The sequence below is a fragment of the Vanellus vanellus genome, assembly GCF_965231255.1.
Source record: "Vanellus vanellus genome assembly, chromosome: 12".
Classification (NCBI taxonomy): Eukaryota; Metazoa; Chordata; class Aves; order Charadriiformes; family Charadriidae; genus Vanellus; species Vanellus vanellus.
In genome coordinates this window covers 165,667-227,596 of record NC_138917.1, presented here as the reverse complement: position 1 = coordinate 227,596, position 61,930 = coordinate 165,667, and the positions used below count along the sequence as shown (strand labels likewise).

The 61,930-nt window shown below is 39.2% G+C and overlaps 3 protein-coding genes across 3 annotated transcripts; 1 reads left to right on the top strand and 2 right to left on the bottom strand.

Moving 5' to 3' along the window:
* Positions 1–2,941: 2,941 nt before the first annotated feature.
* FAAP24 (FA core complex associated protein 24) lies at positions 2,942–7,527 on the bottom strand (the record flags this gene model as incomplete). Its single annotated transcript, XM_082489463.1, has 6 exons — positions 7,362–7,527; positions 6,881–6,956; positions 6,588–6,736; positions 4,306–4,445; positions 3,838–3,990; positions 2,942–3,184 (listed from the first exon to the last, which is right to left on the bottom strand). The coding sequence occupies exons 3-6, from the start codon at positions 6,697–6,699 to the stop codon at positions 2,942–2,944; spliced, it is 648 nt and encodes a 215-aa protein (XP_082345589.1). The 5' UTR covers positions 6,700–6,736; positions 6,881–6,956; positions 7,362–7,527.
* A 246-nt stretch (positions 7,528–7,773) lies between these two features.
* CEP89 (centrosomal protein 89) lies at positions 7,774–51,012 on the top strand. Its single transcript, XM_082489415.1, has 19 exons — positions 7,774–7,889; positions 9,735–9,841; positions 11,123–11,278; positions 11,897–12,098; positions 13,277–13,382; positions 15,068–15,096; positions 16,271–16,325; positions 19,013–19,231; positions 19,613–19,755; positions 20,126–20,176; positions 21,267–21,350; positions 22,306–22,413; positions 26,083–26,194; positions 26,816–26,996; positions 27,896–28,063; positions 28,722–28,863; positions 31,332–31,421; positions 43,380–43,549; positions 50,270–51,012. The coding sequence occupies exons 1-19, from the start codon at positions 7,851–7,853 to the stop codon at positions 50,505–50,507; spliced, it is 2,400 nt and encodes a 799-aa protein (XP_082345541.1). The 5' UTR covers positions 7,774–7,850; the 3' UTR covers positions 50,508–51,012.
* LOC309676781 (E3 ubiquitin-protein ligase RNF182-like) lies at positions 34,567–35,290 on the bottom strand (the record flags this gene model as incomplete). The annotated part of the gene is given in 2 exon segments (XM_082489414.1): positions 34,567–35,206; positions 35,208–35,290. Coding segments are annotated over 2 exon segments (723 nt in total).
* Positions 51,013–61,930: the final 10,918 nt, after the last annotated feature.

Sequence of the window (61,930 nt, the reverse complement as noted above, 5' to 3'; positions counted from 1 at the left end):
ATCATGACTAATCTTTTATAACTGATAGATGGGAGTTATTTATTACAAACTTGATGCTGCATGCAAAACAATAGGGGACACATTAAAGGATGATTTTGCTGTAAAAGTTTAGAGTCGATAATAAATCACTTAACACTACTTTAAAGAATTACCTTAACAAACCACAGTTATCTTAACGTTATTCAGAGAAACTAGCCTTGTGCCAAGGGGCAGTTGTCCTATAGTTGTGTTTTTTATGCGTAGACATTCTCTTTCTGAGAGTACTAGGTGTATTCTACTGAATAGTTAATTTAATTCTGGAAGAGAATTAGAAGGCTTAGAAGTCACACAATCTTTTGAAGTACAAAAGGCTTTTACTCTGCTCTTTTTCTGATCTAGGTTACGTTTAAAATGCCTGCTGATCCAATTGTTAAAAAAAGGCTTTATTCCAAACTTGAAATTATTTAACCTACTTACCGTAAGACTTGTATCGCATTAGTCTTGATAAAATTGACAGCTGTGGAATAAATCTCAAAACTGACATATTCCAATATATTGATCAAGAGTACATAAATTGCAGTAATACTTTAAAATATGAGAAAAGAAGTGCTTGTGAGGCTAAGTGGCAGAATATTTACTATCACACCAAGTAAAAAACCCAAATAGATGTAAAATCCTCCTCCTCTCATTGGAACAATTCAAAAGCAAGTATTAGCTATATATATATTAAGGCAGAAGACAAAAAAAATGACTGTGAGCATTTATTTGAGATTCTTCTATTTTCTGAAATGTAAATTAATTGAAAATTGCTAACACTGTAGTGTTAGTTAACATTGCCATCTACAGAGTAGATATATGCTGTTTGATACTCAAAACTTAAAATAAGGGGAAGGTTTGCTTCTGGGTGTAAACTTTAAAGTTGTCGTTTATTTTTAGTTTCTTATGTAATAGGTGTAAATATGTTGATGACACTTATTTAAGAATAAAAATCAGATGCTGCCATTTAGTAGTAGCTTTTTGATTCTGCCACAGCTTGCGTGATACAGCATAATTTACAGGTTTTCACTATTTACTGCTGGCATACCTCTTGCATGTTTCTGTAACATTGCTTACAAAGATCTAAGAAACTGTCTTAAAAGTTTATATTGTATAACACGGGAACTTATAAATTATAGTGTAAAACTAGCTTCCTTACAAAGAGTGTTAACGTATTTCTAGTTTCCCTATAAAGGGTACATTAAAAAATGTTGTAAATTACTTGTGACTCACCTATCCTTAGTAGTTATTCTTCATATGTACTTGTAGTAGCACTTCTTTTACACGCACAAGCAGCAGCAGTCATATACTGATACGCAAGACCCTGCTAGATGGCTAAAATTACTATCCAGCTAATGAAATCTTTAGCAAAGTCACATAATTGCTCTTCATTTCTCTTAGCCCACTATGATAGTCTCCCTGCAAATATATTCCCCCTTAGCTGCATGATTAACTGCCTTTCCATTCCCATCATCACACTCACTGGTCCTTGAGGAAAGGTTGGGGCGGGTGTCTTTTTTTATTTAACCACACCCCCCTCAATTCAAATCAAAATTTGGGCTTCTCAAGCGCCATGCAAATACATACTTACTATTTTCTCTCAGCTAACTAAAGACTCATTCTATGCCAAGTAGGAACCAATAGCTAACTTAAGGCAAATACTAATTTCACAGCAAGTTATGCTCTTGCTCAGACCACAGGAATATTTGTAATAAGTTTCTATCCACAAGGATGTATAGGGCTACTATAAAGCCCTAAAAAGAAAGGTTTGCAATAGATTAGTAGTTCAGCCTATAACTCCATTAGTACCAATTCTTACTACTTTAATTGAACTTTATTTAATGCACTAAGCAGATGGCCATTTGAAGTCCACACCAGCCAGTGGATGAAATATTGGTTACAGAGGTGCCAAGGTTTTATTATTCAGTTTTCTTTAGTTTACAAAAGGGAGCTGAAAATCCTGCTCAACTGCCTTCCTGCTGTGATCCAAACCCCAAGCAGTATGAAAGAAGCTTTTCACACACCTCCTTAATGGGTACATAAGGCAAAAGGCATTATTACCCTTACTAAACAGGCTAAGAATATAATTTAAAATAAAACACAAAATGCCAGGAAAACCATTCCTCTTTACAACTAACTTTTGAAGAAGTTAATACTGGAAGAACAGGATGAATTATGAATTTTCATCAAAACTTCCCATATTATTTTCCTTTGTAGTGTGTATTATAGTATAATTGGTGATAGAATTAATACATTGTAACTGATAATATGTCAAAATATGTTGTAATTTATTATAATTATCCCAACCTATATTAAAAAGCGCAACATGAACTAACCAAGATTTTGGATATTAGACACAAGGGAATAAATTTGATAACACCCTGTAAACTGAAAACAGAACCAGAGAAATAAATTAGTGTAAAGTCAAAGATGTTTTCCAGCAGGACGTTCCAAAAGAAATCCAAAAAGTTGAAGTGAAAGCTATTACTATACAGCAATGTATGTTCACTTTTTTAAAGCACTGTAACTCACGTTTCCAGTTACTGAGAAGACCACTCATGTATTAACAAAGTGTTTGTTTCTGGAAGACAAAAGTAAGCAAGCAAATGGCTTTTCCATTTTTTTCTGTAGATGCTGAAAAAAAAAAAAAAAAAAGACAGCTTTCTCCTGTTTTTTTTTTTGTAAGACAGATGCAAAACACTTTACAGCCATCTTTCCAAGGTAATTTTCACAGCTCAATCTACATGAGCAGACCAGCTGTAAAGAAGCAGCATCAGAGTAATATCTAGAAAATTAGTCGATACCCTCCAGCTGTTACCAGGATTATAGAAATTACCATAATATGTGATTATTAAAACCAAAATTTTATAATTCACAAGAAAGAACAAGGAATCTTTGTTTTCCAAAGCAGCACTACACATACATGTCAGGAGCATAAAAAAGTGTAAATTTGTTGTGCTACCGTTTGTCCAACTACTAGTTCAAGCTCTTTGACAGATGCATTACAAAGCCGGTGGATGCTTCCAAACTGTTGTAGTAAAAGCAGAGCTTTTGTTTTCCCAACTCCTGGAATTTGTTGCACGGTTCGAAACACTGATGGCTCTGCCATCTGAGAACACTGTTTACGAAGAAAGGGGTTACTGTTGTGATCCTTGCTTTGTTCACGGACCTGAAGCAAAACAAAACCGTAAGTGACGCTGAGTGCCCTCTGCTGGAGCTCTGCTTTTGGTTTTTACAACAGCCTCTCATCTCAAGAGTTCAATGCAAGCGCTAGGAAGTTTAAAAAAACAGCTCCCTCTTAAGTGTGTGCACCCTTATTAAGGGTTTTGATGCAGATCCACAAAGTCTCACTGGGAAACCAACAGTTGCTTAATACCAACCAGGAATTAAAACAATGATTCTGTCATCTCTTCGATGCAATCAGAGAAAGGATAAAGGAAAAGAGAAACAACATAAGAACACAGTTTCCCCAGCCTGAGATAAAGAAAAATCTCAAGTCAGTTTTGACAGAGCACTTAAATTACAATTATTTAATGCTATCCCGGTGGCATCACAGTGCAAGATCGCATTAAAAAAAAAAAAAATCCAGTATCATATTCTTCAACTTTTAAATTTGTTCCCAAATGAGCCCTCTTTCTGCTGAACTACACTACCCTTTTACTGTTAAAGGATATCTATTCCTTACATTCAAACAAAAAAATACTGTGTTCCTTTAAGATCCCAGTTATTCTTTCTGAGATGAGTTATGATTGTGGGAAAAAGGTAATGCTCCTCATGTCCCACATTTTAATAAATGTTTGTCCACTAACACATGGAACTTACTAGCTGAGTAATAAGTTGAGAAGCTTCTTCTTGATTTGCCACAGGAAGCAACACCATTCCAAGTTCCAGCACAGCAAGCTTTTGTACTGCTAAGAAGTACTGATCACTTATTTGGGTTTTCTCCACAATTACAATTCCTCCAAGACTGCTGGCCTGTATTAAAAGGAAAAAAGCAGAAAAGACCTCATTAATGACAAGCTGATGCAAGGCAACAGAGAGCAAAGCTGTCAAGTATAAGCTGACTGAAAGCAAATCAGAGGAAGAACATAAGTCGCAGCAACAGTACGGAGGTTTAAAACAGTGTTATTACATGCAGGGCTGCATAACTTTTTCAGTTTTCAGGTGGAAATTATCACAAAAGTTTCACTCCACTAGAATTTTAAAGTACTACAAGAAGAATGCTTTCAGAAGCATAAACAAATACCAAATGAAAACTTTTCCTTTTCTCTTTATGTAGTACTTACTTACATTTCTAAACCGAACCAATCTTCGTTTGAATTCATCCCCTGCAACCAAATCTGCTTCAGAAATATATAAAATGCAAGTTCTGTTTGAAAGATGAAAATCCACAAGTCCCAAGCCATCTTCAAAGATGAGTCTAACTTTTCCTTAAGGTGAGATTGTTAAAATGAAAGAGTAGTTAAAAAAAACCACAACAAACTAATAATTGCTTCATAGCACAAACTTCCTAATGTGTCCGTAATCCTAGTAACTTTGTTATCAAAGCATGTTCTTGAAATAGTCAATAGTAATTAGTGTTGAGAGGCCATGAGTATGTTCTCATAGATGAGGAGGATTCTATCCTTGAATCCATCAAGGATGAATCAGAGAAAGAACTCCCAATCAAAGAAAGTAAGTATTGGTATCGTTCTTGAAGAGAAACATCCTGGAGCAGATGGGCACATGGACCTTGAAAATGCTACTAATCTACACCAACTTTTGCCAACTTGGCAGAAAAGTGAAAATTCTGAGTGTCCTAAGGTGAGCTACCTTTATCATAATACTAAAAATCATGCCCATAGGTCAAGACAACCCTAGCCCGGGTGAAGAGCCTTCCCATGAGTATGCATAGTAGCTATAACTTGATTGTGTAATCACATGTAAATTACTAACCGATCAAATATAGATAGGAGGTACTAATATGATAATGATGTTGTAAAATGTGTATATAAACTGCATGGAGAGTGCTGTTTGGTGTGCTTGATTTGTGGGAAACCGCCGAGCACTCAGCCTTGCACAACTCTGAAATAAATAATCAATGTCTTATCCTGGCATGGGAGATTGGCTATTGCACACTGGGTAACAAATCCAATATTTCGGACAAAAACTTGACAATGAACTTCATAGTTTTTAAAAAGCCTTTCTTCTCTTTAAGCAAAACTGGTACAAGCGATCCAAAGTACTGTGTGATGCCTTTAGGAATGCCAATTAATCGCACTTTCAAAGTACAGATTTGAAAGTGCCATAGCTTTTCATTAAACCCTGGACTTGAACAAAAGCATCACATGCTATTCTGAAATAATCATCTTGAGTGTGCTGTGCCAACAGATGATAGCTCAGTCCCAGTATCTATGTAAATTCAAGGGACTTCAGTGCAGGTGCATATTCCCAATAGCTCCACTGCTGTGGTTCCCAAGAAGCAGATACTTCTGCTTCTTCTCTACAGTGCTCAGCAACTATGCAACTATAACAGAACTAATAAGGTAGCTACATGATAGCCAAATAGGAATTTTCAGCCTGCTGTAGACTGTACCATAAATATGGGAGCAGCAAGGCATGGAATAAAACATAGAATCATAGAATCATAGAATCAGTGAGGTTGGAAGGGACCTTTAAGATCATCAAGTCCAACCATTAACCTACCCTGATAAAAACACCACCACTCCTAAACCATGTCCCTAAGCACCTCATCTACCCTTTTCTTAAACACCTCCAGGGATGGTGAATCCACCACCTCTCTGGGCAGCTTATTCCAATGTTTAATAACCCTTTCAGTGAAAAAATGCTTCCTAACATCTAATCTAAACCTGCCCTGACATAACTTGAACCCATTTCCTCTTGTCCTATCACTTGTCGCCAGGGAGAAGAGGTCAGCTCCCATCTCTCTAAAACCTCCTTTCAGGTAGTTGTAGAGGGTGATAAGGTCTCCCCTCAGCCTCCTCTTCTCCAGGCTAAACAACCCCAGATCCCTCAGTCGTTCCTCATAAGGTTTGTCCTCCAGACCCTTCACCAGCTTTGTAGCCCTTCTCTGGACACGCTCCAACACCTCAATGTCCTTCTTGTAGTGAGGGGCCCAAAACTGAACACAGTACTCGAGGTGAGGCCTCACCAGTGCCGAGTACAGGGGGATGATTACTTCCCTAGTCCGGCTCACCACACTATTCCTGATGCAGGCCAGGATGGTGTTGGCCTTCTTGGCTGCCTGGGCACACTGCTGGCTCATGCTCAGCCGGTTGTCCACCAACACCCCCAGGTCCTTTTCTGCCAGGCAGCTTTCGAGCCACTCCGCCCCCAGTCTGTAGCGCTGCATGGGGTTGTTGTGACCCAAGTGCAGGACCCGACACTTGGCCTTGTTGAACCGACACTTGGCCTTGTTGAACCATATGACATGGTATGGTCATATGGTCATATGGTCATACATGAACCGTATGACCATATGAACATATGACAGCCAATCTTAACAGTACTGGGTGATAGAGAGGAATGCTTTGCCTGAATTGTTTTTCCTCTTCCAATTTGTTTGTGCTTACCTTGTAGCCTTTGGGCTATCTCTGATCCTCTCCACTTCTCATTTCCAACCACATGCCCATAAGGGACAACTATAGATCCTGCTGTCACAGGAAAGTTTGCTTTCGTCGTCATCAGACGTTTAAATCTCTACTTCAGTAGCAGTTACACCCTGGAAATAAGTGTGGAAGGGCTATTAACACATTTTATAAAGCTGTTCCAAACTTAATTTTATGATTAAAACTTATAAAATGTAATAATCTGGTAGAGACACCATATACTCCCCGAAGGCACCTTACAGTCACGTTTAACATACCAAAATCAGTAAGCAACTGTTTACTTGAATACAGGCTGTTGGCTTGCAAATTCCACTCCCAACTTTATCGGTCAATCTGAAAAAAAAACTGAATTAAGACATACAGATGACAAAAAAAAAAAAAAAAAACAACAAAACAAACAAAAAACCCCACAAACCCACAATTAAACCACCACACATATTTTCTGTGCCTTCATCCACCCTTGCTGGGAGAAAGTCTGCTTCAATTACAAAGCTGACTCCAGAGGCATCTCCCGCCCTCAGCTGGCAGAAGCCTCCAGGCAGATTATTAGAAGGTAGTTGCTGGGAGAGATTATTTTCAGGTTTGCCGGCTTTATACGGTGTCCTTACTTTACTGGGAAACGGGAGTCTTTGAGGCTAAGGCGCGATTTAAGGAGAAGAGCCAAAGACGAGCCGGTCCCATCGCAAACACCACCCCTCCGAGCCGCACCTTGCAGCCCGCCCCACAGCGAGCTCTCACCAGGGGCCCGCTCGGAGAGGAGCGGGGAGACGGCCCCGAGGGCGGCCGCCGGCCCACTGCTGGCCTGCCCAGAAGAGGCTGAGCTCCGTCCCGGGTCGCGGCCTCTCCTCCGGAGGCCGCACGGGAGGCAGCAGACACCGACCGGGAAGGAACGGCCACCGCCCCCTCAGCAGAGACACCGCCTCACAACCGCCCGGCGAACAGCCCGCCTCAGAGCGCGCGCCTGCGTGACAGCGGCAGCCGCAAATAGGAAGCGACAGCTCTACCGCCCGTGAGCCAATAAGAAGGCGGGGTGAGGCGGACCTCACCACTGGTAGGTTGCTAAGGCCTGAGGAGGGGGAGTAAGACGCGTGCTGATTGGGGGACGACAAACCCGCAGCAAATCCGCCACGTCGTTGTTAGCAGGCGGGTGGCGACGGGGGAAGCGTCCGAAGCGGGGAGAAAGTAGTCGGGAGGTGGTGGCGGAGACCCATCCTCTACCCGGTCCCGATGGCGTTTAGTTTCAGGAGAGGCCAAAAAGGCCCCTTCGTGAGTATCGCCCCGTGCAGGGCGGGTCGCCGTCCCCGTGAGGCAGGGCCAGCGGGGGTGGCGCGCGGCCGCGCCCGGGCGAGACGGGCGGAAGCCCGCAGGGAAGGCGGCTGCGCTCTGCGGGTGATGGCTGGGTAGTTTGAAGTGAAAAACGGGGAGAGGCATAAATCCCCAGCAAAGGAAAGAAAGGGTCCGGAGGCCGGGTGCTGGTGCTGTCCTTTCCCTGTCCCGGGCCTGCCCGTCTTCTCCAGAGGCGCCTGGCTCGGGCGGGGCGGGGCGGTGTTCCCGGCGGCCTTCCCCTCCAGGGATCCTCTGGCTGCCGGCGGGGGCTGGAGCCACGGGGGGAGTGGAAGTACAGCTCGCTCGCTTCTAGGGCTTGCTGAGCTGGTCCTCGAAGCACACGATCGCTGCCGTAAAGTGAGCTAGTAACAGTTCATAGCGAAAGCTTAAAGCAGCCAGGCGTTGCAGGATTGTCAGCAGTGGTGCCGGGCATTATCTTTTAACGTACGTGAAGTAATCGAAGGGGTTTTTTAGTATTAGAATGAAAGAAAGTACTCATCTTCTGTTGCTTCTTACTTTTAATGTGGGATGACAGCATCCTTTTACCGCAGCTGTATTCCCTGGTAATCATAGGAAGACATCTACAGTGGACAGCCTCTAGTAAACAAAATGGTGCATGCCAGACCGACTTCCAGTGCATTTGCAAGATAAAATCGAGTAAAAAGACAGTCTTGGTAATGCGCCATTTAGTTATTTGATGCAGCTTCTTGTAAAGACAGAAATGTTTCCCAGTTCAGCTGCTCGTTATCCTGTTAGAGAAGACAATTAAAGAATAATTGCAAAAAAAAACCCAAAACAAAACAAAACTCTCTGTAGCAGAAACTTAGCCAGTTTTACTCCACAAAAAGGAAACCTCTGTCTGAAGGTGATGGACTTTATTATGACGTAGTATTTTCTCATGCCTAGAGAGAGGAAAGAGGCAATGGGCACAAATTCAAACACAAAATTCAACCTAAACATAATAATAATTTAAAAGAAATACTGTAAGAGTGGTCCAACACTGGAACAAGTTGCCCAGGGAGGTTGTGGAGTCTCCACCCCTGGAGATACTCAAATCCAACTGGACAGGATCCCAAGCAGCCCTCTCTAGTTCACCCTGCTTTGAGCAGGGACTTGGTCTAGACAATCTCCAGACCTCCCTTCCAACTCAACCATTATGTGATTCCATTCAAAGTACTCTTTGTAGGGAATTCTGGTCTCAGTTTTTCTGAGCTGGTACTTAATGTTATCCTTTAAAAAAAAAAAAAAGTTGAGTTGGCTGATAAAAATGTATTAGGATGGTTTGGGATTTTTTATTCAGATTGAACCTTTGACTGCAAGACTTGTTTAGTGATACTTTTTTCTTCCATTTCATACTGCTATGACTGGGGATTACTTCTGACTGACAGATTCTACAAGAAAGGGACTAATATTGTTGCTCTGAAGCAGGGTTCAAATATTTTGAAAAAAGTTAATTTCTAGTACTCCTTTTCTCTTGTATATATACAGGAAAAAAACTTCAGTTAGTTAAAATTCTGTTTTTGCTGATTGTGATATAGTGGGTGGAAAACCTACATTCATGGGTCTTATGTAAATTACATTTCTAACTTTCATTAGCAGTTGTTCATACATGTTAAAAAGTTAAACTTGGAACCATTTCAAGTCTTCTGTTTACATTAATTGCATGTAGTTGTTCTTCCTTTTTATATTATTTTGCATTGTTAGTTTTTGTGCATGTTCAATTCCGTGTTTTTTCATTGTGATCCTTAAAGTCATTGTCAACTAATTTTATTTTAAATTGTTTAGAAACATATAGCTCATGGCCTGGTCCCTGCCGCTACCATAGCTCCTAAACCTGCAGTTCCCCGCACCCCTCCCCCTCGTAGTCCAAACCCTTCTCCAGAAAGGCCCAGGTAGGTTTTGAGTTTGTTTGGGTTTTTTTGGTTCCTCAATTACAATAGCACACTAGAAAAGCATGATTAGAAGAGCTGCATGTCCTTGCTGCAGTATTTACATAAACCTTTTTATAAATAGAATATATTTGTAATTGGGGCAGTTCCCTTCTTTGAACTTTCGAGATACCTATTTTTCTCCCACTCCTAAGCGTGCTAAATAATTAGGACAGTGACCATTACGAATATGTAACTTATTATAAATCTGAATTGATTAAAGACAAATGGACTATTTAAAGTTAGAGCCATTTTTTAATTTGGCTGCTACAGTGGAGTGTAGGACTGTAGCTGTACTAGTACTGTAAGTCAGGATATTTTAACTCGTTAGAAAGGCGTAACTTAAATGTGACTGACATGCCATTTTATTGCACATTAAAAAATGCAGTGACTTAAAAAAAACTGGCATGTAAAATCATGTTGAATTGGATTTGAATTAGCTATATAGGCAAGGTACATAAAGAGAAAATACAGTTTTATTTTTATTTTCATTTGTAGTTTCTTGCAGTTTTTCTGTTTTCTCTATGTTTAGTTCAGTTCTGGTTGTTTTCTGTGGTCTTTCTAGTGTCTGTAACATGCCTACTTAATCCTGGTTCATTTCTTCTTCCTTTTTGACCTCCAGTTGTTGTCATTCCTGTTACAGTCCTCACCATTCCTCTCCTTTAATCTTTGTTCATACTTGTTTTTTCCTCTTCATGTTACTCTTCTCTATATTCTGCAGCATCCCACAAATAGGCACTTCTATCTACTTATGCTTGCCCTAGTTCGCAATGTGCTAGCATTTATTAACAGCTTCAAAGTCATCAGTAAACGCTTCAGAGTAGGAAATAAAGGAAGCTAGGAGACAAAATAGCAGAACATGGAACGCTTTTTCAACACAATGACAGATAGTACTGTTATGGCTAAAGTGAATGCTAAGTACTGTAAATTATTGATGTCAATTTTGGGAACGTAACTCAGTATATTCCATGATTTTCATGCATGTGATCTGGGATAACCAATAGGTATTGTACTTTACTCTTAGATAGCTGTGTTACAATAGCTTGCCTAGTTTCCTGCTTTACTTTAAGAGTTAATCGTTTATAACCAGTCCCTTAGCACTTTCAGTGGTGTTTATGCTTGTTAACTGTGAACATTTTGCTTTGCTTAAATAGTGAAGGCATTTTACAATGGAAAAAAATATAAAACGTGGAGCACAGAGAAGACCTCAGTATTGTTTCATTGCTCTATTCTGTTTTCTTCCAGATCTGCTCTAGCAGCAGCTATCCTTGCAACAACACTAACAGGGCGCACTGTTGCTATTCCTCAGCCTCGGCAGCGATCACTTTCTGAAAGCGATTCCACCTATGTAGAACAAGAATGCTTTGAACCATATGCCACAGCCACAGAGCTCAGAATGGGGTAGTGTATACTTTCTGTTATATTAGAAATAGAACCTGTCAATGACATAATTTTACCAAAGAGTTACAGCAAACTAATCCAACTCCTAGTGTTATAGCCACTTACTTTTTTCTCACCACATCATAAATTGGGTCTGAAGTGTCTACAGTCCTCATTCCGTTTCTCATAAAGTGATGTCATGCATACAATCTTCAGAGAGGGAGATTTGGATTGTACAGCAGTCACAAGTAAAAACGTGTATTGTTTCTGCCAAATGATGATCAAACAGTTGATCACTGAGGAATCATCTGGATTACGTCAGGTATTTCCTTTGTGCTAAATAATTATTTCAGACTCTTATTTTGGTAGAATTAGCAACCTTCTGTCTCTAATTTGGCATTTTCTTTAAGATAGAGAAGAAAATGTAGCTCCAGCGTTAATCATCTATTTTAAAGCATAGACATAGGCTAAATTCCTTGTTTGCAGCTAACAGAAGTTTAGATGTCTGTTTGTGTCGGCTGTTTGGACTTGTGTATATTCTAAGACTGATGGTTCTACTTTACTAGTGTTTTGGTTTTTTTTTTTTTTTGGAAGAGTAAGCAATACTGAAACAGGCTTTAAACTGCTTTCTACTTGCAGGCCCAACTGGAAACTTGATGGTAGCGACAGATCTCCTGTACAGTCCCTGGAAATATCAGGCAATTACTGTGAGGATGAGGACATGGATACCTATCTTTCGGATGCTGATAAAGAGGCAGAGTCCAGCTGTCAGAGTAATGAGAAAAGGGGAGAAAGCTTTAGCACCAATGCTATTTATGCTGTTCCCTGCAAAAATAAAAAGGTAGAATTTTAAAATGTGTTAATTCCTCTTATCATGTTTAAATATATTAGTGCAAATATTAAATATTTCTAAGGCTTTTAATTCTCTTCTTACTCTTTAGACATTAATTTGATTTTTATTTCACATGCTTCTCTTCGTGGTTCATTTACTCCTACACAAGTTTGGCTTGTTTGTTGATCATCACAGATTCCGTATCTCTGATTATTAGGAGCCTTTCCTTATTAAGAAAACACTGGTATTGTGTATAATTATTGTGCATAATTTAGTCTTGTAAAACGTACGATATTTTATGTTAAGTGTGATACTTCTATAGTAGATTATTTGTTAAAAGCACTAGGAACTTTACTATTATAAATGTAAAAAAGCTTAGTTATTGATTCAGTATTGTGCTAACGAGTAGATACCTGTATAGAGACAGGGAGATTCAGAATCAAACAAAATAAATTACCTTGTCTTGAAGACCAGTGGATTTTTCTATGTTACAGGTTTGGATTGTCTTAACCCGCAATGCGCAGGTTAATGCTCCTAAGGCACATGCAAAGTTCAGTTTGCATCTCTGTCCAAAATGATACAAAAATTTAACAAACAGGAAGAAGTAACTGAGTAGTAAAGAGGCAATATAACACTATGTATGTGAAAAAAATCAGAAAACACCCATAGGTGAAGAGATAGTAGTCAGAAAGAGGAGGGGATCTAAAAAAAAAAAAAAGGGGGTGAATGGAGTGTGTAGGACACTGGTATGCAATCAACAGAGGAAAAACAGCAGCGACAATGTTAAAAATTATTCACTAATCCCTTAGTGCTGTGATATAGAAAATAAACGGTTGATCTTTTATTAAGAGCAAGTTTAGATACAACACAGAACAAGCAACCACAGGAAGGATCATTTGATAGACTCTTGTGACTGAATAAAGTAACAGGGAATATTTGCCCTGTGAACTAAATGACTATCATAGTTTCCTACCTCCTGCTGATCACTGTAAGATTTAGATTTTATTTACATAGACCCCTAAAACAAAAAGGTATGTCTTGTAATTTATTATCTTAAAATATTGGAGTACAATTCCAAATGTGACTGGGACATTAGTACACTAAAGGTTTCATACAGATATCAAGACACGTGGGCTATTTTAACAGTGTTACCATGATTTAGATGGGCTTGTCTTATTTTTACACAGGAAGAGTTTCCACCATCTCCTAGTACTAATATTGACAAGAAAGAGGCGCCTTCTCATGAAACCGAGTTTCACGTACTGGTGCATGAGTCAAACGTGCAAACAGAAGGTAAATAAACTTTACTTTAGTCAAAATACTGTACCTTTTAATACTGTGGGGTAAAATAATTTTTTAATAAAATAAATGTAATACTATATCATAACGAAATATTCCTTTTTTTTTTTCAAGAGCAATGGAAGAAATGATACTAAATACTTAGCCATTTCTAGCAGTTACAGAAAATTTAAAATCTGTATAAAGAGGGAAGATTGGTATATATTCATCATATAACTGAAACTCCTAAACATCCACTATCAGCCAGTGTAAAAAGGGGGGGAGGGGGAAGTGTTTTGTGAATTCTTTGTCTTGTCTAGTACAGTCATTCTGTACTATGTTTCTGTTGATATATGTGCCAGAATCAATCCAGTTTATACTCTGGAAACTATTGGAGTATTACTGTGCTCAAAAAATGGAAAAACGTAGAAACTACCAATGTTAAAACAAAACAAAACAAAACAAAACAAACAACCCTGACACATAGAATTAATCAGTCATTTTTCTTGGATAAAAAAAGTCATGTCTGAAAATCAGCAGTAAGAACTTTTTTTTTTTTTAAATGATAAAATTGCAAACTGGTCTAGTGAGAGGTGTCCCTGCCTAAGGCAGAGGGGTTGGAACTCGATGATCTTCAAGGTCCTTTCCAACCTAAACCATTGATTCTATGATTGTTTATCCTTTCTACAGAAGTTGTTTCATTCTTGCTGTCTTTTAAGGTCTGGGCCTTAAAATTGTATATTGAGTCACACAGGAGGGTTCTGACAGAATAGAAAGCTGAACATGATCATCAGTCTCAGGTTATCACCCTAAGCTCTGAACTGTTAAACTTCACAAATAATTTTTTTGCAGTAAGTAATTTCATTATATCGGGGACATCTGGTTCATAACTGGACCTGTGATTAAGCAGTTTTCTTGCAACAGTGGAATATCATGGAGAAAAAAATATTATGAGAGCAAGACCAATCTACCAGCATAGGGGATTTATTGTATAATTTTCTTGTCGATTATTTTAAAATCAGGAAAACAGGAAATCAGAATTTGTTCTAGAGCTGCAAAATGCAGAGGCTGGCAGCACTCTAGTAGCGATCAAATAGGAAAGAGAAAGCAGAACTGAGTCTGTTTTGAAAAATCTTTGTCTTTCTAAGTTTTATTCATGTTGGAACCCAGTGTTGCTTCAATATTATTTCAGTGGAATTATTTGAAAAGCTTTGTAGAGAACAATATCCAGAAGGAATGGGTTGCTTTGATAAAACCATTTGGGAAGCGGATGCATTAAACTGGAAAGAACAGAGTGTATAAACTGTTTCTAATCCCTCTTCTACATAGTAAGTGCTGCAGATCTTGAAAGCTGTCAGATTTGCACTTGCCTTGTTCAGAGATGCAGCAAAATCAATGAAAACATTTCATTTGTCTTTTAGTCAAATTCTAAAAGAATAGTGGAAGACAATACAACTTCATTTCTTCAAATTACATCTATACAGTGTGAGGTAAAGTAAGGTCTCACATCAGTATCCTGATACACCATGAAAGAGATAAGGGAAAGTTAGTGATCTGATTTGTGGTGTCTGGAGGACTTTCTTACCTTTATTAGCCGTACGTAATATGTGTATTTACATATCCATATAAACCCTTATAATTTATGGACTTACAAATACTTTTGTTTTTAATTGACTGAAAGATCTGTTTTTCTTTAACAGAAGACCAACATCTTGGCTTGAATGTAAAGGTAAGACTTATATGAGGGTTACTTTATGATGCGTTTTGGAAAAAAGGGTCTATAAAGAGCTAGTTTACAGTCACTTAAATGAAAACTAATTTATTGCCACTAGGTAATCTTGTTCTTGTGGTGTACAAGAATGGCTAAGCATTCCTTTTGAAAAACACCGCTACAGAGGTAAATAGGCCATACAAAAATTGGGATTATTTTTTTTTTTTAGTATATCTTCTGTTGCTCATCATGGGAAAGAAAGAAAACGAGAGTGGAAGATATCATGTTATAGCAAGAGATAGCTCTTACTGATAATTTTCAAATTATGAGCCTGGCTTCTACCAGATTTTTATCTAGTTTTCCAGCTGGGCGCATCTGACTGCTTTCAGAGGCTTAAAAAGAATACCCAGCAGTTTTGTTTCTCAGATCAACTTACTGGAATATTATTTACAAAAATGGTCAGTTCTTCCATTGTTAACATCGCTTCATTTCTTCAAGTTCTTGACCACATGTATTTTCTTTTGAAATTGTTCTTCAGTTTTGACTCATTTAGTCATCAGTGTCTCGGTATGTTAAATTACATGGCATCATATCCTTACAGAACTTCACTGCTCTTTCATAAAAATGTGGAGAAAGTTTGTATATCAATTATGTTCACCGCAAGTAAATACATTAATATAAATTCTGCCTGCAGTTCTTTCCTGATGAAAGAACCTTCTGAAAATGTAGAATAGGTACTTTTTTTTTAATTTTTACCAGCAAAGGGAGAACAAAGTTGAACGTTTTACATTTTAATTTATTTGCTGATTCCCAGTTAGGGACTGACAGTTCATATCATAATTGAATATTCTAAAGTCATATTTTATACAAACTAACAAGGGGGAGCAATATCCATCCTGTTTGGTCAAGAAGCTTTATGTTTATGCAGCTTCTATGTCCACCATAAAATTGTTTTGAGAACTGTACATCGCTGACAACTAAAGAAAATATTAACAGTCTGAAGTGTCCACAAGTGATAAGAGACAAAATGATGTCAAGATGGGTAAATGACAAGTCATATATTGTCAGTTGTTGATATAAAAGAAACGGCTTCAAAAGTTCTGTTTAAGTTCTCCAATAGTGATGCTGTTCAGAGTACTTCAGAAAGGATAATTGTCAAAGCAAATTGTCTCATTTTTTCTTTCTCTGCTAGGAAGAAAAATCATTAGCTGAAAACCTGATACGTGAAAAGCCTCCACCATCCCCAGGTACTTCTGATTTTTCTATGACTTTACTACAAATCTTCACTTTAATAATATGCGTATGTATATAAAAATATATTTTCCTGCTTGTATTCTCTCAGCCTAATTTGGGGAAGGGGGGAGAGTACTTCTCCTGTACAGATGACAAAGTGCCAAGTGCTCTGTGATATGTATAAAAACAATAGCTCCAGACTTTTTGTGTTAGGTATTTTAGACTTGTTTTTGTTTTCCAATCATCTGAGTGACTTTTGAAGTATTAAGTAAATGATTGTAAAGCAATGTAATGAAATTAAAGTCATACAGGAAACTCTCCAATCCCTTAAGTTTCACCTACGCTAGAGGATGTCACCATTATTAAGTATCCCATAGCAACTGAAGGGGTAAACATAAAGTGATACGAGATCCATAGTCTACCTTCAGCTAGTGCCTTATTACTGCATCCACGTAACAATTCCCAGCACAGCACCTCTGAACTTTGTGTGTCACATCGACAGGATATGTGCCTATCATAAACTCATGGGGTTTTGTGTATTTTGTGTATTTCTGTGCTAAGTATCTTACGCCTTCTCGCAGGAAGTTAACAGTGACCATAAACACATGAAGCTGTTACATGTCATCAATAACAGAGATACCTCTGTATTTCAAAACCATTTATTGGGTTTCATATAGATCCTATACTAAGGAACTGTTCTGTACTAACTTATGTTATGGCTGGAGAGCAGCCCTGAGGAGAAGGACCTGGGGGTGCTGATTGACGAGAAGCTCAACATGAGCCAGCAACATGCGATTGCAGCCCAGAAGGCCAACCGTATCCTGGGCTGCATCAGAAGTGTGGCCAGCAGGTCAAAGGAGGGGATTCTGCCCCTCTGCTCCACTCTGGTGAGACCCCACCTGGATTACTGCCTCCAGCTCTGGAGTCACCACCATAAGAAGGTCATGGACCTGCTGGAGCAGGTCCAGAGGAGAGCCATGAGGATGACCTGAGGGCTGGAGCATCTCTCCTATGAGGAGAGGCTGAAAGAGTTGGGGCTGTTGAGCCTGGAGAAGAGAAGGCTCCGGGGAGATCTTATTGTGGCCTTCCTGTCCCTAAAGGGGGCCTACAGGAGAGCTGGGGAAGGACTTTTTACCTAGGGCATGTAGTGATAGGACAAGAGGGAATGGCTTTAAACTGGAAGAGGGCAGGTTCAGATTGAACATTAGGAAGAAGTTTTTCATTGTGAGGGTGGTGAGGCACTGGAAGAGGTTGCCCAGAGAGGTTGTTGAGGCCCCATCCCTGGAGGTGTTCAAGGCCAGGCTGGACGTGGCCTTGGGCAACCTGGTCTGGTGGGAGTTGTCCCTGTCTATGGCAGGGGGGTTGGAACTCGATGATCTTCAAGGTCCTTTCCAACCTAAACCATTCTGTGATTCTATGATTCTATGTTTGCGCCCGTATGCTGTTAGATTATGCTGGCTCTTAGAAGTCTGATGGTAAGGGTAAAATTTCAGCCTTCATTTTAATAGGTAAGCTGTTTAGCCCGTACAGATGCAAATTAAAATTTGAAAGCATGATCCGTTATTACTGATGCAACAATATATCCACAATTTTGCAGATGATCTAAAATTTTACTTTTGTAAGGACTGTTAAGTGACTTCTGTTCAGTAACAGATCATCGAAGCCTGTTCAGTGGGAAGGAGGGTAAAGATTTCATTACACAGGTGATTAAAATAAGGGAGTAAGAGGACTGACTAGTCCATGCAGGGCACATCCACTGCAGTAAGCAAAATGTATATTTCTGTCTCACCTCTCTAGTCACCCATGCTGGGGAGAGGGAGATCTGCTGACACTTTCTTTGCCCTTTAAGGAGAGAAAAGAAGGGAACTTGCAGTCACTCCACTATATAGCTCTCTTTACAAATCCACATTTTTCATTCTCTCTGGCCTTATCTTCTGGGACCCATGAGCTGATTTATATTTTGTAAAGTATCACTCATTGTTATGGTTTGAGAAACCTGTAACAATTTATTGTCGTTCAGACAGTCATTCTATCGCCTGACGACCCCTTCCCACCCAGGAAAGGGAGTCAGGAAAAAACAAGGAAATGCAGGAGTTGAAGTATAAACAGATTTAATAGAGTAAGATTAGATAATTAACACTAATAGCACTAAAGAACCAATACTGATCCCCATACCAATACAGAATATGCACAGATTATACTCAGCCAATTCTATCAGGAGGAAGCTGTGCACTCCCCGCAGTGGACAGTAAGTGTGGGACACTGCGAGCGCTATGGCTTCGGGAGGAAGGGAAGGGCTCAGGATGGCAGCCGTCGAGAGAGAGATAACTTCACAGCAAACTTTCTAATTTATAGTGAATGTGACGTTGATGGTATGAAATAATCCTGTTGGCCGGCTTGGGTCGAGTTCTCAGGTTTTGCTCCCCCTCATCCCTGCACCTGGCAAGCTCGAAAACACTGAGACCTTGAGACCCACACACCATAGCTGGCTAGAAAGTCAGTATTTTCAAATTCAGACACTAGAGTCTTCTAAAAATGCAGTCTTCCCAAGTATTAGAAGAGAAATTAATCCTGTGTTGCTCAAATGAGGACACTCATTTGAGCAACGCTCATGCTAATATTAGAAAAATTTATTATAATTTGCTGAAACATGTATTCAAGTCTGAATACCATTTAAATACATCGTACTGTGACATTACAGATGTGTCTATTCGGGCAAGACAAGCACGGGAAAATATGACTAAAGAAAAGTTCAGAGAACTGAAACAAGAAAATTGGTCTCTGAACAAAGCATACCAGGCTATGGTCCAACAATTTGAGAGAACAAAACAGCAAATGGAAGAACAGCAATTAAAGCTGAAGAGACTAGAACAAGAAAACAGAAGACTTAAAGAAGCTGCGGAGAAGTCACAAAGAGAAGGTGTGAGAAACATATAAGCTATTCTGTAGTTAACTTGTTCGATTTTTCTGATTCCGTACAACCTATTCCTGCAGTAGTAGGTTTCCATTGATTTGAGCAAGTATCTATGCAGAAGTCATTTCTGAACAGTATTTTCTATATTTGTAGAAATTTTGTCAAGGAATATTTACATAATATTGAAAAAAATTTACTTGCTCGTTTGAAATTTAATGGTTTTTTATTAGTAATTTCATATGGGATTATTCCATTACAGTATTTTGAGAGAAGTTTTCTTATGATCCTAGCTTACTGAGAGGGTTTTTCTTCCTTAAAATTAACAAATGATTGTGAACATTTCTTGAATTTTGATTGAACTTTCTTGTTGGATATTTGTTTTAATAGAGGAGGCTACAGAATTACTTTCTCTCAGACAGCAAGCACAAGAACTGGTAGATGAAAATGATGCTTTGAAAATGACGGTCCATCGTTTAAATGTAGAATTAAGTCGCTATCAAACTAAATTCAGGCCATTGTCCCAAGAAGAGGTGAGAATCTTGGTTATAAAGGTAGTCTGTACTGAAATGTCCCGTTCCCATTGTCCTTTCATTCATCTTTGAGTTTTTAAGACTATTTTCTCCAAATCTGCCACTAAGTCTAGAAATGGCATAGGCTGTATGAAATTTAACATAAGCATTTATCGTTAAGTCTAACTTCTTAAAGTTAGACTTTCTCCTATATTAGCAAGATAGTGACCTTCCAGTTTTGTTGACTTCATTGAGTGTGTGTTAAATATGCAACACATCTAGTTAGAAACATAAGCCTGTTTGGGGTGATAGCTGTGAATGCAGTGGACAGTGATTGGTGCTTCAAAAAGCGGGAAATAATTTCAGTATCTTTTAAAAAAATCTACTTTAGCATCTAAAACTGAGAAGTTTACCCATGAAAGGACCGCCACCACCATGGCTGGTAAGTGAACGAGTATTTTCATTTACCTGTTTGTTCCTTTCTAAGTAAAGTAGTAGAATTTCTTTACTGGAACCAAAATATTCAGGATGTTATTTAGTCGCTCTGCTGAACTATCACATGCTAGTGGAATATTACAAACATTTATGTTTGTTGCATAAGATGATGTAGGGTAGAACTTTGCAATGAACGTGTGCAGCTCCAGTTGAATTTACAGTAAGTTACAGACTGCATATGATCGCCAACTTTGAACTACTGAATGCAAACTAAGTGATAGTACTGTTACCCTGAGAATCATAAATACCATCTTCACTTAGTATTGTCTAGCATAGTTTGCCTCAAGGTCTATTGCTTAATTGTTCATCTTCTGTTGTGATTATTTTTAAGATGATACTAAAAGAAAACAGCATATTTCAGTGATTCTGATGGTAGGAATGGTCATGGGTCCACTTATAGCCTATGAACTCCTGGCAAGGAGAAGGCAAATATGCTGTGAAATTGAATGCATTTGTAATAGGTGAAACAATGTCTCCTTGAAATGTTAATCAGATCTTAAATTTTCCTTCCTTATTGTTACTCAGAACTTTACAGAACTAGGAAAGTCCTCCTTCTGCTCTGTCTTTCTAGCTATAATATACAAGTATGTATTTTAGTTTTAAAGACGCAGGTTTGACAGTGTAAAAAATCCTTTCCCGTTTACTAATGAATCTGGGCTAAATTTTGTTCTTATTAACTGTACTCACTGTAGTGTTTCAGTTTTGTCTTCTCTTCATTTGCATCCACATTCTGCTGTGTTACATACACTGATAAGTAATAGCTGCTTTTTAGTGAAGTGTGCCAGTATAGCATCCAGCCTCGTCCTTTCCAAAGCGTGCTCCTAAAGCAGCGATCCGAAGTGCTTCTGCAGCATCATTTTGCATATGGTGGTCTGCACGCTTGTGTAAGTCCCGCACTATTGTCTGCGAGGCATATTCAAAAACCCTTAATAGCTTTTAAAACTAGCAATATACAGCAATAGAAGTAGTAAAAAAAAAAATATTGAGATTATGGTTTGTAATTGATTCATATGGATTGATTTTTATTTTTTTTTAAGTTGGATATGAAGTATTTGTCACCTCTTCTTTTGGCATATGAAGATAGAATAAGAGAAAAGGAAGATTTAAATCTCGAACATGAGGCAAGTTGCCATTTAAAGAAATTATACTTCTCTGCTAAAGCAGAAATCAATTTACTGATTTTTTTAAAGGGATTTGTCAAAGCTGTCTTCTGCCTAAAATTGAAAGTGACTTTGTTTCACTTTTCCGTGCATAGTTTTTGTGCTGTCGTACCCTACCTGGCTTGCTTGTTTTTGTCAGCCTGTTCAGATGTAGAAGCAGGCACTACACTGAGATGTACCAGAATTGTGCTCTATGAATAGACTGAACCATAAACGCAATCAGTGGTAGAAAGGATTTACTATTGTCATTTATAATGGGGATGGAGTGCCCTGTATAGCTGCTCTTCCAGTTACAGGCCTGTGGCTTTTGTGGTAGAGAATACTTATTTCCAGTTATTTAAGGAATGGGTGTTAAGGAAGGGCTACTCTTTTTGCTCTTCACAGGTACTTTTTTGTCCCTGAATCTTTGAAAAATGGTGATTTGCTTCAGAGCAGAACTGCCCTAGCTTTTCAAAATAATTTATTATTTCCTTCAAAAACTTCAGCCATAAAAAGAGCCGAAAACACAGAGAGTTTTATATTACTGTAAATTCACTGTATTGTCCTACCATATTCAAATTCATGTCATTCATACTGAAAAAGTATAGTATCATCTAGTAATTTCCAGAATTTAGTTTTTTAAATCCATATTTTAAGGATCTGCAACTTGCTTAATTCAAATGACACTTGGCAAAAATATGGCACAATTCAAGTATCTACATTATTTTAAATCAAATATTAGTAAATTGATGAAGCAATTTAAAAGTTAAGTAGACACACCTGAATTAAAGATGAGCGAGTAGTGAGATCATATGATGTTAACAGAAGAATTAGAAGGCACCCGGGCATGTATATTTATAAAAGTTTTTGTTGATGTAAAAATTAGAACAAAATACTTGCATCTAAAGAATTTTATGTGGAATCCTTTGTCTTCCAGGAGGATATGAAAAATTTTAAAGTAAGAGTTGAAGAGCTGGTGAAGGAGAATGAAGACCTGCATGAACAATTAAATAAAAATAACTTTATTAACCCTACAGAATGGCAAGTTATCTTACAAGAAATTAATTTAAAAGCTACTTGTTATTTTGCTTGTTGCATGCAAACTTTTAAGATTGCAGATCTTAAGGAAAAATCTTGTTCCTGTCAAGCAGAGTAAGTTTTGCTGAAGAGTTAATAGGGTCATGACATGATTATGTCTTGTTGGAACAATGCTGATCTGCAATGCCTGAAATAATTTTGGAGTAAAGATTAAATAGTTGCAGATTAAATAGTGCAGTTTTACACCTGAAGCCCATGTAATTCTGTCCCAGACCTTGCAGGTTACATGCTTAACTTTTACACTTCCACTAAAGGAATGTGCCAATGACATCAGGTTTTCATTAATATAAAATGGTATTGGAATATGGCATTAGAAGAATTTTATGTTCTTGAGAAGTGAAACAATGCAAACATAATTTAATTAGGTAGTGTAAAATACATGAGGCTTAAAAACAAGTCACCTAAGTCAGGCATTCATCAGTTGGTAACCGAGATGGAGAAGACACTGGTCATACTGGTTCATCTCAAGGTGACTGTAAGCTTTTTAGGGCAACAGGCATAAAGGGGGAAAAAGAAAAAAAAAAGGCAGTATAGTCCTGGGGTGTGTTAGAATAGGTCCTTCTAGTAGAGGTTGGGCAAGAACAACACAATTATATGGAAATCTCTGGAGACTCCCAGTCATCCATATTTAAGTACAGAGAAAGCTGAAAGAATTTGTGGTGTAGCCAAGGAGATGGAGGGCCTCTTTTGTTTGGACTTTAGACAGATTGGCCTTTCTAATTTAGCAGAACAAACAATGTTGCTTTCTGTAAGCACATCAGGACCAAGAGTCATGGAATATACAAAGAACTACTTAAACTGCATTTACAGGTCTGAGGGCAATGTTACTAGAACAACAACTGGGTATTGATTCACCACAAACAAACTTAAAGTGGAAATTGGAAGATGATTCCTGACCAGTGTAGCAGGTTTTGGAACCGCATCCGCTGTGAGTAGCGATCATAAAAATTCTTACTGCACTCATGAGACAGGTGGTAATTGTATGGAAGGGATCATACTGCACAGTGTCTACACTTGGAGGACTTTATGACTGAAGCTGTCTCTTCCAATCTTAAGTCTCTCTGCAGCTTTAACCAAAAACATTGACTGACTTTCAATGAGAGCCTCCTCAAGGCAGAATTACAGAAGTGTTTAGTTTCTGCGTAGATTTGGTTAAGTGGGTTGTTACAAAGGTATCAAAGTGTTCTATAGGTGCTTTAATAAAATACCCTGGATATTTTTTGTATACTTGGATGCTTATATACTGACCACAAATTCGAAAACTTTCATAGAGGTATTTTAGCTTCCTAAATATCAATTTTTTAACTTTTAACACCTTTGTTTTTAATTTTGCCTCTCGGCAAATGAATGGGAGAAGTTCCTACCGCTTTGAGCTGTTTCAGGCTGTCTGCAGTCTCTGTCTGGGTGCTGTTTTTCCGGCTGGGGTTCAGCAAGGCAGGGATGTCAGCAGCAATACCACCTTACCAAGCTTCTGCTTTGTACCTTCAGTGGCTTCTTCACGCTCCGTGTTGCAGTGCATTGCTCCTTTATTTCTATTGACATAACCGCTCATGGGGGCGCACCCTGAAGCACATAAAGGAGTTGGTCTTGACCAGCCTAATCCCCTTTCTGTAGCAATTTTTAAAAATTTTGTTTCACAGCGTAGCCCCGTGGTGCCAGATGTAGTGGAGGGCGAGGATGTAGCTTGGCAGTGCGGGAGACGATCCTGATGCTTAAACCTGTCGATGAAATACGATCTTAGTGCCATCAATTTCAAAGTTGCAGTTTTACCTGGAAAATTATTTTGTCCTTTGTTTAAAATTGCTATACTTCAAAGAGTTGTCCATTGAGATTCACCATCCATTTTCCTCAACCTTAGCTTCCAGCCTAGATAGTTTTGATAGGAAAAAAACTTACATTGTCTATTTCAGCTGGTAACGCTTAGCATCTTACATCAGCACTGACCTTCCTGTCAGAGATAACGAATGTGTTTTGTCATTCAGTTTGCATTTCATATTTATCCGTTCAGATGAAAACATGCAGAGTCTTAAGTGGTTAAACAGTACGAACTCTGTCTTAGCTATTAACCGATTTGTAAGTGGCTGATGTGCGTTTGCTTCCTTCTGCTATGCCCACTGCAGTCAATTTCACAGTAAATTAAAGAAGTCAGCTAAACTTAGAAGCTTCTGCGTGCGGAGGTTTTCATGGATGCAAGTGTAAGCTGACTTCCATTTCTGTGTTCGCAAAAATCTTCAGGGTAGACTGTATAAGACTGTATTTTTCAGCTGCCAGACAACAATTATTAGCTGTATGGTTCAGCTTAAATTTTAGTCAGAATATCATTTGACGGTAGGGGAAAGGGTCCCTGTCTAGATCTATACACAGTAGGATGCATTTGTGTCTAGGTCAGGCCACACATGAACAAAGTAGATGTACGTTGTGTTAGTTACTGTCATCAGAAATCCTTGGCAACAGTCTATTTTGCTACACTTTGTTTGGGTTTAGGCTACTCTTGCTGATCGATTGATGACAACTCTTGAGTTTAAATTCATGTGATACCGTCTGACACTTGTACTGTATTTCCACTTGCGTTCTGGCTAATACTTCTCAACTTTTGAAGCTATTACTAGAACAGCAAATAGTTTCTTAAGCTTTTGTGAACATCAGAAAGACTGGAATTGGTTTTCTTTAAAGCTGAATTAATACTAGTTGTAAAGCAGAGTTCAGATCTCTGCTCAGGATAGTTCCGTTTAAACGCCCATCTTCTTTGCAGGCCCATAAAACACACTGGCAGTTATTTTTCCAGAGATCAAAGCCAAGTAAATCCAAATCCTATCCAAGAATTTATTGCATGTTTTGAAATTTGGTTCTGTCACTAGTTACACAGCTCTCTCCAAATCATCTGGCACTGTTGTGTGGCTTTAATTCTCTCGTGTGTCAAGCCTGAGAGAGCTGGGACTGTTTGGCCTGGAGAAGAGAAGGCTCAGGGGTGATCTTGTCACTGTCCATAAATGCCCGAGGGGAGGGCATAAAGACAGGGCCGGGCTCTTGTCGCTGATGCCCTGTGACAGGACAAGCGGTGACGGCCACAAACTGAAGCACAGACGGTTTCCTCTGAACATAAGGAAATGTTTTTTCACTGTGAGCACTGCGACAGGCTGTCCAGAGGGGCTGTGGAGTCTCCATCTCTGGAGATACCCAAAAGCCATCGGGACGTGGTCCTGGGCAGCTGGCTCGAGGGGCTTCTGCTTGAGCAGGGGGGTGGGTGCAGGTTACCCCCAGAGCTCCCTTCCAACTTCCACCATTCTCTGATGCTACAATTCTAACTCACACATACATATTTTCCTTCTTTCTGTACAGAAATTTTGCTTTAGTTAGTCAAAGATTTTAAACATGATTTAAAATAAATTACATTTTGAGGGTTTTGAGTTCATGTCTCTAATAAGCTTACCTTAGGTCCTGACATTGCTTTCAATGAGGGTATTTATAGAAGCATAGAATGGTTTAGGTTGGAAAGGACCTTGAAGATCATCGTGTTGCAACCCCCCCTGCCATAGGCAGGGACGCCTCCCACTAGACCAGGTTGCCCAAGGCCACGTCCAGCCTGGCCTTATAAATTGGTTGTCATTGCAGGCAGCAACTGCAAACTCAGGCCAAGCTGGTCTTGGAAGAAAATGGATTGTTGATGCAGCAACTCGAAATTCAACAAGCTAAAGCAAAAGATAGTCACAGACAACATGTTCAGGAAGGTAAAGTGCTTGAGTTGCTAGTCATTTGAACCACACCAAAGATGGTACTGCAAGGGTGGGTGGGTGGGTTGGTTGGTTGGTTGTGGAGGTTTATTTTGTTTGTTTTGGGGGGTTTGGGTTTTTTTGCGACTTCACATATGCCTAACAAAGCATCACTGAATGTGGGTAACACTAATATGAGATCAAGCTCTTGATGTCAACTGATACTGAAAAGAAATATCAGTATCACCTATTGGCACTATACAGCATACTCCATTTTGACTTGCTTCCTCTGAAAAAGTGACAAGTACTGTTGAACAGCAATACACTGATTTTCATAATTTAAGAGCACTTTAAACTTTACAGGTTGGTATTTGTGAGATATTATTTGCTTATTTAAACGTTCAATTTAGAATTTGTAGAGTTTTTTTAATTTTCTGCATTGTAACCAATGTTTATCATTTAATGTAGTTAATTATATCATAAGTAGTAGTATTTGATTTTACACTTTCATAGTGTGATACTGCTTAAATTTACATGAACGACTAGGAATTAACAATATTACTGGTTTGGTTGGAGTTTCACTAGGTGATTGAGTTAGTTCTGCTGTACCCAGTTTTGTTTTTTTTTTCCTCCCCAAAGCTTCAAAATTGACCAAACAGATAATAGTCTTAGAAGATAAGAAACAAAGTCAAGAAGAAGAGATAGCAGAGTACCAGAAGCAGCTGGAAGCTTTGCGTTCTACTTGTGAAGAGCTAAAAGCCAAGCTGAATAACAGAATAGCAGCAGAGGAGCATTTTGCTTTGGTGAATGATTTAAAAAGGTACGAGTTTGCATATGGTGCACAGAGGAAAAATTACTCAAAGCATTCACATGAGCAGATCTGCATATGCATCACTCTAGGTAGGAGGCAAGTGGAAACTTAGGCTGGTAATCTAGGAAGGCAACTACCAAAGTACAAAGAAACATAAAGAAATATTTCAAAAACCCCGTCTCACCTTTTAGAGACAATTAAAACTATGGAAGGAAATCCTAGATCTAGAGACATCAGTAGGAATGTTTCTACCATAGAGTACGTACTGCTAAATGTACCTTTTTAAATAGTAGAAGAGGAGACATAAAAAATACCATTTTTCTCAAATGCGTTTACTGCTATGAACACTGTATATAAAACGTTCTCACTCTTTTGTTCCCCTCTTTGGGAAAATGTCTGAAGGATCCTGAAATTCTAAACTAAAGTCTTTACAATATGGAAATAACACAAAAGTGCTGTCATGCAGCATAGTCTGTAATGTTTTTCTGAAGACATTCTGTAAATTTGTTTGCTTGCAAGCCTTAGGATAGTGCATGTTACTGTTTCTTGGTACAGTGCCTTCCTGAGAAGTTCTCAGACCTTGTTTTTTGGCACTGCTAGCAATTTCTTTGAAAAAAAAAATGAGGAAGGGAATACATTTGGAATATATAGGATATTTTTATAATTTAAACTCTATTTCAAATGCAGTCAGGATGAATTATTTGAATAGTTTGTATTATGCTTCATTCGTGATTTGATAGGTCATGAGATTGTAATACCTCTCTATGATGTCGCTACTGAACATTAAGGATTCTCGATGTATCTTTTTCGTACCTGCGACATGGCTATCTTACTGTAACTTAGCTTTTTAGTGAAGTAGGTCTAGGCATCTAGGCATGACTCCTATCCTACACTCTTGGCTTTTGCAGCCGTTTACAACAGGAGCAGGAGAAGAAGTGCTGTGAGGTGGAAGATCTAATGGGAAAGATAGCATCACTGCAAGCTCACAACAAGAAACTGCTTTTAGAGAAAAATAACTTCTTGGCTGACAACAAGATCCTGGAAACTGAGATGGAATTGACACAAAAGACAAACAGGTCACATCGCATCGCATTCTCATTTTCTTACATAGAAATACCCTTATTTCTAAAAATAACAGCAGAAATATCTGTAAAAATATTGTCTGATATCCCACATCGTGTAATTTCTACCTATCACAGAAAAAACGTGTTTCCTAAACACATCTTTGTCACATCTAAAGGCCTGGTTGTCAGGTAACTTCGCTAAGCTTTGTATGTTTTCATGCACACCTTTCTGTGCCTACATGCAAATTAAGAATATATCTTTAATACTAGTAGTTAGCTGTAGCAATTAATCATTTGTGTACTCATCTGAAAAATAGAATATTACACTATTTGCAGACCTTCTCATCTACCCAAGTGATTCACAGTTGGACTCACAATACTTTAAAAAGTAAAAACAATATTATTGTTAGATTTCCTAAGAAATATGAGCTTGTAGCCATTGCACAAATTATTCTTTTGAATCACTGTTACTGTTGTTATTCACACAACATATTGTAAAGAAAAACAGCCCCCAAAAGTGGGAAATGATACTTTCGGCATTGCAAATATTTTGAGCCAGTGTGCCTTTAATAGTATATTTGATTGTCTGAGCCTTGCACACTGCACATGCAATTTAATGCCATTATTAATTCCCAATCTGAAGGTTTTCCTTTTTCTGTTAATTTTACAGGCGATTAAAGAAGAAAGTAGGTCTTCTGAAACTGCAGTTGGAGGAAGCAATGGAAAAAGAAGTTGCAGCCCATCACTATCTAACAAACCTTATTGGTTTGGTGGAGAAAATAGCTCAGGAACGTGATCATCTAATTTTTTTGGTAATTGCCTTTAAATAATTAATATGACTTAATTGATATTTCACACAATTGTCATCCTACTGGTACAGCTTATTGTTAATTTGAATTACCAAAAAAGAAAGCTAAAATTCCAGTTTAAGGATTTAGCTATTTAAATAGACTTTCGCAAATAGGATAGGAGCAGCAAAAGATCATTTTCTAGAAGAGTGGTTAAAGGCAACTACCCTAATTTCTGGAGATAACATAATTAAGCCTCAACTCACATCAGCATTAGTGTCTGCAATGGTATATATCAAGTTTAAAAGAATTTTTTAACTGCATTTTAGAGATTGGCTTCAATTATTGAAGCTACACGTAATGAAAAATAGCACACAATCATAAATTTTGAATACGCGTTTCTGAATCTAAAGGTAAAAATATTATCCTTGAAGTGATCTGTACGGACCTTCTACTGTGAAGGCACATGCATGGTATTGCTCCTTTTTGGTAAGCAGTCATTTTGACAGGCTGGTAGAGAGTTTTGGAACAACTTCTGTTTAGTGGAAGTAAATCAAAATGTCGCTGACTGGCATGGAAGTTCCTGGGCTTTTTACAGGCACACTCATTTCCTTTACAAGATCTTGGATATAATTTCAATTTTACATATTGGTACTCTGTCTTCAAATTAGTCCTGGAAACCATTTCACAAAACTTTATTAAAATAAAGCTTCTTTTGCTTGTTCAAGTAGTACACAAAGGTTGTCATCGGTGTTGGGTAAAAAGACTCTATAGCGGTTAATGCCTAATTCTAGAAGAGCGACTATGGTGACCCAACTCAAATCCTTGTCCACTGCAAACCGGACTTAGGATTGTGAAACTAGGCACAGTAAACGTCTCCTAGGAATTAGGGGAACCGGTTCTTACCTCTCGATCTCTGGTATATCTACTTTCAAATATTTGGCATAGCACATTAGAAATATCACAGAGATCCAGAATTACCTCTTAAGTACACGCTGTGCCATTTGGCTTAATAATACCGTAGTAGATGCTCAGAATACTTTTAGCAGTAAAAGCCTGTTTCAGAAGTAAAGATATCTTAACATAACTGGTATCAGAGCTGAATCAGAACAACCCGTTCCTACTTTTAATCGCTGAACTTGAAACCTACCATGGCAGAAAGTCAAGACTACAGGTATCTTGTAGTCAGGTAATCTGATAAGGTTGTTTAATGCGAAGGCCTAGGAAACAAAAAAAAATTAATTAGAGCCAGACCCTCGTAGTTATGAAGAGCCACTACTGAGCACGACATAAAATTAAAAACGTATTATCATTCCCCCCACCTCAAAATTCAGTAACGTCACCTTTATTTACTCAGTTCAGCTGCTGCTGTTACCCTAGCCTTGTTCTTTTCTTAATTCACTAATTGAATTAAAGTGTTAAAATTCATTTTATGCAGATTTAATCCAGAAGAACAGGGAGAGCTGAGAGGGTACAGCACTCTTAAGAAATTAGCCTACATTCATCCTTAATGAGGATTAAAAAAAATCCACCAAAACTGTAGTAACTACAGCTCCACAAAAATAAATGGATAGACTTTAAATTTACCGTTTCCAGGAACAGTGACAGCCTGCTGATAAATCCAGTAAGAGTAAAACAGAGCAGCAACAAATTTATTTAAAACAATTTTGATAGTGCAACAATGATGCTGAACTGTAATTCTGAGTTAGCAGCTGTCAAAATGACTCTTTTATTGTATTGTATGTTTCAGCTACCACACAGTAAATCAAAATGTCGCTGACTGAGCAGGACGCTGACAGACCCCAGCCGTGCTAGTTAGTTTTGACTTCTGTGAAAGGAGATGTGTCTCTGGAGTGATATGGGTAGTTCAAGGGGGTCAGACATTGCTGATCCTAAAACCTGGTTATTCCTCTCTTCAGTGCTTTCAGTGGATTTAACAGTTGAAACCTCTTATAGTTCTAAAACGATTTCATTGTTTACAGCTTATGCAGGTTTTTGTTTACTATTTATATCTGAGAGAGAATGTATCGCTTATGAAATGATGTAAACAGTCATGACAGAAGCATTTCATAAGCCGCCCGTCAGATGCCTTGCCTGAACCCCTGCCAATTTCAGGGGCTCTTTTCAGAGCAGACTACTAAATCTGACCCAGAAGGATGAGTATCATGCATATGAATGGGATCCCTAAATACACACGCATACATCTGTAGCAGACTATACAGAATCGATTGGGTTTACAGTGTCAGTAGCTATGATCCCTTCAGAATAAAACTGTTTCAAGTTATCATTTTGTTAATGAGATAGCATTTGCAGTCACTTGACAAATTATTAAGTAGCCATTATTAGAATAATTTTCAGGATTATTTTTCCATCTTGGTTCGTCAGACTATTTGAGCTCAAAACAGAATAGCTTGTCTTTCTCAGTGTGTGTATTTTGCCTGTCCTGTCTAAAGTAATGATTACATTTAGTTATGTATACTGTATGCTTGCAGGCCAAATGTTTGGAAAATGAGAATCATGGTGTTCTTAACAAAATAGTCGAAGGCAGCCTACGCTTAGGAAGATTGGAAGAAAAAGTTAAGGTAAACAGTACTTCTCGCTAAATATTACATAAAATGTTTTGTTTTGTTTTGTTTTGTTTTTTTTTAATGAGGAAAGTCAGTAGTTAGCCTGTGTCAGTGTTTTTATGAAAGACTATGCCTGCATCAAATGACATAAATGCGCACCACTACGTTAACAGAGACCAACTCCTTCTGCATTTTCCTTCTCAGGATGAACGCAGCCCAGGAATTAACAACACAGAAAATAAACCAAGCCATAGATGTAAAGAGACAGCAGTAAGCTGAAAAATAGCTAGAATTTGTTAGGAACCCATCATAAAATGCATGAAAGACTACTATAAAATAATTCTCTAATTATACTAATACAGCTATAAAATGTTTTTATCCATTTTTCACCCTCGTTCATGTCTATCTAAATTTAGAAAACATATCCCCTACCAAGACAGTGGCTTGTATTCTTCTTAAATACAGATTTACTGCAATTTCATAGATCTGTGACTACTATAAGGGATAGAGAGGAGACTTGCGTAAAATTAAGAATATTTCCATGCAGTACATGCTGTGGATTTTAAGTGCAAACCCAAATAAAAATACAAAAAAATCCTTCTTAACCCATCAACTGTTAATGGAAATTAGAAAAAACAGCCTGTAAATAAAGTTCCTTAATACTGCTGTTTCTATTTAGCAAAAGTAAGACTAATCTACTTGCAAAACTTCTTTGTTGTTAATTTTGGTCAGTAAAGCAGACGGCTTAAACAGTCACAAAGCACCTTAAAATATCATACACTTCTTGGTTATTGTATTAATTGAACTTTGCTAAGAGCTAGTATCGTTTATTTCTTTGCTGAAGACACAATTTCTTAAATACCACCTGTCAGGTAATCCATATTTCTGAACAATAAGCTTTATTAATTTGTTCTCTTCAGTGATTTATGGAAAGTTATGGGATTCTTTTGTTTTACATATATATAAAAAAAAAACCAACCAACTATTTTCATAGTCTAAATACATTGTCAAGTTTTTAGTTTGCTTCTTTTTAGTCACAAGACTTTTTTAATCCCAATATGTAATGCAGTTCCTCAAACAGGACAGGCCATATTGCACACACGGCTTTTTCAGGTGCTGCAGATAAAAATTCAGGTGAATGTGGAAAGGCAGAAGGATTCTTCACTTGGAAGATACAGGTTTGCCTCCACAGTTCATGCACAATTCTAACAACCATGAAACTTGAGCAGCAGCTTACTTTAAGATTACTGTACTTTCTGCTTAGTTGAATGAGATACGTTGGAGGTCTCGTTAGTCTGTATCAGCTGGAGGAATTCTACTATCAACTGCTTCAGGCAATCACAAATTGGGTAACTGCCCTGTAAGTTGAGTTACAGAATAAACCTATTACGAGGTATTTACCTGTAATCTGTTTCCAGTGATAACGGTATTTAAAATGCATTCATTTTTCTGGAAGGGTGATAAAACTATTGGTAAGCTGAGCGTTACGCTATTTCTTATCTTAGAAAAGGGTGTTTTGCCTTGGTTTTAGCTATCTTCAGCTATTTTAGCAAGATACAAGATAGGAAATACGTATTATATCATATGTACTAGGTCCTCGGGTTATGATGAGAAAAGCTTCTAGCCTGCAGGTTTGCATTACTTGCAAATGTCTACATCGTCAGTCTGTTTTCAACTTTTTAGACGTAACCAGATGTCTTACATTTACCTTTTGGTGAATTCGTTGCCTCCTATCTCAGCAGGCACAAGCTCATCCAAAATGTTGCGGGTCAAATGCATCGTGTGTGTGTCAAAAGAATCTCCGGGGCTTCTTTCACCTCACTGCAAACATTATTTGAGGCAAGGAAAGAAGGGAGGGTAGGTGGGCCAGCCACTCTTCACTGGCAACGCAGCACATACCCTACGGACAAGGGTCACTCAAAAAGCCGGCAGTTCCGTTCCCTTTAGATCGCGTCCCGCTGAAGTCAGGTCACTGTGCTTTGCACGTAAAAGTGGATCTGGTCTTCTGATCCAGAGTTCTTCCTTTTAGTGAATTCTTGTAGAGAAAGTAAATGAACAAACATCCTTTGTTTTTTGTTTTTCATTGACAAATCTCAAAAATCTGTTATTAAACACAGAATCACTGTGAAAGTCTTTAAAGCTAAATAACAAGCTATTGCCAAAATAAAACCCAAACCCATGGAGATATTTATATATACGGCTTTATTACACATTTTAAACTGAGTATGCTTAAGTTAGGTAGCAAATTAGAAGTTATCCTCTTTATAAATATCCACTTTTAGTTTGGGATTTAGCAATTACTGTAAACAAAACTTATAAAACGTCATTCACTGTGCAAAATGTTTTGTAGGTTATCAGTACAACCATATGAAATGCAGAAAATAACAGTAGAGCACTATCAAATAGGCTGAACAAATACTCAGAAAGATAAATCATTTTTGCACAGGAATTACGTTAAGGAAACAAAACTTACTTTGGTATTTTAATTTTTAAAACAAAGGTTCATTTTTAATTTTATATACTTTGGTTTATGCAGATAATTTTTCAGGCGTACTGAATCATGAAAAATATTAAAGCTTACTTAACTGTTCTTTAATTGGCCCTTTAAGATTCAGCTACAGGTGTCTGTCATAATTCTCATAACTCAAAACTTTCCTGAACAATCTGATTGTAGAGCAGAATATGTAATGCATTTTATTTCCCTTTGACATCAGAAAAGATTTAACTCAAATCTGAACTAGCTTGTAGTGGAACTTTCATTTTTTTTTAAACAAGTCATACACAGCACATTTCTGATCTCCATCTGTTTTTAAGAACAGTGACAAAGTATTTGATAAAAACAGGGTGTGGGTGAGTTTTGTTTTGTTTTTTTTTAAATAATAAGTAATCTTCAAATACCTGTTCTATTCACAGTTAATGAGATGGTGGTCTAAAACTGTTTGTTACTTAAGGAAAAGGCAATAGTAACCTCTATCTTTTTAGTAAAAGAAAAACCACAACTCTACCGTGTTGTCATTTGGCTAGTATTCACACAAGTTAGTGTGCTTTAACAAAATCACGTATACGTCATAGTATACATTTTTAACCGTCCATAAAGGTTAGTCTGCTATATTGTTTTATGGTTCAGCTAAAAATTTTCCAATTGATGAAACACTGTGTTTCAGCTTTGTGAAGAGCAGCCACAAACTCCATGGCAGAGGCACTGGCAGAAGCCGTACACGAGACACAGAGTTAGACTGGAGGGAACAAAACTCACACACACGACACCTAGGGCCACTTTCTGAATCGCCAGTAAATAGATCCCAAGAGGAAGGGAACTAAAGTAAAGAAAGCCAAGCAGCCATACCAGTATTCTGGGTACATGCTTGCACAGCTTTGAAGAGAGATCTTGGTCCAGCCGACTCTGAGAACTTAGAGGTACTGCGTCGGTGCCATGGTCAGCATAATAGTCTGAGGCACTGCTTCCATTGGGAGCCCTCGGGGAGTCTCTTTGTACTTCCATGATTGTAATTACCAAGCAGTCTGATGATCCATGGGAAGACCTTGAGGAAGCCAAGTTTTTTGGTGTTAAAACTGCTTCTTTACGGTCTGAATTCCATGCTGTTTTGTCTTTTATTATGAGCTTGGACATAATGTTTGTATCACTGGGGAGTCCTTCGACTTCATCTTCACCCAACTCTGTCTCATGGCGGCAAAAGGGACAGCTAACACAGGGAGATCCGTCTCCTATATGAAGTATTTTAGTCAAACATCTAGCACAAATTCTGTGAAGACAATCCAAGATTTTGGGCTTATGACTGAATAGTAAATCTCTGATAACAGATTTTGCACTCCAGTTCATCATCGGGCACCTTTTCCTCTCCTTCATTGCAAGTGTAATTCATTTTAAATTAAACACACTGTCAAAAAGAAGTCAGATTATAACAACTTGCTTCATGGCTTCTGAATCTCTATTTGATAATAATTCCGTTAATGATAAGCTTTTAGTAAAAACAGGTGGCAACAACTTTATACGGAAGATATCTGGCATCTCCTACTGTAACTCCCCTCATTTTCATGCAGCGTTACCAAACAGGCCGGCCTTAAATTTTTCCTACCATCTTGCCACGTATTGCATTTAGAGTACAAAATTGTTATTGGCGAAGAGAAAGCAGTAAAGGTTTGGTTTTAGCACTTCCTGAACATTGAGGAACTGTGTATTTCAGAAACGCCTGTAACCACTGCATAGGTCACTCTGGGTTCCTGGGAAGCAGCTGGGTGCTCCAGCACGTTTGAACGTAACAAGGGTGCTTCCTCACCATGTTCCTGTCAACGTTAATCTGGATTGCGGGAGAGGTGCTTTGGGTCTAACACCAGGAAACCGTGCGTTTATGGAAGTCTCGCTGCACACATGACTCTTCTGTCCAGAGAGTACTCTGCTTTGTGAGAATTTAAACTTTGCCATGTGAGGGCCCTTGAAAACTCAAGGAGCAGTGCAGTTTCTGTAATGCGGCCAAGGAAGAAACTGCTTCCGTAGTTCTGTCAGTCCCAAAGATGGATCTTAACGACGTGCAATTTGCCCCCTTATTTTCACATCAAACGAAAGTGAATAAAACTCAAGGGAGAAAGGTAAAGTGCACTTGAATATTTCTTACTTTTCACTGAGATGTTAGAACATTTCAGAACATCCACGAGATGCTTAGCTGGCTTGCTTTCATCATTCTAAACACATGCCTGGCCCGCTGAAATGGCGTCGGCTTCAGTATGTAGTTTCTCTGGGTCAGCTCTGTAAATCTATCTTCCTCTATATTTAAAGAAACATTTCTCCCCTTTTTATATCTACAAACACCAGTTGTGAAAGGCAACTCAGTTATTTAACATCTGCTCTGCTCTGTGTACTTTTTCATAAGACTGGAGTAGAAAGCATTAGAATTGGTTACTTCTCCTTTTTTTAGCGCAGTATTGGCAGGATCCAATCATGGTCCTTCTGGCCAGAGGGGAAGACTGTACTTACTAATTTGTATCCTGTTCCTGGAGAAGATACAGCCAAGGAAACTACATATAAAACCTGTATAATCAGTGTTTGCGTTTAGGAGTCGATAAGCTGTCAGCAATAATTGTAAGAGTCCTTGACACATGAAACTTTTTATGACTGAAGTGAAATGATACTTAGATCTGGTTTTGCCTCATCATTATAGGTCCCTTCCAACTGAACTATTCTGTTAAATTAAATATCAAGACAGAACCAGAAAATTACTATGTATAGAGCAGCTTTTATGTAAAAAAAAAAAAAAGTTAAAATATATCTCATTTTCTCCCCTCCTCCCTCCCAACAATTTCAGTATGAAAGGTCAGCATAGCAATTACTTTTTTAGTGGGTTGTTTTGTTGGCTTTTTTTGCATTCAACCTTTAGAAGACACGCTTTGTTCTTAATGCCGTGTTCATTTTGTCATCCAGCTATCCGTTTGCCTCTGTTTGGATTGAGGTTTGTTCTAAGCAATCATTTAATGCCTACCTAGAAGAGGAGCCGCCTTCCTGGAATTTTTCCACAACCTTTTTCTAACCATGCCTGGTCTCAGTCTTGGATATGACAATAGACCGAATGAAGCATTGCCACTAACTTCAGGAGGTCCAGGATGTCACTCATTAAGAGAGGGGAGAACTTGAGAGTGGGGAGAGAGGAGGGTTCTGTCTCTTGAGAAGATGCACAAATGTATTCTTTGCATCATGACCATCAGATAATAGCGGATAATTTCACTTGAACATTTTAAATTTTGTCTCTTACCAAGATTGTGATCATAATTGGAAAAAGTGGAAGATCTCTGAATCAGAACACGAGAATAGCATGTTAACCCTTCTGCCCTAATTGTTATCAAATACAAAGTTGCCAGAGGAACAGGGGTTAAAGTAAGCCCCCCTTGCACCTATTCCTTCCACCCACCGTTACCATCAATATGGGTGGCCGTGTCCTTCTCCTTACGGGCAAACTTTGAGCAAAACCAACCAAACAGAAAACCCCACAGAACTACTACTACAAATTTTTTGATTATCAGGCAGGATAACATGTGCTAAAACATTCACCCATATTTTTGTCCCAAATTACCAACTGGGAAGTGCGAGGGTCCAGGCAGTACAGCGTATAGTACTGCAACACCTATTTTCCCTTCATTCCAGGACACATTCAAGATCTTTCAGACTTTGTGATGTTAGCTGAAGTATACAAAGAATCCCTAAATGGGTCTTGTAAGCATACGTCATTATTTCGTACACTAGGTAGCTTATTCCCCAGAGTTAACAGTGTTCGCATAGAAAACAGGAATTATAACCAAAATTGAAAGGAAACGCATTCATCTTACTGATAAGGAAACATCATTAGTTATGTGTTCATTCACTGTATTTGTTTTAGAGGTATTTTCTAATATGCTTTAGTTAGCAACAGGCACCGTCTCTATCACAGCAGGTTACTTTTTCCTTGCTTCATCTAAATCGCTGTGCTTCGCTCTTGAGTGATGTCTGTGAGGATGACCAGCAGGTAGAAGTCACCTTTGGTCTCCACAGAAACATGGCTTCAGCTCTGGCAAGGGGCTTTGGTCTCAGTCAATCCTGTTTGAGCAGTGGAAGGGAAATGCAGGAGTGCATTATTTCACTGCTTTCTCCAGAGAAACAGAAACGAAAGAGCGCAGTTTGCTCTTCCCTCTCCGTCTCAGTCAGAAGGGACTGCTGGTTTGCCAGACAGTCCTGGCCTGTGACTACAGTACAGAGTCATATAATGGTGACAAACCCCAAAAGTTAACAAACTTTCAACGTTGCAAAATGTTAACCCCTCTTAAGACTTTTAAGAATTCCCCTTCCTATTTCCAGAGTTGAGCAAAGGCATGAGCCCTTAAAAAACAAACCAAAAATGCTTATATAAATATACTTTTTTTTTTTTTCCCTAGATGGAAAAAAGGATTGTCCTTCAAGAATGATTATTTTAGCTTTTTAAGTTTTGTGTGTTTGTTCCTTAAAGCTTCTAAAAGGAACAACCACTCTCAGGTGAAGATCCTAAAGGAAAATTTTTTAAGCACCACCAGCAGTTCTATGAACTCAAAGATTCTTCTTTAAAAAAAAAAAAAAAAAAGAAAAGTAGTCCTAGGTTCCTGCTAGAGTATTTTTGGGGGTTTCCAAGCCAAATAATACGTTTAAATTGACAATTTCTGAATTAAGAGCAAATGACCATGCTAAGCTCCTCTAAAGTACACTTGGTAGCCAGAATAGTTTGCAGAGAAACTACAATCCCCTTGCATGTAGAAAATTCCAAATTATTAACTATACACCAAAGTGATGAGTTGGAACAAAGCCTCAAATTTGTCACAACAACAAACTAAAAAGTCATGTCTTTATGCAGGATTTTTCATAATTACGATTCCTATCAGGAATGGAATTATGGGGGTTTTGTGTGTTCGGTTGTTAGGTTTGGGGTGTTTTTTTGTCTGTTTTATCTTTTGGTTTTAACAAGCCTTCATTTCTACAATAACAACTACAGAAATTTGATTTGATTGCTGCCAGCGATGTGTAATCTCTAAAGTAAGACACTGCACATGACAGCTAATCACTAAATTTATCTATTTTTAATGGATTTTTTCCCCAAAGTATTAACTTACCACTTCTGAGATCTACTTGTACCTCCTTGAGGCAGAAGAAACTGCGTGTATCAGAAAGTTTAGCAAGTGCCTTTGTTACTAGAGCTTGCAGAGACTAGACAGGCTCTGCCAGGGGAGCAGTGGCATGGTATAAAGCAGTGGAATTAAGAGTAAACGCTTAGCATTAGCACATTTAAGCACCTTTTAAAACTTCAGGGTAAGTCTTTTGAACCTTGTAGGATAAACCTGCAGTGTAACAAGAGGAAATATTTCCTAAATGTTGCCTTGATGCTACAGCCCAATATTTGAGTTATTAATCTGTCCTACTATTGGAGCAGTGCTGTTTCATAAAATTAATAAAACTAAGTCACTTGCTGTGTTGTTTAGAAAGTGGAAATTCAGCATTACTAAATCTTCCCTCAGCTCTCAAAAGTTTGCTATTACCAGGAGAAATCCCAATTTCTTAAAAAGAAGTTTCCAGCCTTCCTGGTTATAGAGATCGTGAAAGTTTGACAAGTTCAAAAAGCAGGTGGAAGATTAAACAAGTGAACTCGAGGCTTCTCCTGCATTTATGCAAATTCTGTTATATATGGCAATAGAATACTTAATCACGCCCCTCTTTAGGGTGGGAGAAGAGAATTAAGATATAAATAGGTTAAAGATAAACAGGTTACAGAAATAGAAGATAAGAATAGGTTAAAGAATATACTAAGATAAGAATAAGGAAATATCATGTGTAAACTGATTTCTCTAGTGAGCTCTTAAGCTTTAAGGTAATTCCAGCTCTAAATTTATTTCATAATATTGGCTTAGCATGCAAAGTGGTTTACGTCCATGGTGCTCATGAATAAAGTAAGACTCAAGTAACAGAAATTTCAATTTCCTTTTCTTGTGTCAATTTTATCTTATGTTTCTAATTCAGAAAGTTCTGTTTTCCTAATACCAGATTATTTTCTGTCAAAGCAGGTCTTGTACACACACAACTATGTCATACCTCTGGACGCCTAGCTTTAAAGTTTCTCCAGCATGAACAGCTTTTCCCTTTTTAATTGATTTCCCAACTATTTACCCTTCATCTGTGTGCCAATATCAATCTGCAAATAAGGGAGCTTACTTGCTGCGGCACATAACATCACAACTACAGCTGAATGTTTTCTTGGCTTTTGAATTTAAAAGTTTCTACGTTTTGCCCACATCCTTTTCACAGCGACTGAGTAGAGGGTTTTAAGAAGCAGAAACAAACCCTTAGCAGACCAGAAATCTACTGTTTGCGAGGAAATGTTTTTTTCTGTTAACACCACAATACTGTCAGACGTTCCTTCACTAAAACTTCTGAATATATCGGCTGTCACTTTTCCTCTGTCATGTCCAATTTTACTGAGAAGGTTATAAACAGCGTCTTTGCCTACTACTAAAAAGGGACTTCCCCCTCAACGCCCCCAGTATATGACTTTTTACACAGCCCTGAAAATAATTGTCTGTGATCTTAATTAATGTATTTTAGGTTTTAGTTGCCATGAGAGACAATTGGCAATGTTCCATGGCACCCAGTGAAGATTTCATCGGGGTTCCCATTACAGGGCTATTCTGCCAGGAGCAGCATTATAACACTTTCTATAGAGAGAGAGAGACAGACAATTTTCTTCAGGTGGTACTTTGATCTCTTTTGGAAGGGATGATACTGTTTTTCACTGGTAAAGGACAGGAGAAAAACAATACATGATTGACAGAAAATAGCTTTGTTGCCTCAACAAGGATCTTGGCACCAGATCATTGCACGTATCGCAGCCAGCAGCCTACGTTGGTAGAAATAATGTTTTGTTGGCTCTCTAGCCAGAATTCTCCAGTTTCCAGTTTATAATTCAGTACATGAGGTGTAAAAGAATTACAGTGCCCAAAACTACTGTAGAAGAATGTAAATTATGTCCTCGTCAGTTGCAGCTGCTGCATCCACAATCATTCCTCATCTTGGGTGCTTATGGTGTACCCACAATGCCATGACCACGGGCAGACTACCCTTTTCAGCTCTAGAGGAAGCTATTGCCACTTCCAGCCACGTGCGTTCATCCCCTTCCTGAGAACTGTCGTCCCCACCAGTCGCAGTCCCCGCTGCTACCGGCTTCGCTTCAGAGAAAATTAATAGGAGGTTGTCTTGAAGAACTGAAAGGTAGTAGCCTGCTGTGAAGGGTCTCTAAGTGCCGGCAGCAGCACATGTCCGTGTGCCCCGAACCACCCCGACCTGGCCCGGCTCCCATGGGCCATTACAGGGCCGGCTGGGCACTCCTCCCGTCCTGCTGAAGTTCTGCTGAGATCAGAGGACGATCCGAGGGCTGGAGCACCTCTCCTATGAGGAGAGGCCCAAAGAGTTGGGGCTGTTCAGCCTGGAGAAGAGAAGGCTCCGGGGAGATCTTATTGTGGCCTTCCAGTCCCTAAAGGTGGCCTACAGGAGAGCTGGGGAAGGACTTTTTACTGGGGCATGTAGCGATAGGGGGATTGGAACTCAGTGATCTTCAAGGTCCTTTCCAACCTAAACCATTCTATGATTCTATGATAATCATAGAAGTGAGATCAGAACTGTGTATCCCTCATATCTGGTTTCATGCCCTAATCATTAGGTCAGAAAATGGTGTACTTCTGCCCTTTGTGTCCCCATTGATTTTGCAGCTGTTCTGGGCACGTGACACAGCTTCAGTTGGCAAACAAAGAGCCGGCACACCAAGCCAAGAGACAGCTGTGGGACATGTAGGACCACAGGCTGGAACCACCTCAGGCAGAGCGCAGCGTCAAGCACACACCTCCCACCAGCTGGATGGTCAATGACCACTAGATAAAAGACGGATTTCACCAATACCCTTGGCTGCTTTCTTTATCGGCCCATTATGTGTAAAAGAGAGAGGAAGTTCTCTCTAGTTTTCTGAAATAATTATAGGCACCTGCCCTCAGGGGGGAATTTCAGGTTCCAGGTCCAGAGCTGGAGGAGGCATTTATGGACAGAGGTGAAAGTTCGGCTGTTTTCCCGTGCTCTGCACTTCCTCTAGGCGAGCTCTAACCACCCCTCTGCTCAGAAGGAACGCGGTTACCTGCATCCTCCCGTAGCGTGACAAGCGTCTAACTGCCTTTGGAAGACTTCTCTGGGAATCTAAAAAGTTGAGTGATGAGACTGGTTAACTTGCAGGTTTCCGATTCTTTTCTTACAACTAACAGGGAAAAGCTAGGAAAAAAAAAACCAACTGGAAGTCAGCCTTAAATATTGAATGACTAACATTCGAGGTGAATATTATTATTTGTCACTATCCTGTTACTTCCAGAAAATGAAACTCCAAAAGGATACATTTTCTAAGAGCTAAAAAGGAAACAGTTTGTGGAAAGGATTATATAGCTTGCAGCACGTACATAAAAGTGCCTTTTTTTTTTTTTTCTTCCTCCAAAAGGCATACTCTTTCTGCTTTGATTCAGATGAAGGTAAAACCTTAGTGGTTAACATCTTAGATAACACTTGATATTAGCAAGACATAAATGGCAGTATTTTCAAAGCTTCACTAAATACTTTGCAGTTTTATTAAAGGAGGTGCTTCCATCCCAAAACTGTCCTGTAGCCTATATTGAACATCGCATTTTGCAGATACAGTAACAGTTTAAGCATTCTGTTTGTAATCACAAGAAAAAAGCTAGTATTGGGTAATACTTGTTTTTGTCAAGAGCAGCGGCATGTAGAAATATGCATCAATACACAAGCCGCATTTTTCAATTCCTTGTGTGCTTAGGTGATTTAATGGGGAGGTTCTTTCAGAAAGCAAAATCCCTTTGTACAAAAAGGATTTCTTGTTTTTGAGATTAGACCAATATATTTGGTTATTATTGCCAGTGAGCAAAAAATCGCTCGAGCTTCCCTGAACAGAAGGCACTATTATGTGAAGCAGCAAGTTATTTTAAAGCATGAAACCACTCTTTTCTTCCTCTTAGTATTGAGATCAAACAACTAACAGAACACAAACACTTCTTCATGATACGCATTGATAAATATGACTTGGACAAGCAATGTGGTAAGCAACGTGCTGTAAAGTGTAGCTTTGCATCTTGGAAAGCAACCCCTTTTTTTGCAACCAGTTCTTTTCACCCGTAAGACAAACATACTGTATGGTATACACTGTACACACTAGTTTTATAGGCAGAACAAGGCACAAGTTTAATACCTTCAAATTAACAAACAGGCAATAAAAAAACCCATAATGCAACCTACCTGACATGTTTAAGCAAGGCAGCACTGATGTGAAAATCAAACTGCAAATTAGTGTCTCTGGCTATTTCTTTCGTTGGTAGCGAGTGTCCTTATTTCTGCTATACTCACGTTTCTCCTATCATCTCTTGCAGGTATATAAAAAGAAAGCAGCTGGGAAGCTTGGAGATATCAGTCTCAAAATGACTGAGCAGGAGAAGGAATTTGCCGGGAAGACTGCCCAGTACCAGCAAGAAATGCAGCATCTCCAGCGCCTGCTGCAAGAGAAGCAGCAGAGCCTCGCTGAAGTGCTGCGGCAGAAAAGGTAAGTCAGTCGCGGCGGCAGCGACCCAGCGAGAGCTGGCGGGGAAGGGGCTCGGGGCGCCACGGTGCACCGCCGCCAGCTCTGGCTCTTCATCACAGCCTCGTATGCAGTGTTCCGGGTATCGTTCCTCACTCGTGTTTTAGCTGTACTGAAAATGCGGAAATGCTCCTCTTAATTCCGTCCTTCCCAGCTCCAAGAAACACCTTTTGAAGGAGGAATTTATTCTGGATGACTACTACTGTTCTTAAGACTTCCTCTTTAGAAGAATATCAACCTGAGCCTAGTCTGGGGGGGAGGCTGTGTCTCTAAGTCATCAAGATATATGTTCGTTATTTAATGGCATTTTCTACTAAAGGCTGAAAACTTTGCCCTCCACAACGCTTAAGAGTTTTGAGAACAGCAGGAAATTAAAGCAGTCTAACAAGTACAAGTATGAGAGGTTTCCTTTTCAATCTGCCTTACTGTTCTGTTAATAAGTTACATAGACCGGCTACACGCAGAATAAAAAGAAAAAAAGATAATTTAACAGATTTATACAAGATTATGACTGTCGGTCTTTAAATATCCTTTTTAATATAGAGTTTTCTAAAGGTATTTTCCACCTCTGGTAGTGGAAAGCTTCATAGCACATTCAAGTTATCAGCATACAGGAGAAACCTTTTACAACTGAAGAGAGGTAATCAGGCAATCATTTTGCAAGTCATCTCTGCCGTTGTGAAATAATAGATTAAAAAACAATAGAAAAACAGGGCTTGGTACCATCTGAGCTATATCAGCACAGTTCCTCTCAATTACTTTATAGAGTGCTATTAAACAGGTGTGAGTAGCTGGGAATTGTACAATGAACCTGCCACTGATCTCCAAAATTTGCATGAGAAAACAGTGTTTTGACTATTCCACATTTCTCTGGAAGTAGTTACTTAGGGTTTTTAACTAATTAAGTGCCTTTCATACCTCTGGGCTCAGGTTACAATATTTTATAGTAGAGAACAGCTAGATAAATAAAGAGGCTTTTTTAAACGTAGAATACAGCATAGTTCAAAGTCCATGGATCGTTCAAAATTTACCTTTCTGGTCCCAGAGTAGGTAAATGAGGTGACATAACACAACTGTGTCAAATAATTAATTACACTTTCCATACAAAATTTATACTAAATCACTTTTTCCTCTCCAGTCTGAATTGACTGATTTTTCTTCAGTGAGCACATAAAATTAATATTTGCAGTTAACTTTAAGAAGCAAAATCTGCACCTGGAACGACACCATTTAACAATATGATGGTGAAGAAAAACGATTTATGGAAACATAAGATGAACCTCACAAAGGTCATGCATTTCTGTAGTCTCTGACGTTAACGAACAGTGTAATGGGGGACTGCCTTTTTCTAGTTGTAGTTAAGCCTTAACATCGTTTATTAGAGTATAATACGACAAACACAACTCTGAAAGTAAAAAATAAAGTTTATGTTCGTCTTTCAAGCTGTAATTTGTTCATCATCTGCTATTTTCCTTTGATAACTATATTAAAAACTCTATCAGCTGAATTCTACACCTAGAAGAAAGAATATATTTTTATTCTTGTAAAACAAAATCAGTAAAACCAATTAACATCATGGGTGGTAATGTTCATATAAACTAGTTTCCTCATGTTCCTTTAGTCATCTCAAGTATTGTGGTAATATGAAGTAGTTTCCCAAGGTAATCCTGTTACGTATGTACTCTGTTGTGCCTGTCAGCCAGAAATTAAACATACTTTTGTTAGCTTCCTGTATTTTTGGTTTAAAAAGGCTTATTATTTTCCGTCTCCCTTCTCTACACACAGCCACAGGAGTAAAGAAGGGAAAATTATTTGTAGTTTTGATGTTGCTAGTCATCTGTAGCTTGGCAACTGAAGTCACTAGCGCCAGGACAGTACCAAGCAATTACATTTACTTCCGCTAGCTGTGTTTGCAGAGTAAATTTATAATCCAGAAAACTGTCTAGCTGATGTTTCAATTCAAAATACCCGTATAAACATTAAAGTAAGCACATACGATAAATCTATTGTATATCAGATTTTCTAATTTCAGTGTTTAAGTAATGAAAGTCAAAGTAGCATGCCAAATTTTAAGCAGGAAAGACAGTTTAATTTAAAATTTAGTGGAAGGTACGCCGACTATTTGGATAGCTGATTTTGCATCTTATATACAGTACAGATTTTCTTTAGGAAGACTGTAAAACAAATTAAGCTATTTCAAGGCACCAACCACCATCAGTCTAGTCAAAAGCAATGCCGGTAGGTGAAGACAGAAAACTTTTTCGTGTCATTGCTTTTGCTCTTGCATCTGGTTTTGTAATAGCAGAGTTCGGAAATCATACCGACTCTGACCTAGCTACGGCCGTGAAATTCTTTACCACAGAAGTTTACCAGACCTGTTGTTGGTAGTAAGCTTTCTTGTAAAATAAGGGAAGATACCACTTTGGGTCTGGCAACAGCACCATTCTTTCAGGGAGACACTGCACCCGAGACGAACAGCCCCACCGTACCAATCTGGACGGCAGCAAACCCGGCTGACGGCAGGTCGGCCCCTCTTACCACGGCCCCTCGCACAGTGCCAGTGCGCCCAGAGGTGGAGTTACTGCAGACGGCACCGTGTTCAGAAGCAACGCTTGCTTAGACACAGCAGCGATATTCTTGTGCTTCCTCGTTTTTGTTTCTTCTCCTATCGTTCTGTTCTTAACAAGGTGGCATCCAAACTAACGTGGGCTTCATAAAACATAACAAAGGTGACTTTCCTTTGACATTTTCTCCCCTCCTGCATCATCCGCCATCTGATGACAAAAATCAGGGGTTGCACTACTTGCCCGTTGCATCCAAGGGAACAGAATTTTTCCACTTGGTTTGCAAAAAAAATGCATACAGATATAATTGTTCTTTTGATAAATAAAAGCTTTTAAAGCTTCTAAAGACAGGCGAATTTTACCGTCCTAGAAGCTGCTCTGGAGAGCCTTCCCAATAATTACAGCCTTTGCTAGAGAATGCTGGAAATTCACAACAACCTTTCACCTAAAGCAGCTGATGAGAAAGCAGTATCATTTTCTGTTCTTCAGGCAGCTGATAATTGTAATGACATTTTTATTGTTTACAGTCTTAGAGTCATCATGATCACGTACTTAAGTGAAACGCATTGCGTGTGTCAGATATAAACAAAGTTGTTAATGTGGTTCCAGGGTAGAAAACCAGGTTCGTAAATGCCTCAAGTCTTATTTCACCAGACGCTTACCTTTAAGGGTTTCCTAGGTCACAGTGTATTTCATAAGTCTTCTGCAGAGGAACAGTGCTTTGAGATAGTTACAGCTGCCGGAGGTGGGGTGTTAAATGCAGGGTTGAAGGCCTTAGTGATGAACCTGCCTCAGGCTGTCCTGCCAGGAGGGTCAGCGGTAGAAAAGCGCCGCAGCCGTGCACAGGCAAGGGAGGAGCTGTCATACCTGTAAGGTTACGTAGGAAATTGTAACCGTGGTATAAATTGTTCATCTTTGTGGTAAGGATTACTTAAACAAACTGTTACGATAGATGAAAATGAATTCTTGAGCCAGCAGCCCAAATAAGATTCTGCGATTATGGCTGAATTAATTTAGCTCAGTGAGGGCAGAAAGCTCTGTCTTTTGTAAAGAATAAGCTGCTTTCAGAATCTGCTTCTGTTAACTTTTTCGTCCTCAGACATCAGTACAGCATAGGGATTTTGCTTGCTCTCCACCAGATATAAAACCTTACATTTTGGCTAGGTTAGGGGTTGAATGGAATTAATATTTTTACTCATTTAAGTAACAACAGCCTACGTTTATGAGAAGCAAATTTAATGTTTTTTGCCTAAAGACATCTGGAAACAGGATGCGTTCACTATGAGCACGTATCCAGTTTTAAACGCCAAGTGGCAGACTTGCGTTTGAAGAGGTGAAGCGCTGCCGTGGGCACAACGGAGTACCAATGGATACCCATCAGGATGGGACCTGTACAGGGCAGTGCCACGGCAGTCATAGTCAAGGACAGTGACGCTTTACTGAGCTTGAAGGGCTTTCCGGTGAGACACAGAAAAATGTAAGAGAAGGGCAGTGAGGGCCTTTGCCCTGTGAAGTAGGAGCAAGGAAATTCTGGTGTCGAGAAAAAAGTACAGACCATCAGGAGCTGTGGGAAGTGAGCGGCCAGGTAACCCCAGTGCCCCGGAGGGCAGGGAGCTGGGACGAGTGGCAGTAAACACCCCCCCTCCCCAGCCCAAACACCCCCCTCCCCAGCCCGTTCTGCCGAATGTATGTTAGGTTGTGATCAGGTCAGAACTTTAGAACAAAAACATCCCACAGCGACAAAAGCGCCTTGTCTAACTACAGTTGGGTGGAACCCGCTATCGCCTGGCGGCTCACCCGAAGAACAGCTGAGCTGTAAAAGCAGCGCGTTCCGCCGCCCCGAGAAGGCTCCTCTGTGACTGTGCCCGCTGTGCCCAAAGCCGGGGCATCGGCCCTGCGCGCCCCGGGCAGCAACACGCTTGCACGGCTCCTGCCACGGCAAAGTCAGCGAGCACCTACAGATTCTGCACCTCAGCTCCTGTTTAAAAATTAATCCTCCGAGAAGAGTTCAGATACACCACTACCTCTACAGGCATCTGTTCCTTTGCTACCGAAGTAACTTTAACCATGTGGAAACTTTTAAAACTAATCCGTTTGAACTACTTTGTCCAAAATCGATGCGGTTGCCATTGAACTGAACATATAGACTGAAAACGAGCAGCCCGTTTGTCAGGCATGCTGACAGCGCTAAACTACAATTCACATTTCAGTGATCTTTAGTTTCATCTTCAAATTTTCTCTGCCTCAAGCTCGTACAAGCATTAACAATGGAACAACCTTTAAAAAAAAGTCTTGGTTTTAGAAATTAGCAGATGAAATGAAGCCTGGGTAACGTTCTGCACTACAGTAAGGGTAAACCAGATTAAGCTCCTGAATATTACCAATAGACGGTGAGAGTGCTGTGCACACCGCAGACAGACTCCGGCTGGGGAGAAGTGGCAGCAGAGAACAGGAGCTTGTCCCCGTGAAGACAGAAAAGTTCATCTAAAACCAAAACAAGATGCTGAAAATGTTCCGAGATCACAATACAAAGGGTCAGGGTCAACCAACGGGTGAAACTCAGGACAGCTTGTTGGGGGAGTTCAGCCACGTATGTTTACTCTTTGTGCCTCACATCCCCCAAACTGTAAGCAGAGGATAACGATAATTGCCTTTGTAAAGCATTTTGAAGCATATACTGAGTAACTAGTAGAATTAGACACTCTTACCCCTGGCCTAAGGAGACACATACTTTGTGAGAACAGTCATCTGCAGTTTTGGTGTTTCGAAAGCGAGAGCTTCCTTCTCAATAGCTTTTTAGAGACTTGGCAGAAAGGGGACGGTCCGGCTCGTTCATGTGGCTTCTCGTGCTCTTGAGCAGAGCCTTGGGCTGCTCTTCGCAACTGTACTGCTTTCACCTGCTTTCTTTTGCTTTAATTCCATTCTTAGTGGATAACGATCTCTGCCACTACCAAAAGTTCGTTCCAAGCAATATGGACAAGAAAATCTCAATACGGGTTTCTTTCACCTGCCATCTCTATATCCAGCCGTAAGGTGAAACACAACGTGAGCTAGTACTGTGTCTGGGCCACTTCTTACCGCTTCAGTCTCAGTGTTACGGATCACAAAGGGCTCTCTCAGAGGTAATAATTATGTATTTTCTAGTATACACCTTTTGCCAGAAATGCAGCCCGACAGCCACCCACGATCACAATGCATTTCTGTGCATTGATTTGTTTCTCATTTTTAGAACTGGTATTCAGGAGAATTTGTAAGGGCTGGCTCTGTCAAGGGTGCAGGTAGCGGCTTGAAGTGACGGTGTTAGAGCAGTCTATACCATTAAGATTTCTGTGCTCATTTTCTATGCAATAGCTTTCTTTTCCACTTCAAAGGATCTTGGTTTTCTGATTATTTTATATTTTGCCATATACTAGAAGCAAGTCAGAGGAAACCCTAGAGCTTAACCTTGACCAAATATAACGTACTAAAAAGTCTGTTGCTGGAACGCACTGCGGTATTAAATCATGTTAGTTGCCATGTTTTAAAAATAAGCTTTTTCTTGAGAAAAACATTAAATAATGTATTTATTTACGCTTGAGCAGTTAGAGAAAATCGGCCCATAAGGTTATAATGCCTTGAGGACTGTCCTTCACTCTCTCCCCCTCCCCCCCCCCCAAACCCCCAACCAGTTACACCACTTCTGTTTGACCTCCAGGAAGAGGCACGAGCTCAGCGCAGCGTCTGATGCTCAGTCTCATCAGACATTTTTAGCCTCTGAGGGGAGATGCGGAACTCCTGGCAGGTGGCAGAAGGGGCACGCGAGACAGACACCGCCATCACGATGGAGCCCAATTCAGGGGACAGCGGCAGTCAGGACAGTTGGATTTCGCAGGCACCGCTCTTTCTGTAGACTTAATCCATCTTATTACACAGGTCCAGATCTTTTTTTTTCCTGATCATATCCTCTCTGGCTTTACATTTAATGGGCTTTTTTAAAAACATAGGAGGAACTAATGTCAATCACATAGTTTCAAGCATCTAAATAAACACATGCAGTTTATAATTTGCTTGTCCGCATCCTTTAATTATATACTGCTGAAAAGTGTTTTTAAAATTAGGATTTCTCTTCATTTTTTTCTAGGAATGTGGAAGGGGAACTTGAAATGATCTGGGAATCCACATCCAAAGAAAACAGAAGAATGAGAGAACTCTTACATAAAACCCTGGGGAAGAACAACATGTGGAGCACTGTCACAGTTCATGAGCCACACTTAGATGAAAGCTCTCAGAAAGACCTGGTTTACGGACATGAGTTTAGTTATTGTGATGTGAAACCTTCAGCCCCTACTAAAAATGAAGTTCAACAAGAATCTCAGTGATAAGAGTAAAGAAGCGTTATGCATCTCGTCCAAGAGAGAACTCAGTGCCTGAATTTTACTTTTTCAACAGTGCAAGATGTAATGGAACACTTACCCCCTTCAAAATTACTGTATTTTTAGTGTCATCAAAATGACAACAGCATATTCTCCAGCTGTACCACCAGTAGCACCAGTAGTGTAAATCTAGCCTAGAATATGACTGTGGGGTTGGGTTTTTTTTGAATAAAAGGCTATTCCTTGTTAAGGCAAAACTTGGTGCAGCGATAAGTTAACATAAAAAGACAAGTATCCAGTTAACAAGATAAAAAAATTGCTAAGTTTGTTGTTCCAGCACAGACACACATTTGGAACTGTGTATGTAAATGATGTACGTATTATTCTCATCTGTTTTTAACTGCCCTTTTGAATATGTCCCAAGATTTTGTAAAAATAAACTTCACAAGGAAGAAACTATCACATCGGTAATTCCTTAGAAATAGAAATGAGGTTTTCAAAACTCTCTCAATGTTGGCTTAACTGTTCTTCCACTCAAGTAAACTGGGAATCCTGGAATTACGCTTCTGCCACGTCTGCTTCCCATTTCCACAGCTCTCACGTGAGAGCAGGTTTTCCTGCATGGTTCAAAGGACAGCACCTCAACAGTGACACACTAACACTGCGTTCCGAAAATGCTACAATTGCTCTTTCATTTGCGTGTCATTAAAACATCATGTTAAACTTTAAATGAGCTAACATTTAATCAGGTCCCTGGGAGATTATCCATACTTAGTTTCCACATCGTTTGCAAGAAAACTGAGAAAACGCAATGTCCCATGGATGAAAAAAGTACTTTTGTAGCTCAGAACTACTTTTTTGGAGGACCAAAAAATCCTATTAAGAGATTTTATATCCATATGTACCTATCACCCATTTGACAGTCTTGGACAGTAAAATCTTGGAGTCTTTCAGATTAACGATAGCAAACACATTTACAAGAGTGTCAAGTATTGTACAAATAGAATTAATGTTTAGACAGGTGCTTCTCTCCAATTCCTTCTGACAGTTAAGAAAGAAACTAATTTTCTCTTCCTACTTTTTGAACAGCTAAAAGAACTGGTTTTCCCTTAAGTCTCTTTCAGATGAAAGATAAATCTTTGGCTCTGGATGGTTTTTAGTACATTTCCATGTACAAAAAGTACATGAAATAATGTTTATTGCACACCACCAATTTTAGGAGTAGAAAAAAGATAAAAGACCGGCATTGCACATATAAATATTCTTTGGAAAAAAACCCCAACTTTTTAATAAAACACAACATTTAAACACAAAAGGGAAAAAAAAACAAAACCAAACCCAAAAGCTAACAGAAAAATCCCACTGAAATTACTAACAGGATTGATAATTTTAAGAGTTAAGATTGCCTAGCAGGTAATACCACTACTTAAAATAATCAAAAGTTCAATGTTTCAAAGCTAACAATGAAAAGTAACTTAAAGAGCTTAAAGGATGATCACCGTCACTTCTATGCTCGAGAAGCAGTTAAAAATAAAAACAATTTTCTTTGAACACTGGAAGAGAACCCGAATGAGCTACTAGCAACCAACCTGATTAGAGGCATTTTGTATATTTTGGCAGTTACTGACTCTTTCCAGCTTCAGAATACTGAAAACTGAGGTAGTTCTAGGAGGTGCAATTAAGGAGAATTTAACTGCATTATTTGGTAACCAGACCCCACAAGGAATCACTTCTGGGAGGTTATCAGTACATTTAAAAAAAAAAAAAAAAATCTTTGAAAGTTAGACACATTTTTAATTCATAACATACACTCCCCACAACCACACACATGGTATGGAAATCCGCCGCTGGGAAACGCCACCCGAGGCGGGTGCTGACCTCCTGGTGCCAGCACCGCAGCCGGCGAACAAGCACTGAGCACCTTCACACCTTACCCTTACAGGTCAAGTTATATGCAGTTATATGCTATTTGAAAATGGGCGTTATAAAAGTGAAAAGCTATTTAGTGGGGAAAAAAGGTTGCTCACGTGGCATTCTCAGGCTTTCCAAGCCCGGCACAAACCGCAGTGCCTGCGCCCAGCGTTGTGGCGCGACCCAACAGCATCACTCAGTAACTGCTGGCAACGGAGCAGTGCCTGGGCGGCTGGTGCCCACAGTGTGGGGACACAAGTTTGGGGAGTGCTTGGAACTGTGACACCAAACTGTGACACCGGCCAGAAACCACCTCATTCTTTTTGTTACCAGCACTGGGTGCGGTTCCGGTTAACGTGCTTGTGTCCCTTCAGTAAAACTGCTCATTTCCACCACTGGGAAAAGAGGTCCTTCAGCCCGTCCTTCGGTTAACAGGCCTATAAACACAGCTCCTGTGTTGTATTACAGCTTGGATTAGGCAACTAAAACCATCAGGAACCACAGAGAGATGCAAGGTAACCAGCACACCGAATGACAGATGGGCTGAACTTAACTGTTCCAATAGAGAGAGGCTGGAATATACTTTTTTTCCTGAATATTACCATGGAACACAGGCATTTATCCAGCAGAAGGAACCTTGACTCAAATCAGGTAACAAATTAGAGAATACTGTGATTTCATCCAAAATCAGAAAAAAAAAAAAGTTTTAAATGGGTTAGGTTAGAACATGGGAAAATAAAAACTGGTTTTTTTGTTCAATAATTTCAAATACATGCTCCCATGCCAGTATAAGATCCATCCGTTTGGAATGAATAGACGAAATTCTCCTCTGGTATTAATTTCTCATTACAAATTGATTCCATAAAGATGCACTGCCAGTGAAACAACATTTTAACACCATAACAACATAATGAGTGAATTAGATGCCAGTGCTGGAAAGCGTAGTCTACAACATACTTTAATTTTATGTTCCAGTCAAGTAAGATTGACACAAACAGTGTTTCTGAAACTCACTTTATCAAAGGAGCAGGAAAAATGGACAGATTAAATAAAGGGGTATCAGGCAGACGAGTCTAAAGAAAGAGATGCATCTCATCACAGCGAGAAGGAATGGTTACAGACCAGAGCGATGAGCAGCTCTTGGCTACGGCCACCCAGGGCTTCAGCAGAAGCGACTGGGCAAGGCAGCATTACACCGCACGACAGCCTTCCTTACCTTCTCCTTTCACAGCTCTATTAAAATCGCAGTTCAAACACACCGCCGCGACCCCGCACACACCGATTCTTCTCCACGGTCATGTTCTCCTCGCTCTGCTGCAGGGCTGGAAGGGAAGAGGGGAGCGAGAGGCGCTGCAGAAGTCAGAAGCCAACAGGACAAGTTATGACAGGACTTGAACCAATAAAACCAGTAGCTGGTATGTGTTCTTCCCTTTAAAAGGGAATCGGATTGTTGTAAGAGAATAGTGTCACATAGTCCAGTTTAAGTCAACATAATGTTTAATTAAGGACTAATTGTGATCCGAAGATCAAAGGTGAAAAGGCAGGCATCACTTTCACTACAAAGATGGGTCTGTCTGAATTCTTTCATCTTCACTGTGGCAATCATTTTGCGTACGCATGCATGCAAGTATTCTGAACACTGTTTAATGCTTATTAGTTCTCCTCCCCGCTGGTCACACGATTTTAGTTATCTCACACTTTTTTTCTCAGATCTTGGTATGAAAAAAATTGTTAGCCTATATAATCTAAAATAACGCAGTCAAAAAGGACAGGGGATCACGACAGCACTACAGAAAATAGCTGAAAAGTACTTCTTGTACCCTGCATTTTAGCAGTGTACTAGGGATAGCTCTGTACGCCTGAAGAACTAGTTCTAACTAAAACTATTTAGCACAGACACAAGAACTAGAGCTTCCTTGTAATTAACCAGTACAAACAATTCTGTGTTAGCACATCAAAACTTACAGGTGAGACAAGGTATTTCAAAAGGCCAATGTGAAAACCACATCTGCCACAGAAACCTTCACCCAAGGAAAATGTGTTTCACAGCACATTTGCTAGGAATCAGATGCAGCCTTTTTACTATCATTGCAAATATTTTATTTCCTGATACCTAATCTGACAAAAAGCAACTAAGGAAACTCCTACCCATTAAAAATAAACCTGCATGTCCCTACCAAAGGGAAACAAATATTTTTATGATGTTGAACTGCTTGGGTGATAAGATACCAAATCAGAACACTGTATTTGATGGCTTTGACATAGTTGTACAGTGCATAAACAATAGGGCTCTACTCTTTCTCAGGTGTTGCCATCACCCTGCTTTAAGGAACGTCAATTGTAACCACAAACATTTTCAGAAGTAGCAGGAATTCCGCTCTTTTTTAAGCTTCATATATAAAGCTTCAGTGTTCCGAGAAGTCGCCCTCACGAAGTCTGTGATCCTTATGAGCAAGAGATTATGACAGGGGTCATAAATCATTAAATGGTCTTTAAGACCAAAGTCGTCAGCTTCCAGTACACCGAGCTCCTCTTTGCAACAGTACATGCTTAGAGGATATGAACAAATCTAAACTGGGTACTGCTATAAAAAATGAGAGCGTGAAAAAGCGTGCAAAACGGGCAAGGGTTACAGTATCAGGATAGTAGCTGATCTCATATGATCTTACCATCCTTACAAATTTGGGAAGTTTTTTTGGTTGCAAGGCATGTTGGGCTTTTACTTGGAGAAAAAGCGCTCGCCGTGTAACACAGCACCTGACACCCACTGGCTGCTGCTTTGGCATTGGTGTTTATCAGGTGCCAACCGACACACAGTAAAACCCCTCTGCCAGCACCCGCAACCGCCGCGCAGCGAACCGGTGCCAACACAGCAGAGCTCCATTCACCTTGCTTCAGCTGAGAAATAAATAGTGGACGCAAACACTGCAGAAGAGTAAAAAGTAAACAATGTAGTGCATTTTAATATAGATAATTCTTTAAGAATTAAGAAATTTAAACATACTGTCTCTTAGACACAGCTGCAGCTGACCCCCAACCGACTACTAGGACCCGGTTGTCTGGTTATCTTACCTTTTCTCCACAGAGTGGAAGACGACTTTCCCCACTACCATTTTTTTAAGCTCCCTGCCCCTAATATGATACAATACTAGCCATTGACCAATTCAATTATTTTCACTCCTTGCTACTACAACACCAAAATGCAATGCTGCTAACCACAAGAAAGCTAATAATCTGGCAACATTTAATGCAAGTTCATCTTTGGAGGGAACGTCGAGGAAACACACAGTTACAGATTACTTCTCTAACTAGTGTGTGAAAGCTAAGGAAGACACAAAACTTGTAATCATTCTTCACTTTTCTGTTAACACCAAGGATGGAAATGAATTACTGCCAGTGACCTTTGAACCAAGCCACACTGAGTAATGGGATGAAGTTCATGGAAGAAAATTGCATCGGGAAAGGGTACCAAAGGCGCAATCCGAACGGTAAAACTGCCTTAAGAAATTCAAAATCCTGCAGCATTCACCTCGAACTTGTTACCTAAACTCCAACTGATTACCGTGTGCTTTGTGGACATTACGTGATGTGGCAAACCTTTGAAGCCTGTACCTACCTCCTGCAGCAATCGAACAGACAGACAAAGGTCTCCTCTTCTCTCTCCAGCTGGGGTGATTTGCATAGAAAGCACTCCCCACGTACCACAGCGCACACTGACAGCCCTGCTCAATGCTCACAAGCCTGAATTCAAAGCTTTCAGGATGTCCCCTATACCAATAACTAAGGAACCACGAAAGCTTTTCATCATTCGAACTATTACATCTTATGAAGCTGGTACATTTGTCCCGACTTCTCTTCCTGTGTAGTTTTCAGCACGCTACAGAAAATCTGGGATCACTGAAAAATGCCCTTATAGGAGGATTTACTGGGCCGCTACCGGCAGATGCTGGTTTAATCTTTCATTAAAGGTGTGTGACGAAGGAAACCTTTGAATTTCTTTGGGCAATACGTTCTAGCCCTTCACCAGCCCACTCTATTAGAGCATCCTGCCTGGTTTGTACTCAGCACAAATTTGTATGTTCACAGTATTTTCCATCAGCTGCAGCATAAAGACAACCAGGGAACAGAACAGACCCAGGACACACTCCTGCAGAACAAACCTTTTCCCAGCCCGGCAGTGAGACACTGCTGCTTTCTGCCTAAGTTTTTCAATTCGTTCTTCGTCTATTCTATTGCAGACTTTTTGGTTTGTAATACATTTTTTTAGAATATAAAATATAAAGAGAAAATAAAGAGAGACACCAATAAAAGCCCTTCCAAAACTGATGTTGTTTTTTTTTTTTTTTTTTACTATTTCTTCCCTATCCACTTGGCTTATTACTTTGAGAAATAAAACCGGTTCATTTTGACAAAGTTACTGAAGAATTAATGCTCACTGCAACTCATTCCTTTATAGTCCAGCGTCACCGCCAGGCACTGTAGTACTGCAGAGGAACAAACAGCAGAAAACTCTTCCTATTTGCACAGGTAACAACTGCTATGCATCTTTAAAGTGCTGAAATGAAGAATTAACTATCCTGTTCTGAGTAAATCATCACCTCGTATTTAACAACGAGTTCCAAACACATTCAAGTGTGAATGTGTTTGAATTTTGCATAACCAAGTAAATGAGCTCGGTTAGTACACAGGTATTGAAGAAAACCGTACCTTAAACACCCAGAACTTAATGAGATTGTTTTAATCACATGACTTTGCCTTGTTTCATAGATACTATACTAAATATAGATTCTAAAGAAATTATTTGGTTGGTTTACTCCATTACAAAACCTCTACCCATGCCAGTTCATCTGTTTTCTGTTACCCACCTGACGTTAGCGACTTGGTTTTACCGCAGCCGCTGCTGACGGAGCACACCGATTCTGATATACTGCACCCTCCTCCCATGTACAGTATCTTCGAGGTTGTAAATGGAAGCAATGAAGTAGTTCCAGCCTCCTTTCGCAAAACATAAAGCATTCTTCAATCCCTATCAAAAAAATGAGAAAACAATTAAGAATTTGGAGAACTGTAGTCACAATAAAGTTTCACTGCTGAATTTAGAGAGCATACTCTATCCATAATGGAACATAATTCTCCCTAGAAATGGATTAAATAACGTGATTATATATTTAAAAAGCAAACACTGCCACCGCCTTTCCAAAACCAAAGCCAACCACTGGAGAGTCCAAAGCAAACCTCAGCAGTTCCGTGCATTTTCCAGCTACTGCTACGATATACTGGCATTGCTTCTTGCCCTGACGACAGAGCAGTGTCACGTACTCTGTCCTTCCCTCGCTGCGTAAATACCAGGCAGATTCTGACACTCAGACATGGAGGTAAGTACGCCCTAATGTCCTGTGAGCTGAGGGTCATTCATTTTCCAATTTCTCTCCTATTGGAAAACTCACCCCTCCCCATACACAAGTCATTTAAATCCAGCTGTTTCCTTTTTCCCTTCCTCTATTTTTAAGTTGGAAAGATGCTGTTACCTTTCTAGCCAGAACACTGCTCTTCAACAGCTCAGAGGAGAGCAGCCTGCTAAGAGTTTTCACCGTGAAAAATTCACGCCACTAGACTGGCACGTTGCATCAGGAATTCTAAGAGCTTTTCCCCTGGGACTACCTGTCCTCGGCTGGCCCGGCACTGCTCTTCCATTTAGGAGAGCTCCGAGCACTTGTCCTACTCCGCAAATCTAATGTAATCAAATATGGTAAAAATTCGACAGTGTCAGTCAGCTTGAATCTAGAAGAGCAGCTGCGCTTCGAAGGCCTCTTTACTTTTAAAAACGTGATTTTTCCAGTGAGTGAGATCTCCAGATTTTTTTAGCTCTGAATTTTTTTTTCCCTGTACTAAATTACTTTCAACATATTTCTATATAGATAAACACACATTCAGATATGAAATATCTAAAGATACTGTAGTACTTCGAGGTTGTTTTACATATAAAATGTTTGGTTTTGATAAATTTAAAATTAAACCAAGAGTTCAAAAGTAGGTAGCACAGAGCATCGCAACTTCTACGGAGTGCTTCCGTATTCACCGCGTTCCTCCTCAGCTAGACATGGGCACGCCAAAGATGCCAACGTTATCTGGTAACTCCTCCTTGACGGAACAGCAGTGGAATGCAACCTGAATTTTGGACTCAAAAAGGAGATCAAAGCAAGGCGCTTGTTCCTCAGAAGAAAAAGAGGCGCTGGCTGTGTATTAGAGAAAGCACTAGTTCCGATCAGGCTCTGAAACACTGTTAAAGCTCTGGAAAAACCCTAATTTGATATAGTCAAGCTAGTTTTCTTCAGAGGCCATCAAAATTCCTTTAGAATGTCCTTAAGAAGAGGCTTCTTGATTTTTTTATGATCTTTTGGATAGAACGACATACTCGGCATTTACATGCTTACGAAGAACCTCTGAACAGCTGTGCTCAATAAACATAATAAAAAAATAAAACCTTTGTCTTACTAAAAATCGTGCACTACTCAGGCAAGACTAGCGCAGAACCTTTAGCGAGCCTGAAGATCTTTTCCACAGCCTTATTTGTCACAGGGGCAAAACCAACTACGCTGTAACCAAGAACTAAGTAAGGGGGAAAATGCAGGTATTTAAAACCCATATATACCATGTGCATCAAGAATTACACAGTCATCTAATCTTTCCTGTTGACTCCCCCAAGACGCAGAGATCTTGCAATCCGGCGGCATAACCCACCATTGACACAGCTGTTAAAAAAAGACTGTTTTCTTGTATTCCATCTGCAGCACGTCTGCAATTACTGAGGAAAAAACTAAAAGGCATTTAAGGCCAATAGTAGTGAGATCACTTCTTACAGCACATTTATTAACGGGAGGATTCAGAGAGGAGCAAGTGCAAGTAAACAGACTGGTCCTCTGATTAAAATTAAGTAACCTGTGAAGTAGCAAGGTTAGAATGGAAAGTTCCCATTCCGAGATACTGCTAAGCTGCACGTTAGAGTGATCCGTACCATTTGCTTAAGTACCGGCCAAAGTAAACGTACGCATTACTGCAAGCAATAAATACCAACCCTTACAAACATTAACCTTTATTATTAGTGACTAATGATAATAAAAGGTGTATTTATACACTGTGCCCTTGTTATTTCCCGAATTAAAGTTGAAAATTACTTTTTACGATTTAATTGGTAAATAGCATTTGAAAAGGTTCAAACTACACTGCTTAGACAGGACCAGCCCAGAGAGTGTTTGCTTCTGCAGCCCCTTGGAATTTGAACTCCCCGATCTCTTCATCTATGTATATATTTGAGATGGAAGGATTCTTTTCCCATGGCTGTAAAATCCCATTTCTTTTGTGCATGAAGAAAATAACAGTAGAATCCTTGAACTCAGTGTTTACTTTTTCCTTAGGTGGCTGAGGAAAAGAAGGATTGGTGGTAAAATTGCAAATCCTTTAGCAAGTTTATAGCATCCCAAGAAGATGAACCCCTAAAACTAAACTAGACAATAAAGAAAGATAATTTCCCATTTTTATAAGGAAGCACAGGCTAGTTAAGGTCAAGTCACTGGCAGAGATTTAAGACACCTTTTCAATAGAAGGGAACTCTCCAAATATGCATTCCAGGTTGAGCGAAGAAACTGGTTGCCGAGGCAAAAGCTCAACACATTTTCAATGTTGCCCTTATGGTATCTGAAGAAACAAAGTAGAGTATAGATCTGATGCAGGAAGAAAAAACGTCTGAAAGCGTAACGGGATGTGTAGAACATACCTAAATCTAAAAATAATTCCTAAGCAAAACTTTACTTCACATGGAATTAAAGATGATATACTCCATTATCTTTTCATCAAAGCTTCCTCCCCCCTCCCCCTTTTTTTCGTTGGTCTGGAAATTACAGGGTAGAGATGACGCAAAATATGTGTCTACTTCATTTTGAGGGTCAAAGTTAACCCCATAATATAATTTCCCCCTTCTTTTTTATTTTCACATTAGCTATTTCAATAGTTTCTGTGGCATTTCAGGAAAAACATAGGAATGATAAGATTATAAACCTTAATTTCAAAATTGTCTGCTATAGAGAACACAGAACTACATTACATAACATTTGATGCCAAACTAGGCGTCCGCAATTGACAGATACAGAAACACTAGTTCATTTAATCCTATATCATAATTACCAGGAAAAGTATTTTAAAGTCCTTGTAAAAGATGCAGAAAAAGGAATAAGTTGTTGATATCTGGCTTTTTATATGCTTGCAGTAAGACTACAGTTTAAACACTATTTTCTTTCCCTGTAGGAAAAATACGGAACTTTTGTCCAACCATTGTTCAGATGGTAATTTTTGAACAAAAAGTTCATTAAGATGGAAGAGCTTCTCTTGAAGCTCGACTGATATTTCTGTGAGAATTAAACAAGAAAAACAATAAGAGAGGAAGAAAGCAGTGAGTAAAAAGATACAGTTTTGGTTTTGTTTTCAGTACTGACATAACTTAGCAATCTCAGTCTTGGAGAAAGACTTTCACAGCACAGAGTCTGGCTCAACCATCACAAAACATGGCAAATATAAACCAGTGTAAGTCTGTTTCAGATTTTCTTAGAGTCCAGTTTTAGTCACAGATTTACACCAACGTTCCGAAAGACAGGAATTCTTGTTGATCAAGCCCGCATGCTTAAACAGAAGGTTAAAAAAAATAAAAAAAAAGAAAGAAAAAAAGAAAACCAGCTGTCAAATCATGCCAGGATACAGTTTTGTTGATCCTTAGGTCCAGCAATTTGGTCTTATTTCGAGTCCTGTACTCCTATCGTTCATGAGGCATTATCCCAACAAGATAACAAATCTTAACATCAGTGGCTAACACCAGTCCATCTTTTAGCTTTGAACAGTAGATGTTTACCAGTAAAAGTCAGCTGAAGTTAGATCAGGTTGATCAGGACTTACTAGTTTGGATGTCTGACAGCAAAGGAGCTGTAGAACTGCATTGCCCAAAACAGTGAAGTAAAACACGATGAAGAGTGGGGTTTTTTTTGCAAGTATATTGGGGATGACTAGCCAGAATGAAAGAAGCTACCTTACTTCAGCCTTCAGGATAGCGATACTTTCTTCCTGGTCGTACAACTGCATAGAAATAGAGAATGGCATTTTTCACTAAAGCAAGATTTTTAAACATTTACAAAACCGAAAAATTAATTGGAACCGCAAGCAAAGGGAACACAAGCTGCCCACTCAGCTGCCTTCAGGTTAATGAAAAACAAAGCAAAGATTTCTGCTCACACTTCTCTACATTCTAAAGATAAAAACATTAACTGTTTTTATAGGATGCAGCTAACATCTGGGCAGATATTTTTAATGCATCCGTAATTCGACAATTACTTCAAGGTTATCTTTCCAAAGTATTTCTAATTTAGAAATTGCTTGAAATAAAATCATCGAAATCGACTCTTCAAATTACGGTTCACTCTCACTATGTAATATACTACTTAGGTACTGGACAAACATTCTCACGAATGGAACAA

Bases quoted from the DNA above. Each gene is read 5' to 3' on its own strand.
- CEP89 (XM_082489415.1), top strand. From the start codon at position 7,851: ATGGCGTTTAGTTTCAGGAGAGGCCAAAAAGGCCCCTTC. The intron at 19,232-19,612 runs GTGTGAGAAACA...TTGTTTTAATAG, and splicing joins GGAGAAGTCACAAAGAGAAG to AGGAGGCTACAGAATTACTT. The intron at 21,351-22,305 runs GCAAGTTGCCAT...TTTGTCTTCCAG, and splicing joins ATTTAAATCTCGAACATGAG to GAGGATATGAAAAATTTTAA.